Genomic DNA, 72,089 nt, shown 5'->3' with positions numbered 1-72,089 from the left:
GGTTATAACCTCGGTTTTCAGAAAACTGATGTAATGCCAATATATTAACATCGGTTTTTATATAAACCGATGTTAATATAATATAAATAACATCGTTTTTATTTTTAAACCGATGTTAATAACTCCATTATTAAATATTACGTCGTTTTTCTTAAGAAATGATGTAACTAAGGCGATGTCAATAGGACTTGTTGTACTAGTGATATCCTATTCATGACATTTATCAAGGGAATGTTCAAAGTATTCAATCAAGGCATTTCTAGATAGTTTCTTAACTCCTTTCTTAAGTTCAAGATAACTTACCTCATCATCGTCATCTTCATCTGATTCTCCTAAAAAGCAATAATTTGAGTAAGAGTCCAAGCTATCATTATCATTTTCAGAAAATAGGTCAAGACTGACGCTACTTAAACAAAGATGAGCAATTTCTTCATCTTCTAACTCCTCATCATCTTCTGTGTCAAGTTCTCCCCAACATGACGCCAACATAACTTGCTTGAATTCTTTCTTAGTCTTTTCTCTTTGAGCCTTGTCCTTAATTTTCTTCCAAGTGGGACAATCCTTAATCATGTGATCAGATTCTCCACACTTGAAGCAACCTATGTTATTAAATGACGATTTTGATTATGTTGCTTTCTTGTTAAAGGACTTGTTGTTGTTAGAAGTAGACTTTGTTTGCTTGTTTCGAAAGATCCTATTTTTAATATGACGAGCAAACAATACGGTCTCATCCTCTATGTCAGAGCTGACATCCTCGCTTTTCAAGGCCATGTTTTTACCTCTGCTTGGTTCAGCGTCATCGGCGTTTAAAGTAATTTTATGGGCCATGAGAGTACCAATGAGTTCTTGATAGGATAAGTTTTCAAGATCTTGTGATTCCTCCATTGTTGTGACTTTGGCACGCCACTTTTTAGTTAGGCTCCTAAGAACCTTCCTTGCAATGTCCTCGGTACTGAACTTCCTTCCTAGGTTTTTCAGTTCATTTATTATGCTTGAAAACCATGCAGACATGCTATCCAACGACTCATTAGGCTCCATAATGAATAGCTCATATTTCTGCATTAGCAGATCTATACGACGCTTCCTAACAATGGAAGTACCTTCATAAGATAGTTCAAGGCCATCCCATATCTCCTTGGCCGTTGTACATGAAGAGAACCGATCGAACTCTGTAGAGGTCATGCCGTTTTGCAATAGACTTATAGCTTTAGAGTTCTTTTCGGCTTTCTTGTAGTCGGCCTCGACATAGTGGGTCATCATGTTTTTCCATAACCCATAATTCTTCCCATCAAAGACAGGACACTTGAGCTATTTGGAATCCTTTTATCACGTGATAGGCAGCGGAATATAAAACGATATGATAAGTAAAGATATATAGATCAGCCTCTTTGCGGTTAGGCAATCAAGCGCACGAGGCTCTGATACCAATTGAAGAGTCTATCGATCCGAAATACTCAAGAGGGGGTGAATTGAGGATTTAAAACTTTTGGCTACGATTGTGTATGTATAATTAATTATTTAAAGTTTATTGGTTAAACTTTAACTAACTAACTAATTAAAGAATTAAAAGCAAAGCAAATAATCGAAATAAAGAGACACACACGGATTTTTGAAGTGGTTCACTTTCACAAGTCGAAACCTACGTCCACTATTCTCGATTAATAAATTTAGTACCTTTCTACGGATTACAAATTTACCAACCCAACTCGTACAACTAACTCTAGTTGTAACTCAATGAGTACCGTTAAATACTCGAGTGACTAACTTACGCTAATAAAAAAGCACTTAATGATTCTACTAAAAGCTCACGTTAATGAACGAGTAAGAAATCAATTAAAGCACTATTATCTTATAACGATAACAATAAGAACGAATGCACAAGTTTATAAATCACACGACCTTTTTCGAAAAATATCAAAATGGTTTTTGCTCTAAACACGGTTTTTGTTTTTTGAAAATATATGAAAGTTATGCTCAAAGGTCTTAACTTTTAATGATGTAAAGTATGAAATATTTATAGTAAAAGAGGAGCAAGAGTTTCGGTTTATTAAAAACCCTAAGTGCCGTGTGGAAGTCTTTTAAAGCAAGAAGGAATTAAGTTAAATCGTCCTTAATTCTTCTCCAAGACCTGCCTTAATAAATAATATCTTCCTATCTTAACAACTCACCAATATCTTGGAGATTAGGAAAGATAAGATAAGGAGATAAAAAAATCTCTATCAAATATTATCCTAAAACCTTAACCCTTATCCAAGCAAAGACTTATTGTGCAAGAAGGAAATTACTATTCATGTTTTACTATTCACAGCACTATTCACGCACTGTTCACGCGGCACTATTCAACCCTAATATTTTTATAAGATAGAAAGGAATAAATCAAATAATAAAGAGATAACAAATCTCTAATCAAATATTATTTTAAAGGTTTACTCAATCTTTTCCTTCTATCTTTGCAAAAATAATATCTTATAAGTTAGGAAAAAATTAATCAAAATAATATAAAAGACATATTAAATCTCTAATAAAATATTATAAAGATTTACATAAACCTTAACTTGTACAAAGAGTAACCGTGTATGATAAAGAAACGACTCATAAGCCCAATCCTCTTTCACGAAAACCCTAGGTAAGATAAATTAGGTTTAGGGTTTTTTTAGAGTATGTAGAAACTAGAAACCCTAATTAGCAAGATGCCTCAACTCATAAGTTGATTCAATCATAATTGCTAATTATAAGCTCATAGTAAAACCATACTCAATATTAAAATAAGCTCTCTTGTAAAATAAATACTTTTACTAAAACATTTAAAACGGTTTTCCAAAAATAATTTAAAAACTATTTTGTCGTGTGTTTTATAAACTTCACATCTCAATGTTATACTAGAAGAGCTATAATATTGAGCTCTTATATAATTAATGTTATAGCTGTGAGGCCATAACTTTACCAATGTAAGAAGTTCATTCTTACTTTTATCATTACGAGATAATCATCTACGCTATTCTAATCTTCGTTAGGAGATCTTCGAGTGTAGGCTACTTTATCATTCAAGCTTGATCAATCTTTAAATGAGCTTCATCGTCTCATGAATGCTTGAATAATTCTTCCACTATCTTGAAATATCTTGATCCGTGAATGAGGGCATGATCATGATATGTTCTTGTATACTTCCGTCACAATTCTTTAATGCTTGCGATTAGTAAGTCCAATCTAAAAGACTAAACAAACAATTATGCGCAACGAGTATATAGATACTAAAGCACTCTTGACATCATCAAAACATAAACATATATTCAATATGGTTCAACACCTTGCTTTAATTATTGTTAATCATTTTCATTCATTCATCATGTTTTGCCTTGTTAATGTTATTGACAACCTTAATAGCATGTTAAACTTGATCATGAGTGAGTAGTTTCCTTAGCTAGGGTTAATGGGTAATTAGGGGAAACCAACATGGGGAATAATTCATGCTTAATCTAATATGTTCACATAATTTATTTACTTGCTTGTTGTGATTTCAACTTATGCACATGTTATGTTTGATGAAATGCGAGCCTATGAATCCTTGCATTTTTTACCCATGACTTATCTTTTCAATGAGGCTTGTAAGACATAAACCAACTCGAGCCTCATTAGACCATGCATAATGTTGAATAAGGAGGATTAAGTCGACTTGTAGGTATTGTAGAATCTAATCGATTCGGTTCCGGGACCCAAACCTTCTTAGGGATTGTAAGATATACACTAACTCGATCCCATCACAATAATAATTGCTTGTTTATAATTTGAGAATATGTTTGTATGATCAACTCCCATGTATTCCCCTATGAACCCATGATACCCTAGTGCTTTTAATCAATTGTTTACACCTTCATTTTATCTACCTTGCTTTGTTTTTATTGTTGATTAGTTTTAATTGATCTCCTATCTCAACTCTAAATTGTGACACCCTAAGACACGACCATTTACAATTGAAAATCCTACATCAATACCCGTCCCTTGGGATCCGACCTTTACTTGCCTCTTTACTAAGAGTAGTTGGTGAAGTTATAAATATTGTTTTGGTTGAGTAACTTTTGACGACGAGTTTTACAACAACACCAAGTACTAAGGGGGCGTTGAAATGATAACTGCTCCTCCCTTGTATCTTTAAATAGGACTCCATAAAGACTAGATCAAGTTCGTTCACAACCGGGGGATCGCGGTGGGCTATGAGAGTGCTCGCTATAAACCGGTATATGAGACGGATGATGGGGTTTTGGATATAAGAGGCCGAGCATTCTTTGATGATTGAGAAATTGCGTCCCGTCAAGTCTCGCCAAAGTGGGGCTATGCTATAGTTCCGGGGTTTTGATGTACGGGTAGGCGATACATCAAGTCCCAACACACCCGCAAATTCCACAAGGGTCATCATTCTTGTTGTGTTCTCAAGTCGGAATGCCACACAAATCGTCTTGTTTAAGGTTGATATTTTCATAAAACTCAAGAATTCGAGGACTAATGGTCGATATGTAAGCTCATGCATGTTGAACAAAGTCGAAAGACCAAATAATTCGAAGAGTGCCTTGGTTTGATGGTATATCCCTAGTTTCCTTAATGTCTCATGGCAAAAAAACTTAGTTGGAAGAATATTCTTACCTAGGAGACGGTGAAAGATGATTCGCTGAGTGTCATTGACAAATTCAATGTTTGAGAACTCAATTTAGTCTTGAAAGATCGATGATTTCTTCATTTTCTCTTCTCAATGTGTTGAGATGAGAGGTAGAAGAGCTTCCTATAACCCTTGTTCTTCTTCTTTCTTTTGGTAGGGATCCTCTGGGTCTCATCTTGAAAGTAGATCTTGAGATTTTGCTTGAATGAGATGAAGATTAATCTTTGCAATTGAGATCCCTTCAAATCCTAGGTTTTGGGTATTTTATATTGGAGATGCAATTGGGTGTTTTTGGTGTGTTTTGAGCATTTGGGAGAGGATTCTATGTTTTATTGAGGAGAGAGGGATGAGGTGTCTTGATATTTGTAGTTGAGAGAAGAGTAGCATGGGAGGGAGATGCGCGGCTCGCAGTTGGGACGAGCGTCTTCTATTTTGTAGAGAAATAATACGAGCAGGTAGGGACACGCGGATCAGGCTCGGGACGCGCGGATTTCCTTACAGGAAATTCTGGAATAGCAAAAACAACACTGAGACGCGCGACTTCAGCTCGACTTGAGTAGATTCTTTCTGGGACGCTCGTCTTGTGCCCGGGACGTGCAGATTTTCTTACAGCAAAATTTCATAAGTTTGGAACTTCCCAGGACGCGCGACTCGATAGTGGGACGAGCGTCCTTAGGTTGGGGACGAGCGTCCTTATGCTGGTCTACGCAAATTTTCTTACAGGACTTTTTTCCACATCTTGAAGCCCTTCAGCCCCCACGTCCCGATGTCAGGACACTCGGATCACTACTGGAGACGCTCGGATATTGTTCAGCTCCCACGAGGTCAGGTCTGCTCGTGGGGATTCCTCCTTTTTGCTCTTCTTTCTTCTTATTTCATTAATTGATAAGGGTGCTTCCCACACTTAAATCGTCATTTCCTTCATTCATCAAACGAGATTAGTAGCACTCCCTCACCATCTCTCATGCCAAAATCATGCTATAGGAAAATTAAATGCAAATGTAATAAAGTTAAAAATACAAGTAAGAAGGGTTAGTATATTTACAAGTAGTGGTTTAGGGAGGACTCCACCTAACTCTCTCATTTGATGGTCTTATCATGGTGGGAGACACTCGAGGCGGATGACCTCTACTTCTCCTATGAATGCTCCTTCATAGTATGGTTTCAATCTTTGACCCTTGACCTTGAATTTGTTTCCATCTTCCGACTTTATCTCAAAGTCTCCATACTTTCCCACTTCGGTGATTACATAGGGACCCATCCACCTTGTATTTAAATTTCCCGGAAAAAGTCGATATCGGGAGTTGAATAAGAGGACTTTATCTCCTTGTGCAAGGCTTTTTGCCTAAGCCTCTTGTCATGAAGCAATTTGGTTCTTTCCTTTTAGATCTTTGCATTTTCGTAGGAGTGTAGTCGGAATTATTCCAACTCTTGAATTTGCAATATCCTCTTTTGACCACTTAGCTTAAGATCAAGGTTGAGAGCTTTGATTGCCCAAAAGGCTTTGTACTCCCACTCAATTGGCAAATGGCATGCCTTTCCATAGACTAGCTTGTAAGGGGAGGCTCCTATGGGAGTCTTATAGGCCGTCCTATAAGCCCAAAGGGTGTCATCAAGCTTCATGCTCCAATCCTTATGAGTCTTGTTAACAACCTTCTTAAGAATTTACTTGATCTCTCTATTCGAGACTTCAACTTGACCGCTTGTTTGAGGATGGTATCCCAAGCCGGTTCTGTTTTGAACAACATACTTTGTCGAAAGAGATGTGAGCTTATTTTCATGGAAATGTGTCCGTCCATCACTAATAATTGCTCTAGGGACTCCGAATCTTGGAAAGATTAATTTCTTGAGAAGTTTAGTAACCGTTTTGGCGTCATCGGTTGGGGTAGCAAATTCTTCTACCCACTTTGATACGTAATCGACGGGTACAAGAATGTACTTGTTTCCTTGAGATGATACAAACGTTCCTTGGCCCCATACATCGAAAATTTCTACTTCCAATATTCCTCGTTGTGGCATCTTATTTCTCCAAGAAATGTTTTCGGTTCTTTGGCAAGGGTCACAATGGAGAATAAATTCCCTAGCATCTTCAAACATGGTAGGCCAAAAGAAGCCTGATTGAAGGACTTTAGCAATTTTTCTTCGTGCTCCATGATGTCCTTCATATGGTGATGAATGGCATCCCTCTAAAACACCTTGAACTTCCCATTGGGGTATGTATCTTAGGTAAAGTCCATCACTACATTCCTTGTAAATATTGGGATCGTCCCAAAAGTATCTCTTCACTTCAAACAAGAATCTCTTTCTTTGATTGCAGTTCAAATTTGGGGGAAGAACTCCTCCCACAATGTAATTAGCATAGTCGGCGAACCATGGTGTTATGTGTTTCTCGATTTGTGAATGGATGGCCATTAAAATATCATCGGGGAAAGAGTCAATGATAGGCGTCTCTCCCTCATCATCATGGAATCGAATTCTTGACAAGTGATCCGCTGCCACATTCTCGGCTCCCTTCTTATCCCTTATCTCCAAATCAAATTCTTGGAGTAGCAAAATCCACCTCAACAATCTTGGTTTTGCTTCTTTCTTTATCAAGATATGTCTAAGAGCACGGTGGTCCGAGAAAATAATCACTTTTGATCCAAGCAAATAGGAACGGAATTTGTCTAATGCATAGACAATGGCAAGAAGTTCTTTCTCCATGGTGTCATAGTTTACTTGGGCGGCATCAAGAGTCTTGCTTATGTAATAGATAGCATGCAAAGCCTTTCCTACCCGTTGGCCAAGAATCGCTCCAACGACGTAGTTACTTTCTTCGCACATGATCTCAAATGGTAGTTCCCAATTTGGTGGTTGGATGATTGGTGCCGAGATTAGTGCCTCCTTGATTCTATCAAAAGCTTCAACACACTCATTAGTGAATTGGAATTGGGCATTCTTAAGCAAAAGTTGAGTAAGGTGTTTCGCGATTTTGGAAAAATCTTTTATAAAACGGCGATAGAACCCCACATGACCGAGAAAGCTCCGCACCCCTCTAACATCCACGGGAGGTGGGAGTTTCTCTATCACCTCAACTTTGGCCTTGTCAACTTCGATGACCTTTTCCGAGATTAAATGACCCAAGACAATACCTTCATTGACCATAAAATGACACTTTTCCCAATTCAACACAAAGCTCACATCTTCACATTTTTGCAATACAAGAGAAAGGTTATGCAAACAAGAGTCAAAGTCTTTTCCATAAACGCTAAAATCATCCATAAAAACCTCCATTATAGTTTCTAAATAGTCGGAAAAGACAATCATCATGCATCTTTGGTAAGTCGCGGGAGCATTACATAGCCCGAATGGCATTCTCCTATATGCAAAAGTACCGTAGGGACATGTAAAAGTGGTCTTGTGTTGGTCATCCGGGTGTATCGGGATTTGGAAGAATCCCGAGTACCCGTCAAGGTAGCAAAAGAATTTGTTAGAGGCAAGCCTCTCAAGCATTTGGTCAATGAATGGTAGGGGAAATGATCCTTTCTTGTTGCGGAATTCAATTTACGATAGTTGATACACATACGCCAACCGATGATCTTCCTTGTGGGTATTAGCTCGTTCTTATCATTTGTTACCACCATGGTACCTCCTTTCTTAGGTACCACTTGAACGGGGCTAACCCACAAAGAATCCGATATAGGATAAATGATTCTCACATCAAGTAATTCCATAACCTCCGTTTTTACAACTTCTTGCATGTGGGGGTTTAGTCTCCTTTGTTCTTGGATGGTAGGCATATGGTCTTCTTGTAGATGAATTCTATGCATGCAGAAATTGGGGCTTATTCCCTTAAGATCACCTAGACTATAGCCTATAGCTTTTTTATGTTCTTTTAACACATCAAGCTAACTTTCCAATTGGTTCTCATCAAGTTTTTCATTAACAATCACGGGTTTGGTTTTAGACTCATCAAGGTAAGCATACTTCAAATTTGGGGGAAGGGGTTTTAGAGTTGGATTTTGTACCTCTTCTACCATTGAAGTTTCACTAGGGACATCTTCCACCTCCATTACACATTCCATCCTCATGGCATATTTGACTTGTTCTTCGAACTCCTCATACCCAATGTAGTCAAATTCCTCGACATATTCGTCTTGCTCCTCGACTTGCATGGTATGATCTTTAGTTGCTTGTTCTTCTTTAGTGGATTGTGATACTTCCTCGAGAATGTTATTTATCAATATGGATTACTCATAGGTGAGATCTTTGTAAGCTAGAGCGGCTTCAACGAGATCTACTTCCAATGCCCAATGCTTGTTTTTAGCCTCTCTTGCTTCTAAGGCTCCCAATGCTTACAAAGGGTCTTTGATGAGAGTAGTGCTCACATGGTCCTCTACACAACAATCTATAAGATCCATCTTACAAAGTACACTAAGAGAAAATGGTGAGAAGTACCTTGAGGAAGTGTTCTCCCTCAAAGTAAAGAAAGACACAACTAAAAACAATTAACGAAAATCAAATCAATTGAACACCGTCCCCGGCAACGGCGCCATTTTTGGTGTGGTTTAAAACTCGTCGTCAAAAGCTACCAACCAAAAAAATATTTATAACTTCACAAACTACTCTTAGTAAAGAGATAAGTAAAGGTCGGATCCCAAGGGACGGGTATTGATATAGGATTTTCAATTGCAAGTAGCTATGTCTTAGGGTGTCACAAATTGGGTTGAGAAGAGATGTGGTCTAAACTAATCAACAAGATGAATGTAAATTAAGTAAAGCAAATAAAGGGGTTGTAAACACTTGATTAAAAGCACTAGGGTGTCATGGGTTCATAGGGGATTCATGGAAATAGATTATACAAACATGTTCTCAAATAGATGCAAGCACTTATTGTTGTGATGGGATCGAGTTAGTGTATATCTTACAATCTCTAGGAAGATTTAGGTCCCGGAGCCGAGTCGTCTAGACTGTACAACACCTACAAGTCGACTTAGTCTCCCCTTATTCAACTCTATGCATGGTCTAATGAGGCTCGAGTTGGTTTATGTCTTATAAGCCCCATTTAAAAGATAAGAGATGGGTAAAAAATGCAAGGATTCATAGGCCCGCATTTCATCAAACATAACATGTGCATAGGTTGAATTGACAACAAGCAAGCAAATTAATTATGAAAACATATTAGATTAAGCATAGATCAATTCCCTTGTTTGTTTCCCCTAATTCCCCATTAACCCTAGCTAAAGAACTACTCACTCATGATCAAGTTTAGCATGCTAATAAGGTTGTCAATCATACTAACAAAGCAAAACATGATGAATAAATGATGTGATTAACAATAATTAAACAAGAGTAAAAAGGGATTATACCTATGGAGATGATCCAAATAATAAAGCAAAGAATAATAGAAGTACTTGATGAATGATGGAAGGTTGTCAATCCTCCAATAAACCCAAATAATCTTCTAATTACCCAAATAGAACTAAGAACAATTGAGAGATTAATGAAAGATTAAGATATGATTAATATTGAAATGTGTATTACAACTAAATTAAGAGATGATTAAGGATTGATTAAGTCTTGATTAAAGATTGATGATAATCTAGGTAGTACAATGGGTTATTTATACTAAAATTAAGTACAAGGATTTGTTGGAAATCTTTATCTCATTTTTAACATATTCTTATATGGTTCAAATTTATTTAGTCATAAAATAAATTGTAAATCTTATGCATGCAAACTAAAATAGATAAGTGAAGAAATCATTTTCTCACCATATGAAATTCGGTCAAATGGGCACCAACAAGATCTCCTTCTTGTTAGTTCTTGAGCTTTACAATATTGGATGAACAAACATGACCTCAAAATAGAAGCCCTCCAATTAGTTGCACCCAAGACTATCCCTTAATCCCACAAATAAACATGTACTAGATGTTTGTAATGTAGTTTACCTTAAAATCTATTACTAGTACTCATATACTACTTCTAGTATTATTAGTGTTTGATTTAAACAAATTAGATTCACAAAAATGAATTTTGTGAAGAACAAGAGAGAGAAGGGAGGTATTTTCATAAAAATAATAAGAATGAATTAAATGAGAAAAATCCTCTCTCTCTTCTATATTAAAAACCGGTTGGCTCTTATGGTAATAGACCATAATGATTTTTCTATTTGTCTTAACAAGACAAATGTGTAAGCCTTTGTCCATTGTCTTGTCACTATCAAGCATATTGGACAAATGAATAAGACAAATGGAAAAAGACAAAATTTCCCACAAGCTCATCAAATTTCGGTTTATCTATAGTGTAATATGGAGTCCATTTTATTTTTGTCAATTGTACAATTGTATGTCATGAGACATGTGACATGTCTTATGTCATGTTTTAATTTAAAATGCATATTTAACAAATTAAATATCATTTACAAATTAAATAAATCACATTTAACAATTGACTAGTAATATAAAATTACTTTCTCATAAAATGGTCATTTAATTACTAATTAGTATAATTCACAATATCTTGTAATTATAACTAACTTATCATTCTCATCTCGCGTGTTTCGCAAACACCGATTAATATTAGTAATATAACTTCTTAAATTACTAAATAAAATCTCATTTAATCACATTATAATAAGATGTCACTTTTCTCTCTTATGATGATAATTTGTTCAATTTTAAGGAATTAATTAATCTGTATCGGTATACAATTAATTAACCTTTTCAATTAAGGGAATCGTCCTTTAGGTGTGACCTCAAGGGATCAACTGATCACCACCGTCGCACGACAGTAATGTCAAACTCTAGCCAGCCAATCATTACTGATATGTTTGGACCAGTTGACTATATATGTAATGTATCACCCCTTTCGTATTCTTGGTATGAGATTTAATAATGATATTTAAATCATGTGATCGCACTATTGTTGAGGACACATTTCCCAACAATCTCCCACTTGTCCTCGACAAGTGTGCGTCACCAATTCTTTTGTCCTATTACTATCTCCCACTCAATGCAAGGTGTATTTCGGGCCATACTTGCAAGTGATCATATCGAGAGTGGTTTCCTCGATCTGGAGAATAACTCATTGACCGGATTTATCTATCATAGATACCTTCCGAGCGTGGCCACGCATTTCCAGTTCATTACTCCTCGAGTGGCCCTGAGATATTGTTTTAACCCTGACAAGGGGGTGGACAATTCCTATTGCACTTATTCCCTTCGAGTAGCCACAGCCATCATAACCCAAAATATGCCCATTTGACCCCATTTACGAAGGTCGTAGTAACACAAATCAAAGTTAATCTGAAACTGTGCCATCTTAAGCGAACTTACTTTAGTCAAAAGAATCAACTCATTAGAATACTATAGTAGCTCTCGCCACGACCAGGCTATATAAATTTGCCAGAACTCTATAAGCGGTCACTGCTCGACAAAGTGTTCCTAACAGTCTGCCTATGTGATCGACTAGTCATCTCACATGACTCTATGGCACTTGAACTTGCCATCAATCGCATCACACTCTAGTCACTTCGAGACGTCGCCTCATACAAGTGACTATGGGTGAATACAATGCTAATCCGTGTTCACTTTAACGGGATTCAATTGTCTCTACAACCCGTTTGGATGTAACAAGGTATAATAAAAGAGTTTTAAAGTAAAACTCGAACGACAAATGCGATTATCACATATGAATAGTCAATGCCTGATTAGTATTTTATGTTCTATTATCTAATTTGATCTTGTATGTAGTTGTTCATTTCAATTCAATTGAAATGACATGACTCATCATGTTTAGTCTTTGAGAAGGCTTTGGTTAGTAGGTTTTATCAATTTCTTGTACCTTACTTAACCTTACTACATACTCGTTCTCCTTTGTAATGTATACATTTGCATTACAAAACTTTCTGAGTACGTGTCGAGATCCAATCAAGACATAGGCCCTCTAGCCTAAGAATAGCTCCCACCTTTGTTTTCACGATTGTGCGGGACTCATTCTCTTGCACATCTCATGATTGCAAGTGTACTCAATTTCCGTTATAAATATCTCTCATTGTTCTTTATTGCCTAGAACGATTCTAGAAAATCTATTTCTTAAATCACATAGCCACAATGGTATCTTAACCATCCTAATGTGTTTTGATTATGGTTTTGTCGGAAACCATGCGCAATCTCAATTGTCAATTGTTACTTGTGTAACACCCTTACATAAAATTGCATCATAAACACTTTGCATTACTTCCTTAATGCTTCTGCAAGCACTTAAGGGTAATCTTTATGGCTTACTTGGTAAAGATTACTTATATTCGATTTTGAAAACAATTCATCATACTCAAAGTATATGAAGTGTTATACATCATTACTTATTTAATTGATCCGGCAGCGGAAGCAAATGGAATCAATCAAATATGTTCAATTTAATTGAACTAGTCATGAATCTTATCAACGTAAGACTTCTTATTGACGTCAATATCATGTGGATTTATCTTCATAAATCCGGAAATTAAAGATGTATTATAATACTTCAAAAGTCTTAAATCATTCGCAATGATCAATATGTCATCCACATATAAGACTAATTAAAATTACCGTAACTCCCACTAAACTTCATGTATAAAAACAACTTCTCGACTTATCGAGAAAAGTTTTACAACATGATCAAATCATTGATTCCAACTCATTGATGTCCTACTTAAGATCCTCTCTTAAGTTTCACATTATTTTAGGATTTGTAAGAATCTATAAAACTCATGACATGTATTGAATACATTCCTTCTTTTGAAGAAGTGGGTTTTAGATTCACTTGCTGTGTGCATATCCTCATAATGAAACACAATCCCTAAGAAGATCCAAATAGACTTAAGCATTTCAATTAGTGCAAAACCCTTTGCAACCAATCTTGCTTTGAAATCTCTCTTTATTAGTGCAAAACCCTTTGTCACTAATCAAGCCTTTTTATTTCGGATTTTCATGGCTCTAAGCCCTGTATTGAGTTGTGACTTAAACACTCTCATGTCTAATGTAAGTCATATGTTCATTACTTTCCAGAAGTAATCAACTTGAATCAAACGATTTCTTTTGTAAGTTATAAGCTCTTTACTTTCTTAAAAGTAGCATGAATTCATCATCTTTAACAAGTGACGAATTTAACCTCCTAGGTTTTAAAGAAACAATGTCTTACACAAAACGTCTCATGTAGCCAAGAAAGACCAGTTTACAGTTTCTTGCGACATAACATTCTCTGTGGCATTCTTTGTGGCTCTTGAATAATTTCTCCCACTCTGTCTTCTAGAAATAAACTTGTATTTTAGAAAGACAGTTTCACGAGCCGCAAACCCGTCGTACTCGTGATAATTGAAGAGGGAAAAATGAGCATTTGTTTCTTGTGAAAACTTACAAACATGGTACCCTTACCATTTCATATCTCATAGGATTCGATTTAGTGGAAAAATAATTTAGACAAAAATGATAAAATCCCCAAAAGGATCAAGTAACTCAAAGTAACTTGATTGAAGTCCAAACCATATCGAATAGCGTTTGATTTCTTATCCAACCACACATTATTCCATAATGCGTGCTAAGATAGATTAACTTGTGATACTATATCACATTTCCTTTGGCTTATATCAAAGTCTTCACTTTGATAATCCCATCACGACTAAATCGTGATTCCTTGAACTCTTTAAACTTTTTCAAAGATTTTTCTATTTACCTTATTAAGTGAACACATTAGCGTCAACTCAAATCGTTGGTAAAAGAAAATGATCAACTTATTTTGGATCGATGATTTACAACCTCGATCTCCTTTTCAACCAAAAGACACGAGACATCTTGCTTTGAATACAAGATACGCATATACCATTAACAATCTAATGGTTTCAAGAGTACTCGATAACTCTTTGCGTTCATCATTCCAAAATTTAAGGTTTAATCTTGGGTTACCAATTTGAGTCTTGCATCATCTTCATGATATATCATTCTAGTTTGGTTTAGAATATAGTCACCTTGATAATGGGCTAGCCATACATCAAATCGTGGTGTATAGGGTCACAAAAGTGAAACCTCTTTTGTATCTTAACAAGTTTGTATTCTTATTTAGAGTTTATGTACTTAATAGTCACAATTAAGTACAACTCCAAACCCTAAAACTAGATTTAGTACACAATGACTCTATCTCTCTACTTCGTTGTTGCTAGTCGTCATATTCTAGTCATCCTATGTATCAAACATAATGATGAAAACCTCCACTGGTTTCTAATATTGACGAAGTGGTTCTAGCCAAATTTATGTTTAATCAAATAAACATTTAAAGAAGAAGGTCTCATTAGATGTCCCACAACTAACTTGTTGATTCTTCAATAATTTGGGGTAGTTTCCTTTCTAGTGTCCAACATTTAAGACAATGGAAACTTTATCGGTCGGGATTGATAGGTTTAGTATCGTCATTCTCAACAACTTTACCTTTAACATTACCTTGTATCAATTCCATTATAATCTTTACTTCTTGAACCTCGTCCTTATCTTAACGGTTTAAGAGAATGCTCCCACTCATTTCAATGAGTCTTTGCTTTGAGAAGCAAAATTGAATTCATGAAGATTACTCTTCATTTGTTCGTTTTAGTCTTAAAACTTTCATTGAAGTGGTTGCGTTATTTTGGTCAATTTTGATTTCCAACAAATCTAGTTACCAAAATTTGAAACAATTCATTGTAAGTAGATGTGTTAGTCAAGAATCAAAAACCTGTTTGATAATGAATAACTTTAATCTATACTCTTTACAAGAGATCCTTAGCAATGGTTCATTTGAGGTTTTTAGAAGAAAATTCAAATTTTGTCTTTAGTTACGATGTTTTAATGGAGATTTGAATCGAAATGATATCGCATATGAATTGTGGTAAAGAAATAGAACAATATGATAACGGAATAGTGGAAAACAAAACATTCATCGTTATAATAATACTTGTAAATAACAAGTAAAGCATTTACATAGTGACCTCTACCCAACTATGATATATGATTCCAAGATCCAAATTCATATTAACTTGGGGCACGGTGTGCCGAAATACCCTTTATTAATATAACTCGGTGGATTAACTCTTTAATCGATTCTACTTTTAGAACTCTTGGTCGATAAAATTACATTAATATTTTATCTCTAGCCCGAAACACATCCGGAAATACGTCGTGAATACTTTCGTTGAGTTCAACCCAAATTTTGAATTAATGTGCCCGTGATCCAAATCCATATCAACTTAGGGCACGGTGTGCCGAAATACCCTTCATTAACATAAATTCGGTGGATAGACATTTATCACCCCACTTCACCAACGTAACAAGGTTTGTCTTACGGTAAAGCCGGCTCAACTCCCTTGCGAAACTGGTACTTCATGGGTTTCTAATTTTTGGTAAGGCTATGTCTCAATTGTTTATTTTAGCGAGAGGTCATGTCAATTTATTATCTATCACGTTTTAAGTGAAATAAAGCGGTGAACTACGATAATTGTAATTGACACGGTCGATAAACTCGATTAAAATGACAATGCATGTTTTAGTTATGGCGATTTAGCGATGCATGCGACATATAAATAAAATGCAAAGCATAAATAAAATAATCCTAGTATGGCCTTCCTAAAATAGAAAAATTATTTAACTATTACATATTCGGAAACCAACTCCATTGGTCCCTTGAACTTCGGTTGAGGCACGCATCTCGAGGTAACACCGTCTTTAATGGATTTCCTTCTTGAGTGACACCGTCTTCAAGGAACTCCGAAATAAATAAATTACATAATAAATTACATAATTTCCTATTATACATTTGTAATTAAAATAAAATAAATCTATTAAATTACAAAACGGTGATACGAGATCACAATAAATTACAACCGAATCGATATTCCTATACATTTCGGGTAATATCAATTAAAAACTAAGGCCATACTAAGTAAAAATTACATAATTCAAAAATTACATAAAATAAAATTATGACAATCATAAATAAAATGCAGCATTATAATATGTATGAACATGCCCAATTTTATGCTAAATCGCCTTTAAGGAGCCAATATCGCATATTACACGGTTTTTACGGATTTGCGTGATTCAACGTTTTATAATCACTAAAATTACATAAATTCATATTTATGCACAAGTTAATTACCCTAACTTCTTAGGACTCAAAAATTAGTCTCCACTAACCATTTGACCATACTTAACTCATATTTTTTTATTATTGTTCATAAAAGGAATTAAAATAACAATAAAAAGCTATAAACTTCAAATAAATCACAAAATTTCAAATAAATTCAAAATTTGAAATTTAAAACTTGTGAACATTCTGGAAAAATACCATGACACTCATAATGTTCAAAAACATAGGTTAAAATTTCGTAATATTATCGGAAAAACTATGTTGCGGTTTATCGGATTTATCAATAAAAATCATAAAAACATGAGAAAAATTATATTCATCAACTTTTCAATTTTAGATCTGAAAAAGATAATAAAATGCAACATGTGACGTTTTTCCTTAGTCATGAAGTATGTTTTAGCAATTTTTCACTAATTAAGTCACTATTTATGCTATTTTTCATCAAAAATCCATAAATCATGCATGAAGACTTCATTATAGCCTATTATTTTACACACATCTTGTAAAATTTCATGTTACAACATACTAAATTTCTATGACCAGATTCGAAATATTTCTCATATTAACCTATTTTTCATTTAAATTCGATTTTTAACATGAAAAATCCATATTTCGAGCATAAGAACTCATAAAATTCTAAAAATTTCCAGATCATCTAAAAATAATATATGTGAAAACATATCCAAAAACCACCTGATAATTCGAAGTTTAGCTAATTTTCGTCCAAATATGACATTTTTATCATAAAAATCACATTTTAATGCCAATATTATATAAAATGAACAATAAAAATCCATAAATTAACCAAAATATCCGAAATACATTTTAGGACCAGAAACTTTAACATGCATAATAATTTCATGATATTTCATAGTAAACACAAATTTATAAGTTTTTGTTAGTTAATCATATAACTCGGAAAAACAATAACCGATTTGCATGCAAACAACCTTGTGCTCATGATACCGCTTGTTGGAAATCTTTATCTCATTTTTAACATATTCTTATATGTTTCAAATTTATTTAGTCATAAAATAAATTGCAAATCTTATGCATGCAAACTAAAATAGATAAGTGAAGAAATCATTTTCTCACCATATGAAATTTGGTCAAATGGGCACCAACAAGATCTCCTTCTTGTTAGTTCTTGAGCTTTCCAATATTGGATGAACAAACATGACCTCAAAATAGAAGCCCTCCAATTAGTTGCACCCAAGACTATCCCTTAATCCCACAAATAAACATGTGCTAGATGTTTGTAATGTAGTTTACCTTAAAATCTATTACTAGAGGTGGCAAACGGGTCAATCGGATCAGTTTCGGCTCGGGTTCTTTCGGATCGGGTTATTACGGATTATCTTTTTTTTCGATTTCGGTTCGGTTCAACTCAGGTTGGATTCAGTTTTCAGTTTTAATCGGTTGTAGATATTTCGGGTCGGTTCAGGTTCGAGTCGGGTCATTGTCGGAGCAAATAAGGTTCGAGTCGGGTCAATATCAGAACAGATGAGATTCGAGTCAGGTCATAATCGGATCGGATGTCAAGGGATTAAGTATTTATTCAAAACATTGGATATAATACAAAAATTAAAAAAAAAGAGTAATATATAATGTTTTTTTGTATAACAACGATATAATATTAATTTATTGACGTCAGGTGACACTCATGTACAAAAAGACACCTTAGATGTGACGTCTAGGTACATTCAGGTCATTTGAGGGTTCAATGTTGAGTTTCAGTCATTAATGTACGGGTTGAAATCGGTTCAGGTATATATCGGTTCGGATTCAAACAATTCAGGTTGAAACAGTTCAGGTTCATTCGATCTTGGGTCTATTACGGATATTACAAAGTCGGTTCGATTTCGAATCAATTCAGGTCGATTTAGGTTTCGGTTTGAAGTTCAGTTATAACTTTCGGATGTACAGTCAGGTGTCGATTCAGGTATTTTCGATCGGTTTTACGGTTTTGCTTGTTTTGCCAGGTCTATCTATTACTAATACTCATATACTACTTCTAGTATTATTAGTGTTTGATTTAAACAAATTAGATTCACAAAAATGAATTTTGTGAAGAACAAGAGAGAGAAGGGAGGTATTTTCATAAAAATAATAAGAATGAATTAAATGAGAAAAATCCTCTCTCTCTTCTATATTAAAAACCGGTTGGCTCTTATGGTAATAGACCATAATGATTTTTCTTTTTGTCTTCATAAGACAAATGTGTAAGCCTTTGTCCATAGTCTTGTCACTATCAAGCATATTGGACAAATGAATAAGACAAATGGAAAAAGACAAAATTTCCCACAAGCTCATCAAATTTCGGTTTATCTATAGTGTAATATGGAGTCCATTTTATTTTTGTCAATTGTACAATTGTATGTCATGAGACATGTGACATGTCTTATGTCATGTTTTAATTTAAAATGCATATTTAACAAATTAAATATCATTTACAAATTAAATAAATCACATTTAACAATTGACTAGTAATATAAAATTACTTTCTCATAAAATGGTCACTTAATTACTAGTTAGTATAATTCACAATATCTTGTAATTATAACTAACTTATCATTCTCATCTCGCGTGTTTCGCAAACACCGATTAATATTAGCAATATAACTTCTTAAATTACTAAATAAAATCTCATTTAATCACATTATAATAAGATGTCACTTTTCTCTCTTATGATAATAATTTGTTCAATTTTAAGGAATTAATTAATCTGTATCGGTATACAATTAATTAACCTTTTCAATTAAGGGAATCGTCCTTTAGGTGTGACCTCAAGGGATCAACTGATCACCACCGTCGCACGACAGTAATGTCAAACTCTAGCCAGCCAATCATTACTGATATGTGTGGACCAGTTGACTATATATGTAATGTATCATCCCTTTCGTATTCTTGGCATGAGATTTAATAATGATATTTAAATCATGTGATCGCACTATTGTTGAGGACACATTTCCCAACATGATTATGGTTACTAAGGGCTGAAATGACTATTAAGACCCTAAGAGAAGCTTGGGGAATTGTAACTCTCGAGGGACATGCGCGGATCATGTTTGCAACTCCAACCAGGATCCGCTCGTCCTCACCTGTTGCACGGCTGGTCCTGTAAGAAGATCCGCTCGGGCTGGAAGTCGGGACGCCCGGATCGTGCTCTGGTACGCTCGTATCTTGCTCAAGGACGCTCGGATTGTTGCTCTGATCTGCTCGTTCTGAGCTCGGGCCGCTCGGATCGTGGCACAGGATTCTTCTCTTGTTTGGCTCCTTAACAATCCGCGGGGATTGTGTTGGGGATGCAATGATCTTTTCATCATTGCCCATTTCACTTTATTTATTTGCTTAGGCCTCTAGTACCGGTCTCCTCTTCGATGCTTGGTCATTAGATGCAATCCATTTAGCTCGATTTAGCTCAATAAATGCAAGGTTAGCAATCCTCTTCTACCAAGGACACAAAACCTCAAAGAATATGCAAAATGGGAAACTAAAGATAAGAAATGACCCTAATAGGTGCTAGAAAGCATGGGAACGAGGTTAATTCGGAGACTAAATGTGCTCAAATATGAGTCACATCAAGAGGACCAAAGCAATCCTGGAGGGATGTCATTCTTCCTCTTATGGCGGTCACCGCGGTCCATCGCGAACCGTGGCTAAGGTACTTCAGTCTGGTTTCTTCTGGCCTACTTTGTTTCCAGATGCTAAATTGTTTGTTTCAGCTTGTGATGCTTGCCAGCGCTCGGAAAATATCTCTAAGAGACATGATATGCCTCAAAATGGCATTCGAGAGGTTTAGGTTTTCGATGTCTGGGGCATTGATTTCCATGGACCCTTTCCGTCTAGTAAAGGTAACAGGTATATTTTGGTAGCTGTAGACTATGTGTCTAAATGGGTGGAGGCTATTGCTTCACCTAACTGTGATGCCAAGACCATGATTAAATTGTTTAAAAAGATTATTTTCCCCTGATTTGGTGTCCCTAGGGTAGTCATTAGTGAAGGGGGTATGCATTCTAAAGAAAAGAAACTTACAGCTATACTGTCTAAAGTCGGTGTCCAACATTGTAGAGGTTTGGGGTACCATCCCCAAACTAGAGGGCACGTTGAGGTCTCTAATAGGGAACTAAAGGATATTTTGGTAAAGTTTTTTCTAAATCACGGAATGATTGTAGTCTAAAATTAGATGACATATTATGGGCATATCAAACCGCCTTTAAAACACCGATTGGTGCATCACCATATAGATTGGTTTTTGGGAAGTCTTGTCATTTACTTGTGGAACTAGAATGAAAGGATTGGTGGGCTATTCGTGAATTGAATTATGATTCTAAATTGTGTGGTGAGTACCGTTTGTTGCAGCTAGATGAGCTAGAAGAGTTTAGGCTAAATGCCTACGACAGTGTGTGCATCTACAAGGAGAAAACAAAGAGGTGGCACGACAAAAGAATCATACCGCGAGAATTCCATGTCGGGCAGAAGGTGCTGTTGTTTAATGCCCGACTGCGCTTGTTTCCTGGTAAGCTGAAGTCCAGGTGGAGTGGCCCTTATACAGTGACTGTTGTCACCAAGTTTGGCTCCGTTGAGTTAGAGCATCCCGAGGGCAGGAGATTTAAAGTGAATGGCCATTATGTGAAGCATTACTATGGAGCATATGATTATGTTGGCAACGTCAAAGTGTTCTACTTCGACCATCTTGATGAGCAAGAAAACTGAAGCCAAAGGGTCGTGAAGGACCTCTTAAACCTGCGCTATCCGGGAGGCAACCCGGCCTGTAATTTATTGTACTTTGCTTAAGAACTTTTAGTTAATTTCGTGTGCTTTAGTTGGTAGTTTTACGGGCGATAAACTGAACGTTTGAACTGGTTTCGTTAGTTCTATGGGTCGTTTGTTGCGTTTTTGCAGGTGCTTCAAATGATGCTTAGGAGATCAGGCCTAAAGAGCTCGATCGAGTACACTTTTCTCTCGATCGAGTACTTTCGCCATCGATCAAGTACTTTATACTCTCGATCGAGCACTTTCGATGCCCCATCTAACTCGATCAAACACTTTGTTTCCTCGATCGAGTTCTTTTATCTTGACTCGCGTGCTGCGATGTCATGGAGCTAGTTACGACCTCCCTTATTGCTGGCTGGTTTGGGGAGGTCCTTATTTCACGTCATCTTGTGAGTTTTCTGAGGCTAAATTCTTCTTTCAGTTTGCATTTCCTTTCCCTATTTCTGAGTACAATGAGGGCATTGTACGGTTAGGTTTGGGGAGGTGATATGCATCTATATTTGTGTCTGCATTCGGTTTGCACGTTTATTTTCGCATGCATTGTTTGTTTTAATTTCAAAAAAATCAAGAAAAATCTTAATCTTATAAAAATTGAAGAATTTTCGAAAAATTCCACGTTTATTTTTGCATCTAGGTTGAGTCGGAACGTTATGACTTTTATGCTATAGTGAGTCTTTTACCCTTGCCTTGCACATTCTTAACATTTTTGTTGGCATGGTAATTTGCATAATCTACGAGTTTTTTGTTTAAACTTAGCTGAACGAATAAAGTGGACTCGAATATTGGCAAACTACACATACATTTTAAGATTTATTGCTTGATAAACTGGTGACATTCATGACCAGTTTCATTTACGATGTGAGTAGTACTCCGTATAATACATGTAACATCAATTTGCACGAGCATGATATTCTTTTCTTAGTACCTGTATGCATTCGGGCTTGTGGCGGCGACACATGTGGAGAGGTAACTTACGATCCCTTCTCTCATCTATACCAATGAACCTCACATAGTCAAATTGACATGTTTTGACCCATTATTCAACTACGATCCTAAAATTAGCCTACCCTAGTCAAGCTAGTTTAGTAGTTTTTGTGGGTATGTTGTGATTAATTATCAATTTGGTATTCCTGAATTAAGAAGATGAGAAGAATGAGAAAAAGAAAAAATGAAATGGGAAAGTTTGAAAAAAAAAATATGAAAAAATGATGAAAGAAGGCAAAAAGAAAAGGAAAAAAAAATCATGTGGAAAAGTTGATGTTTATGACTCCCATGCTTATCATTATTTTTCATGGGGAGTCTTTTGATGGTGTGAGTGATGTGTCACAATGGCACAGTTCTACCATTTGTATTGAGTAGTGAAGCGGAATGAGTTTATAATTTGGTTACGGTTGTACTAGCTTGGCTTTACCTCCACTTATCCAAATTTGTTTTGCCCCTTCTTACCCAATTACCTCAGCTCACATTATATGTAAGTCCTCGGCATGTGTCTTGGTCCCGATTGGTTGGAATGCATATGTACGGTCGGTAGAAATCGGTTTCATGTTAGTTGCATGCATGTTCTTATGGGCCGAGTTAGGTGAGCGTCTTTATTTCTTTCTATCTCATAAAATTATACTCACCTTGTGCTTGATTTGTGTGATTAGCGACTCGTGAGAGTCCGATACATATGAGTCTTGCAAGTTTAACGGTTCAGTAGTTTCAAAACATTGATTTAATTCGTTTGCATTTAACCCATCGCCACTTTGCTAAAATGTTGCATTAAATTGGCTTGGGTGGATGATTTGTAGCTGGTAAGTTGGTCCCGTTCGACTAGTTGTCTTTAGTTGCATTTATAGTTTGCTTGGGGACAAGCAAAGGTTTGGTCTGGGGAATTTTGATGCGTGCATTATGTATATTGTTTTTACCCTATATTTACACGCATTTCTGTGTTATTTATGTGGCAACTAGCTACAAATGCCCCCGAATAGTCTACTTTGGTCTGTCTTGTATTAATTGCAGGAATGAGCCGGAGAGGAGTATAATCGAGCCTAAACCTGTTCCGTTTGTGTAGATACCTCATTTCTGCACCTCCCGCAAGCTACTCGTGGATGATTGGGCCGCATGTTTGGTATACGGAACGATTTATGACAGTTCATAAGTTTATCATCAAGTAATAGCTCAAATACTTGTGTCTACCCCTTGGTTGTTATCTACAAGACATTATGGTCGTTTTGACAGTAATTAGAGTACATTTGGAGTCCGGGTCAAAAACCGCTTCATTTTCTAATAAACCGTTTAAAATGCCGAGTCGGAATGTCCTTGAATATTCTTGATATTTATTCCATAATTTAATTTTATATCTTTTGGCAAAATATATCCCGAAAATCTTATTTTAGGGAATAAGGAAGTCGAGATCTACCGCAATTCCATAAAAGAAACGCGGAAATCTTTCTTCCGCAGGAGGAAACCTCTGGGGAAAAGACGCAGCACCTGCTGTGCCTCTTCCAAAAGCCGCAGCAGTTGCTGCGCCTCTTCCCCAGCTCTTTTTTGCATATTTTCAGATCTTTTCGAGATTTGTTTCCAAAGTTTGAGTCATTCCATAATTCCTCCGTGTGTTTAGTATAAAGAGGGACCTCCCACATATTTCTCACGCGAGTGTCCGCCCTTCTCTTCTCGCTTTGCATTCTAAGACCGTTCTCTAAGCTTATTGACGTCTACGTGTTTGATCAATCGACCACGTAAGCTCGGATCCTTCTGAGCACCAGTCACGTTGCATGACCGACCAATTTGACCAACTACACCTCAATTAATCAATCAATTTAATCTAAATCCTCTTGCGAGGGCACTTTCATCATACATTTGAGTCGAGCAATCACTAAACGTTAACTTAGTTAATCTCGTTTCGTCAAACATGTAAGTCTGAGGGTGTAAATCCCATCTTTTATTATTGTATTTTATTTTTGTACCAATTAATGTAAGATTTACGTCAAAAGTATGCTTAAAACCGATTTCTAAAACCTTTTTGTTAAACTATTTTTACAGATTAACAGTTGGCAGACGTTGAGAAGAAACGCAGCAACTGCTGCGCCTCTTCGAAGAGTCGCAGCATCTGATGCGCCTCTTCCAGAGGCTGCCGCAGCTCCTGCTTTTCTTCTTCTTCTTCCTCGCTTCTCTGTTAGTTCGTACTTTTTTATTTCTTTTTCTTATTTTCTCCTCTTCCATTCGTATATATTAACTTTAATACGTATTCATAATATATCGCTTTAAATCCGACTTAAATCCCTTATAATCAATATTTGTTGGTTTTCTTCATTAAATCAAACCCGGATTTTGGAGATTAGATTTGTTCATATCAAGTCTCCGGAATTCGACCTTTGTACATATTTCGTTGTTTATTTTCAGTTTGACATGCCTTTCAATTAATAAAGTTTAACCTAATTAATTTATAATTAGTTTTAATTCGTTTTAATTCGTTTTTATCGCTTTTATGACAAATTCATATGTAAATAATATGCTAAATCACTTCCATCCGAGTCAAATATTTAATCAAATATTAAATCCACCAACGAACATTAACAATTATGCCTCTTCCAAGAGACGCAGCATTGCCGCGCCTGTTTCGGGTTGAGTTATGTCTCTTCTTGCTTTGACCTAATTCATTAGTTTACATATTAATTGACTATTAGTCGTAATATCGCCTTTAATCTGTCCGTATTTTCTAACCTAATTTATTTTCTTTTTTTTTCTCAAATTATCCGTCTTAAATATATTTTTGACGTAAATCAATTAATCCATTGTAATTATTGTAATTTTAATTATTGCATTTATTTATCCATTGTAATTGGATGATTTATTTACTTGTTTTCACATGTAATTAATTCTAAACCCTACTTCGACATAATTGTTTGCTAATTATTTGTTCACCGACTTAGTTAATTTTCACATGCTAGGATCAAAACGTTGGATGTTGCATTGCATGCATATAATCAACGACATATCAAATATGAACAACTTCCCTAATCATTAGTAGAGGCCGCTATCGAGGCGGGCGGGATGAGGTGTTCATTAAAAGGACTTCCTAATACGTACCCTCACCCCTTACTCCAGATCTCTGTGAACATCCGTGTTCATTGGCATCCACGAGAGTCATTCTAGATATAGAATGCTAAGGGTAACGGGTTCTTAGTAGGGGTGTTAATGAGACGAGACAGCTCGCGAGTTACTCGAGATCGGCTCGGTCAAAGCTCGGCTCGTGTGAGCTCGGATCGGGCTCGAAAGCTTAACGAGTCAAGCCGAGCAAAGGCTGGCTCGACTCGAAAAGCACGCGAGCGGCTCGAACTTGTGTGATTACCTAAGATATTGCTCATATTTTATAAAAATATTTTATCATGATTATATTTTTGTATCACACATATCAAATGTCCCGCTGATTTGCCAAATCTTTTCACATATAACCTTTGAGCCTTGTTATTGAAAATATCGAAAGGAAAAAAAATAAAAAAATAAACAATTTTATATAGGCTCCATTTGGGCCCGAGTTTGGCTCGAGCTCGCTTTATAGCTCGCAAGCTTTATAACGAGCACATTTTTATCAAGCTCGGGTAAGCTCGAGATCGGCTCGAGCTCGAGTTTTGGTACTTGAGCACAAGCCGAGCAAGGCCAAGCTCGGGCTCGGCTCGGCTCTTTAGCACCGCTAGCTCTTAGTGTCTATGTCACTACTTTGCGTCTTGACATGACGCGAAGTATTCAAACGGTTTCCAATTTTCCACAATAAATTGGTGGCGACTCCACAAATGCAACGCTTGTTTCCCAAGCGCCTTACGTGTTGCCAAGGGTGAAACTTGAACAAGGTTAGGGAATAGTTTATATGAGACAGTTGTCGGTTTTCATTACTCGACCTTCTTAAGTCGTTTTATTCGGCCTTCCTAGGCCCAACCCAACCCATTCGACCAATCGTCCCGTCTGGACGGCCCAAATTCTTATCTGGCCCTAAAGATGGATAGCGATTGACGTCAACCATACCATGATGCTTACTCATGTTTGTATCAAGGGCTTTCACTACTCGAGGAAATGGACTAGGAATCGACCTTACTCTTGTTTGGCACGGACCTCTCCACAGACCAGGGTTTGATTGCTTGGTATGACAACCCACCTTTTTTAAGCCAAAACCCTTTAAATGCACTCAGCATACCGTTATAATGCATGTTTGTATATGTCTACATTCCTCATTTATTCTTTTGCAAAAAAAAAAATCCTCATTTATAAACTAAATAATGTCAATGTAAATAAAATTCATTTTTTTCAAACCTTTCAAATGTCCCATTTATAAACTAAGTAATGCCGAATTTTACGATTTTCAAATTTTATTTTTGTTTTTTCAACAAAAAAAAATCTTTTCAAAAATCCATTATAAATTCTCAAAACAAAACAAAAAAAAAACAAAAAAAAAAAACGCAAAAAAAAAAAACTCCAAAAAAAAAACCAAAAACATTTTAAACCAAAATATTTTCAAACCATGTAAATGTAAACATGTAAATTCAATTGGGCTAAGTTAGAGTCAGAGCTCAAACCGACTATGTCCTAGTCGGAATTCTGTCGAGTCATAAACCCGTCTTCCTTTACATTTTGGGTCTTTTCAAATTCAAGTCAAGTCCTAAGGCGTCACGCCGTTATTTGGACCCCCTTACCCCAACTCAGTTAGGATCAAAACATTTTCGACACCTCGAGTCACACGTTCCGAGGCTCAACACACGAGTCTCAATGGGCCTCATATTTGAGTCTAAAGTACAACAGTCTTCTTAACACCTATAAGCAAACCTCGAGTCCAGAATCAACATGTGTCATCAATCCCGTCAATAAGGTCAATCATATGAGGGTCACTCCGTCAAAGTTAACACTCGAGTCTAAAACTAAAGTCAAGCACCGGGAAATCAAACACGAGAAGTCGCTCACGACATTTCACGAATTCACAAGTTAAGTTTAGATTTGTCGTCTTATCCTCGTGATTACTTGTCCGTTCCTGTGTTCCTTGCCTTAGTATGCGTGATCCCATATCGAATCGAGTTGTAATGCGCGTCATTTCTCTCGAGTAGGAATCCAGCAAGTTCCGTCAGTTAGCAAAATCACGAAGCAGATCAAGCCACAGTCACCGTGTCTCTCCAAGACCTTTATGCCATGGTCATGCGAGTTCAAGCTACAGTGGAAAAATTGAGCATTCGCGTCCTCACCCTTGAAAATGGGATGGTGGAAAAGAACATGCCACCTAGAGAAACCTCTAGTCTAGGTCGTCCCAAAGCATACCTCTTGCAATAACTGTCGTCTTAGAAAGTCGAAGACAACCGAAAGGAAACCTAGGAGGCATCAAAGGGTGCATTCTGATTTAGGCATGTCTTATGCCGATGCTTTGAAGAGACTCTCTGCCCAAGGTAAGCTACATCCAATAGGTCCGACTCCGGATCCACCTTTAGAGAAGCAAGTGAACCTCTGGAAGGGCAACAAATACTGCCTATATCACCAAGGTAGAGGCCATGATATTGAAGAGTGTTTTCTCTTAAAACACATTATCCAGGATATGATCGAAGAGGGCAAGCTTCCAGTGCCACCTTCTGTCGAGAAATCCAAGAAGATTAACCCTCTTGGATCTAGCAGCACTAAACAGGATGAAGAATCATCCCTAGATTGTTCTCACCTCCTCGCTCCTCATGATAACAAAGAAATCAATGTCCTCGAAGACGATGATATCCAAACTGGAATGCTCATGCTTTCCATTGCCTTCAATAATAATTTTTTCAAGTTAGAGGGAGCCCTTGATAACCTAAACTCTCGGCTTTCCAACATAGAGAATCAGTTTGCTGAAATGGCTAAGAAGCTTGAGATGAAAAGTGTCCAGACAAACCCTCAACCTGACAGTCCTAAAGCAACAAATGAGCAACGTATCTCTAGTTCTTCTCATCCAAGAATCAAAATCAACAAAGGCAACCTGATGAAGCCTTCGTCAAGGAAACCTAACAACCCTCGCAGGTCATTCACAAATCTAGGTATACCTTATGCCTTAGCCTTGAACAAATTATCCTCTTTAGGTCTTCTTCAACCTATAAGACCTACACCAGATCCTGAAAAGAAGTCTAGGTTCTGGGATGAGAATGCCCATTGCCAATATTACAGGGGCAAGGGACATGATACTGAGGTGTGCCATAAGTTCAAGCACGTGATCCAAGATATGATCGAAAGCGGGAAATTGTCCCTCTCAACCTTTAACTCACACGGCAAGTTAGGCAATCCTCATGGGTATACCACTGATCAGGAAACGTTTCTTGACTGTTATCCTTCCAGTGTTCCCAATGATAAGGATGAGGTACTCAAATGGGTGAATGCTCAAATCCAGATGCCAAAGCCAGTTGCTGGAAGAGTAGATGTTCAAGCGTGGGCCGATAATTACGAGTCTAGATCTAAGATCGAGTCAAAGTCCGGGTCCGAGTCCGAGTCTTAGGCTTTCTTTCCCCATTTGTTCTAGTATCTTTCTTCGTGTCCATTTCTAGTGACAACCTGGGGGTTATCCCACAAGTCACATGTCTTCTCGAGTCTATGTTAAATACATTCATTATTCACTTCAATAAAAGTACACTTTTTAATTCACATATTCTATCCTATCTCTTCCTTTATCCTTTTCCTGTGACAACAAGAATTGATTTGAGACATTTTAAAACAAACAACATCCCAATTCGATGTGAGAACACTTAGATGTTCCGTTCTATGTTGTAGAGGACCTGAAACTCCATGTTCTTTCTTTACCTCTTCCATGTTTGGCAATAGAAACCTTGTTATACCCTAGTTTAGGACGGGCATATCTCAAGAGATTCTAGGACGAATCCAGACCATCTCCTTGTTGACGATCCATGACGGAAGGCAAGCCCATTCCCCACAATAAACAACCCGTGTTACTAAAGACCAACCCGTTTCACACCAAAGGTGCTAGTCTGACCTAAATCCATGCTAGCAAGCAAATCCAAGACAATACGAGCCCAGATCAAAGACAAAGGCTCAATCAAGAGAAATAACCGAGATCAATATCCAAGGCCGCAGTTATGCCCCTAATCCAAGATAAAAGAGTCAAAAGAACAAGGCTCAATCAAGCAAGTCAATGTCAATATCCGAAGTCAATGTTATCTTCAAAAACCCGAATCAAGGATCTGAGCAAAAAAGCCGAGATATATTTTGGACCAAGAATCTGAGTCTAAATCAAGAACGAGTATGAAATCAAATGCTGAACGGAATACTGCTGATGTTCATATGGAATAAAGACATCGATGAAGATGGTCAGCTAGCACCCTCGCTTATCTTTTCTTACATCACACACCCTAAGTCCTTCTCAAGACCGTTATAGGGAGATAGTTAGGAATTTTGAGAATCCTCTCAAGCTCGTCAAGTATACCCATCCTTTAGGGCCAAGACATGGAAACTTGATCCCACGTCATTTTAACCTACCTTTGTGTGCTCAGGCTACATCAATCCAGGAGACTCCATTTCCAAGCCATATTACAAGCCATAACCTCATAAAGCCTTAACACCACAAAATTAAGCTCCAGAGATTTGTCCATCAAAGCCTCTTATTTCCGAGCTCAACATTCCAAATATCCAATCCAGTTTCACCTTGACCCAGACACAGAGTCTTCAGATACTTTGCTACCTAGAACGGGACATACCCAATTCATCCTTAAGGTCCACTTTTAAGTGTGCTCACACGACAAGGAAATTTTTACAAACGTAATTATACCTCTTTGGTCTATGATTAGAGGGAGTTATCTCAAATCGATTCATCGAGTCACCAAAGGAAATTACCCTCGTGACCCCTGCACTTTAAGGTCCTGACAACATAGCTTAGGCACACACCAGAACTATGATCCGGTTTGATTTCACCTCTTCAGGTGGATACGTAGGCAATCATTTCTTACACAAGAAGGATACAACCATAACACCCAAACAAAATTAACCAAACCTCAGAACTACGATCTGGTTTGATTTCACTTCACGTGAATACGTAGGCAGTCCTCAAGGACACAACCATCCCCACTTTCAACTTCTAACCTCAATTATCAACCACCTCAAACATCAACTTTCAACCTCAATTTCAACCTTCCAACCACAATTTCCATTTATACCTCTTTACTGGGGGCTCCTTTTTACCAAATTCCAGGGTCATCTTCTCATCCTGGGGGCTTCTCTTCCAAGATGACACCCTTCCTTTATTCCTCTCTTATTTTACGTCGAGCTAGTGCTCGGTCTGGACAATGACAAAGGTCTTAGATCGATTCTCCAAGTTATCGTGCCTCAAGAGGGGTCTCTTTTGCAGCAAACGGTGGCGAAAGACATCCAAGTAGACAACTAATCCATGGCTCATGCCTTGCCTTTATATGCCCCATCTTCCTTGCAATTCTTCTACCTTTGGAACTGATACGCGTTGTCACCCATACTTGGCTAGGGGTTGCGTATACTTAGGCAACGTCTGTCAGAGTCACTCTCGTGTCGCGTCCTAGTAGGTCTGTGTCCACATCAGTCACGTGTTTAAAGCCCATTTGAATATGCATAACGCATTACAAACGACAAATTTCTTTGAGCAAGTTTTAAACAACTTTTATAAAGAAACAACTTTTACAAAGCCTATGTGTTTCCTCATTCGAGGTCCATGTGATAATTGCTTACGTGCATATGTGTTTATGTCTTATTAGATCGCATTCTTGTGTGGCTACTAACCATGCAGGTAAGTATCAGAAGCAGTGCTCCCTCCAACTGGGGGCTTCGCTCAAATCTTCATTCTCCTCAGCGCAGCAGTATTTTGCAGTATTGCTCAAATCGTTATATCCAGCGCAGCAGTATTTTGCAGTATTGCTCACTCAAGATTTCTCCAGTGACGATCAAGGTATTCCTAATCGTCAATATATTCCCCGGCCAGAGCTCGCTTGAGACCGACGCAAGCAGATTCCCTAGCAGTTTCTACCGACGTCCTGCTACCCTCAATATTATTGTTTCCTCACGGAGTTCAGCAAAGGTGTCGTTCTCCAGAAGTTCCAAAACCAGAGCCTCCTTCCTTAGGTTCGTAAACCCAAAGTTAGGATTCATACTCCTAGATTCTTAGATCCCAAAATAGCTTCCCTTAGGTTCGTAAACCTGAAAGCTCTCATACCAAATGTCCGTCGGTTCAAAAACCCATAAATCCTTTTGAGGTTCTCATACCTTTTCTTTTTTTCCTCAGAAAGCCTAGACGCATACGTTCAAAACAAGAATTAATATCCCAGAAAGTTCCTAAACTTAACCTTAGGATCCCAATTCCTCTTAGGTTCACGAGCCTGTAAGTTCCCATACCAGCCTGTCCTTTCCTTTTAGGTTCATACACCCAGCTTTTTAGGTTCCCAAACTCCCTGGAGTTCAAACACTTCTAGCATTTATATCCCTTAAAGTTCCTAAACCCAAACCTTGGTTACCCCTTAGGTTGAAGTTATACTTGGCCTCCTTCCCGTCGCTGTTTTCCTTTAGGGCCCCACACCCTAGCATAATCCTTACATATCTTTTAGATCTTAACCTCAACTCCTACGCACTTCCGGAAACATCTCGGGAAAGAAGTCTCAGGTATGGTTTCTTCTTATGGCTGGCGAGCCTCCTCACGTAGTCTAATGGACTTTAAACGACCCACCTCGGAAGTCTACAGACTCTAAAATGTTCCCGACGACAAGTCCTTGGCTCAGACCCCTTGAGCCGCCTCGCGTCGCCATAGTCGTAAGGTTGTAATCTTCGATTGACCTGATGGCGATACTTTTACTTTCGCCTTGTCCAAGCCTCAGTCAAAGTGGGGGATCTGTAGATACCGCATTTCTGCACCTCCCGCAAGCCACCCGGTGATGATTGGGCCGCGTGTTTAGTATGTGGAACGATTTATGACAGTTCGTAAGTTTATCATCAAGTGATAGCTCAAATACTTGTGTCTACCCCTTGGTTGTCATCTACACGCCATTACGGTCGTTTTGACAGTAATTAGAGTATATTTGGAGTCCGGGTCAAAAATCGCTTCATTTTCTAATAAACCGTTTAAAATGCCGAGTCGGAATGTCCTTGAATATTCTGGATATTTGTTCCATAATTTAATTTTATATATTTTGGCAAAATATATCCCGAAAATCTTATTTTAGGGAATAAGGTAGTCGAGATCTACCGCAATTCCAGAAAAGAAACACGGAAATCTTTCTTCCGCCGAAGGAAACCTCTGGGGAAAGGACGGAGCACGTGCTGCGCCTCTTCCAAGAGTCGCAGCAGCTGTTGCGCCTCTTCCCCAGCTCTTTTTTGCATATTATCAGATCTTTTCGAGATTTGTTTACAAAGTTTGAGTCATTCCATAGTTCCTCCGTGTGTTTAGTATAAATAGGGACCTTCGTCCCACATATTTCTCACGCGAGTGTCCGCCCTTCTCTTCTCCTTTTGCATTCTAAGACCGTGCTCTAAGCTTATTGACGTCTACGTGTTTGATTAATCGACCACGTTAACTCGGATCCTTCTGAGTACCAGTCACGTTGCATGACCGACCAATTTGACCAACTACGCCTCAATTAATAAATCAATTTAATCTAAATCCTTTTGCGAGGGCACTTTCATCATACATTTGAGTCGAGCAATCACTAAACGTTAACTTAGTTAATCTTGTTTCGTCAAACATATAAGTCTGAGGGTGTAAATCCCATCTTTTATTATTGTATTTTATTTTTGTACCAACTAATGTACGATTTACGTCGAATGTATGCTTAAAACCGATTTCTAAAACCCTTTTGTTAATCTATTTTTACAGATTAACAGTTGGCAGACGTCGAGAAGAAACGCAACAACTGATGCGCCTCTTCCAGAGGCTGCCGCAGCTCCTGCTTTTCTTCTTCTTCATCCTCGCTTCTCTGTTAGTTCGCCCTTTTTTATTTCTTTTTCTTATTTTCTCCTCTTCCATTCGTATATAATAACTTTAATACGTATTCATAATATATCGCTTTAAATCCGACTTAAATCCCTTATAATCAATATTTGCGGGTTTTCGTTATTAAATCAAACCCGGATTTGGGAGATTCAATTTGTTCATATCAAGTCTCCGGAATTCAACCTTTGTACATATTTCCATTGTTTATTTTCAGTTTTACACGCCTTTCAATTAACAAAGTATAACCTAATTAATTTGTAATTAGTTTATAATTAGTTTTAATTCGTTTTAATTCATTTTTATCGCTTTTTTGATAAATTCATATGTAAATAATATGCTAAATCACTTCCATCCGAGTCAAATATTAATAATCAAATATTAAATCCACCAACAAACATTAACAGTTCGCAGTTCTGACTTCACAGCCAGAACTCACCTCAGGAACAGACGCAGTGAGCACTGCGCCTCTTCTAAGAGACGCAGCATTGGTGCGCCTGTTCCGGGTTGAGTTCTGTCTCTGAATTTCCGTTCTTGCTTTGACCTAATTCATTTGTTTACATATTAATTGACTATTAGTCGTAATATCGCCTTTAATCTGTCCGTATTTTCTAACCTAATTTATTTTCTTTTTTTTCTCAAATTATCCGTCTTAAATATATTTTTGACGTAAATCAATTAATCCATGGTAATTATAGTAATTTTAATTATTGCATTTGTTTATCCATTGTAATTGGATGATTTATTTACTTGTTTTCACATGTAATTAATTCTAAACCCTACTTTGACATAATTGTTTGCTGATTATTTGTTCACCAACTTAGTTAATTTTCACATGCTATGATCAAAACGTTGGATGTTGCATTGCATGCATATAATCGACGACATATCAAATATGAACAACTTCCCTAATCATTAGTAGAGGCCGCTATCGAGGCGGGCGGGATTAGGTGTTCATTAAAAGGACTTCTTAATACGTACCCTCACTCCTTACTCCAGATCTCTGTGAACATCCGTGTTCATTGGCATCCACGAGAGTCATTCTAGACATAGAATGCTAAGGGTAACGAGTTCTTAGTGTCTATGTCACTACTTTGTGTCTTGACATGACGCGAAATATTCGAACGGTTTCTAATTTTCCACAATAAATTGGAGGCGACTCCACAAATGCAACGCTTGTTTCCGAAGCGCCCCCGTGGGCCCCCCGTGTCCACAGTTTGCATGCATTTTGGAGGAATAAGAATTGGTGCCCGAAATTGGTTGCCTAAGGATGCGTGAAGTGGCTTCGGAAGGTGTTTTGAAGTTCACCTACACTGGTTTATTGCAAGCTACCTCGATCGACTAAGTTGGCTGCTAAAACTGGTTGATCGAGCACTTGTTCATGCTGAAGACCCTCGATCGAGTACTTTCTTTACTCGATTGAGATGGGTGTTTACTGCGTTCCTCGATCGAGCACTTGTTTTACTCTATCGAGAAGTTAGACCCCTTTTGTTCTCGATCGAGTGGTTGGATTCTACTCGATCGAGAGGTTTTGACTTTTATGCAATCTTTTAGTTTTATCTTTCGGATATTTTATTTGGATCTGAGAATAAAAAAGGAGAAGGGGAACGACGGTAGTCTATCTCTTCTCTTGGGACTTTACTCCTTAGACCTAAAAAACTCTATTCCTTGGAATTGCTTTGTAATCGGTATTTTCAATCTTTAATTTGTTGATTAATTATTATTGCAATTATTGTTCTTGTTTTCATCTCTCTTCTCTACTGCTCTTTCTCTTGTTTTGTTTAGTAATTTATTTTCATGTTCAATTCATTTATTTCATTTGTCTTTGTTGATTTCTCGATTTATATTATGCATAGCTAATTTTCCTATGTTAGGATATAGGGGAGCCATGGTAATTAGGGAGATATAATTAGGTGATTAGGCTTGGCTAGAACTAGCTTTGTGTTGTTAATCACCGCATTTAATAGTAATTAGTTGCTTGAGTCGAAGCATTTAGCTAGTTGATTTGATACGCCTTGACCTAGATCGAAAGATTGGAAGGGGTGAGATCTACAGTGAACAATAGGACATTCTAATGAGGGCGGAAGCTAAGTTAGTAATGTTTTAGGGCGACTAGCGGACTGGAAGGACCTTTCCACTACCCTGTAGACCGATTTCAAGCTGACCTTTGACCTTAGATTTGATCTCTAGAAAACCATGGTGAATCGACTGTCCTAGCTGTTTCTCTCTTTGGTAATTTCACCTCTATTTATTGCTTGTTCTTTTATTGTTTCTTATTCCTTTATCTCCGTAGTTTAGAATCAAACATTCAACCCCTAAGAAACGGTTACTTAGACAAACTTAGTTTAGCATTCAATATTCCTATCTCCCTGTGGATTCGATACCCGACTGCCTCTACTGCATTTTATAGAGACCGGTTGTTTTTATTTTTGATAGGGTTGTGACAGCCGTGTCAACCCTCTGAAGATCCTCGCGAGGTATGCAAAATGGCTCGTTATATGTGACTAATTGTTCCCTAAGAAGGATTAGCCAATTACCAACTAAGACGCATTGATGTAACATATTGAAGTGTCACATAGAAATCTCGGAAAACTTGTATTTTACTTACACTAGGTTATAGTCGTTAAATTGATCAAAGACATAATACATTACATCCTTCAGACTGAAAACCATCTTGAACGATTTGTTATTAAAGCGCAACAACTATGAGCATACGTGTTGATCAGGCTCGGGTGTCCCACAATCAATTGAACAACTTAGGTTCTCGGGTGAAACATCCATGCACCGAAGTGGGACAGTGAATGAAGTAAGAATTGGTGGTGGATCATGTAACTGCGCGGCATATAAATGGGGGGAGGTGGACCAACCTTCTCCACTATAGAACCAACGTTCTTATCCACTGCCCCTACTTCTTTTTCCACACTAGTCACGGCCTCAATAACTCCTGCAAAGGCCTCATTCAATTCCGCCGTGCTGTAGAAAGTCAGAGGGATCTGAGAGACACTCTATTCTGTTAACTGATCCACCGGGTTGACCTTCGCACCATCATCAACAACTACATTTTCAACCATGTTGACAGATTGTTGTTCCACATTTTCAATTACGGCCTTTTGTACAGAAACCTGAAGGAAGACCAACAGTATTAGACACCATGCTATTTGTGATAGAAGTTTCAGAAATAACAATAAAAGTTATACAGAAAGGCCTAAGAGTTACAGAAACAAAACATTAGAGTTACACATAATATAAAAGTACCAATTTTAGTTGAAGTTATACATAAAGGGCTAAGAGTTACACATAATATAAGTTGAAGTTATACAGAATGGCCTAAGAGTTACACATAATTAAAAGTTTCACAAATAATTAATAGAGTTATAAATACTGTTAGCTGAAGTTGAAATTTAAAGGACTAAGAGTTATACGAAAAAAAACTGATGTTATAAAAAAGGGCTAAAGACTTACACGTAATTAGAACAGTTTCACAAAGAATTACCTCAGCAACAGGACCACTCCCAGCCGCTGGAGGTCCGCGTAAAGCTTCATTAATTTCCACAGTGGAATACACACACTCAATAAATTGTTGTGTATCCATTGGCAACGCGTTGATCGCAGACTCTTCCTTCTCCTCTAGCGGTTGATCGACTTCCGACAAACTTGTAACAATTTCTTTCATTCCCTTGCCAGGTACTTGGTCATGAACCTCTTCCCCTTGCACAAGCCCAATTGCGGCTCCATCTGACCCACGAAAAGCTATGTCGATTTCCTCCTCTGTGTACATCGCCTCCAACAACAACTCTCTTTCGGTTTGGACCGGGCAATGAACATCTTGTTCATCTATCTCTACGCTATCATCTGCCACAGACTCTAGACAAGCTCCAACTTATTCAGCTACCGTATCGTCTCCCACTTCCTCCATAATCTGTGACCATGATACTGCAACTGATTTCATAGGCAGGTCAGCTTTGTCTGACTCTCTAGGCTTATCAGTGCATGACTTAACAACCCTACCACCCCCATCATTAGCTAGATTAGGCAGCACTTCACTTATTTGACGCGTAGATGCATCAATTTCGTCATCTTTTTTAGGGAATCATCAACCCCCTTTTGAAATACGGGTGCATTAGAAGCAGAATCTTTCAGTCTTTATGCAATATCTTCTACTTCAGTGACGTATTGTTGAATATTTTCACCCTCAAAGAATTCTTGGGATGACTGACTAGGTAATGGTCCCGTCGAATCACTTGTTGCGCATTTGATCCTTACAGTTACGTCTGCGTACCATGAGTAGAACACAATAGTATTCCTTTGCATCTGTAGATAAAGCTCGTGTGTACCCTGCATTGAAGAGGTACATTAAGTTAGTTATGTTATTATAGATGGGTTCGTTCAGTTTAAGCAAAATCAATTTACACAATATGTAAACTAAAGAAAACTAACATCGACAGCCCTAACTTTCAATTCCTGGTCATCCTCGACTCCTAGGGGTAGTTCAATCTGAATGAACTTCTTCTCGGATGTTGGGTGGGGGGGGGGGGATGGTAAGAGAAGTTGGGGTTCACCAGAACCGCTAATGGTGTTACTGTCCAAACTCAAAGTATTAGAGGGCACCTAAAGGCACCGTGTATACTTCACCTTAGATGAAGTTAGCCTACCCAACCCCCCTTTATACACCTCCCATTTTATCCTACTTACAAGCGTTTTTTTATCCCAATGCTTAATCAGAGAGAGATCGTGGGGGCAAGTACTCCCGCAGCAATCATAACGCTGAAAGTAGGTTATCATGAAGAAGGGGATACAGCCACCCAATATCGTTGGCGCCTATTTTAAATCTGATCCGGCTTTGACCAAATTTTTCAACACATAGGAACACCAGTCAAAATGCGGAATGGCTATAGGGTCTTCTACAGCCCTTAAAAGCTTTAAATCTATCCCGTTGTTTGGGGTCTGTTCTTAGATTTAGTTGGGTAATTTGAAGACTATTTGGGGTTTATTGGAGAATTGATAATTCTTCATCATTCATCAAGTTTTCTTCTATTATTCTTTGCTTTATATTTGATCATCCTAAGTTGGTATAATTTCTCTACTGTTTACTTAATCCTTGTTGATTGTTCTACTCCTTCATCATGTTTAGACTTGTTAGTATGATTGACACCCTATTAGCATGTTTTCCATGATCATGAGTGAGTAGTCTCCTAGCTAGGGTTAATGGGGGATTAGGGGAGTTAATAATGGGGTAGGTCTTTACTTAATAAGTTCATATGATTGCTTGCTTGTTGTAGTTTCAACTTATGCACATGTTATGCTTGATGAAATGCTTGATTGACAACCTAGCATGAATCTCTTATCCATTCAACAAGACTTGTAAGACATAAACTAACTCAAGGCTTGTTAGACCATGCATATAGTTAAATAGAGAGAATTAAGTCGACTTGTAGGAGTTGTAAAGTCTTGACCGACTTGGCTCCGAGTCCCAAAACTTCCTAGGAATTGTAAGATATAAACTAACTCGATTGCACTACAACAATAATTTGCTTGCATCTATGAAACTTGTTTATGTGATCTCACCATGATTCCCTTATAAACCCATGATACCCTAGTGCTTTAATCAATTGTTTACAACCCCATTTGCTTGCTTTGCTTTACTTTCATTTGTTTACATTTCCTTTGTTAAGTAGTTTAGATCGCAAACCTCAAACTCAACCCAAATTGTGACACCCTAAGACATAGCATTCTACAACCGATAAATCAATACAATACCCGTCCCTTGGGATCCGAACTTTACTTACCACTCTACTAAGAGTAGTTTGTTGAGATTATAAATAGTGTTTGATAGGGAGAATAGACGATGATTCCAACCCCTCATCACCTATTTCATCACACAAATGCTAATAGACTCTGATGGTGACTAATACACCATCAAATAACCAAATTAATACAAACTCACGGCCTTATGGCCAATATTACAACCCAACTAAAACAAAACATAATACAACTTGGTATTTCAAAATTCGTTTCATAAGCATTGCATTCCCCAATACCCGGTGACAATATCACACTACCGTCACCAACAAACGCACAGTAGTGCGAAACATAATAATCACATTAACACCCATCGCATTCATGTAATCTCATGGTCAAGGTAATAATATCACCTACGACAATAACAACATCTCGAGTCAACGGAATACTACAAAAAAGTCACAATGTCTAACATGGGGGTTTCACAAAGAAATTTAGAAGACAACTTTTCAAACAACATCTATGTTACCGTTTATAGGGTCAAAATCCCACATAACCATTTTCACACTTATACACACCTACTTAAATTAAATGGTTATATGATATAACACAAGTAATCAGAATACTCCAACCGCACAATTGGGCCCACATGCATCACATATCGCACTTTTAAATTCTCAACCATGGAGACCAATTGGTAGTGCTACATCCACAACTCTATCTCACAAAATAACACCCCCGAAAAACCGAATTTCAATGGACAACCTCGTCTTTCATCTCACAAAATAATACTCCCCGAAAAACCGACGTCGGTATAATAATACAACTATTAATTACCATATCACACGTGTACAATAACTCTCGAGTAGTCTCATCACTAGACATTACTACGACTTTTACCAGACATCTTTCACCGTCCAATCTCATTGATCACTTCAATTTCCATCTAGTGCCCTCTCATATTCTTATTTCATAAATTCTTGTTACCATCTTTTAATTCTCATCAATCCTTTAATTCAATTTACACATTTCTACAACTATGAACAACCCAAGTTATCATCGTATTTCACCCTTAGATACCTCAATTACTTTTTCATTGTTCCACCAAAGTTTCCAAGTCATGTTCAACAATAATATTCAGTAATATGCAACTCAAATCGCATTCACTATCCATAAGTTCAAAACCCCCAACAGGTATTCAACTTAGATCACTCATCACTCATTATCCACAATTATCTCATGCAATCATCTTACTCAATTCAAGACGCCTTACGCAGGCTAAAGTCACTTTCTTCTATTCCAAATTTCCAAACATGAATTATACACCTACCTACTTACACGGTTCAAATCCACAACAAATGGCTAAGCTCATATTAGCCTTATTGAAACATATGTCTTGTGTTCATGACCTTCAAGACACACATGGAAATATGAACTGAAGTGAAATCACACAAAATCATAATCCTAATTCGAGGCAATACACAACAAATTAGTGAACACCAAGGCAATTGACATGATTAAACCAATGAAGAAACATGAAATCAAAACTTTGCCATGAATTTTGGGTATATAAAAAAATATTTGAAGAAAATTTAAGATAAAATTTTCCAATTTAGGACAATACATTGCATTATTAACAAAATTGTAAGCTTGCGACACAATAAAATCAAGTATTAAGCATAAAATCAATATTTGATCATCAACACTATAATTTTCCACACATATCACCATTAACAAAGGTTAGGGCGCCATGAGACAATTAAGGCATGTTTCAAATATAAAAGTCAAAATTTAGTGTTGTACGCATGAAATCTCAAAAAAGAATTTGGTCTACTTTTAAAACGGAAATTTCGATTTAAACAATGTTATTACAGTGATACTCATAAGGATTATTACCTTAAAACATCGTTAAGCCAAGTTTAAGATAAAAGAAGGAATCAATATTTGGTCAAGATTTGAAGGCGGAATTCCCAACTTAAGACAATAGATAGCATTACTAATAGAAATTGAAGTCTTGTGACACAATTAGGACAAGAAGTAAATATCCGGATCAGGGCTTGGGTATGTATCCTACCCATTTTTGAAAATATTGGGAAAATTTTAAAACACATTCTGAGATTTAAGACCATACATGACATTACCAACACGGTTTGAAACATGATCGAGAAAGCAACTAAACCATAATCGGCAGAGAGAAATGTTAGAGATAGAAAGAGAAACGCCTGAAACGCTCCAAAAATAGAATCCTTCATTGTTTTCAGTAAACCCTAGATTTTCGGAATGACGGCGCATAAATTTTCTTCATCTTCTTTAACAAAAAACCATAAAAATTGTAATAAAAATCGTTTCTCTTCTTTGGATTTTACTGTTGCAGGGAATTCGACTTCGTCTGTGGTCAAACTTACAACTAATCCGGTGGAGATTGAACCGTTGGACCTTGATGACCTTGTCACAGATGAAGAGACGGAAGAATGGGTTGTTCAACAGCGTGGTAAAGGGAAGAAATTGGCCACCATTCATGAGGAGCCTGAAGGTATGTTGCAATTTACTGAGTCAGAGGTCAATAAGGAACTTGAATTTTGGAAGCACTCAGTTATTTGTTTCATATTAGGAGTCAATCCTTCCTGGGAAGTAGTTGAGGATTTTATTAGGGGATTATGGGGTGAATATGGGATTGATCGTATTTCTTTCTTACCTTATGGTGTGTTTTTGGTTAAATTTAAGAATCAGAAAGCACAGGAAGCTGTTTTGAAGCACGGACATTTCCTGTTCGAGAATATGCCCTTAATATTACGTCCATGGCATCCTCATGACCCTCTTACAAAGACGGATATTAAAGTGGTTCTTGTGTGGGTTAAGTTGCATTTGTTGCCTCTTAAGTTTTGGGGACAGTGTATCCCTAAAATTGCAGGCTTAATTGGTGACTTTGTGTGGTGTGATAGACCTACTGAGGAGCGAACAAGGTTAGGAATAGCCAGGGTTTTGATTGATGTTCCTTTTGATAAACCTGCTCCCAAAGAGGTTAAATTCTTGGATGAAGAAGGGAATATGGTCAAGATTCAGGTGGAGTTTGAGTGGAATCCTATTCTTTGTAAAACTTGTGGGGGTGTTGGTCACATTACCAATGCTTGTAAGAAAACTAAAGCCAAACCTCCTGCTAGGAAGAAAGTTGTTCAACAGTGGCTACCTAAACCTGCAGGGGACAAAGTTCTTGGAACTAAGGTACCAGTGGCCAACGCAACTGTTTCTCCAAAAGCTCCTTCTCCTCTGGTTTAACCTAGTCCTAGGACTGTGTTTACCCCTGTGGTGCCTATTGCTCACCAGGGTACCAATGCTAGGACAAGTCAAATAGCTACCCCGGCTAGAGCTGTGATAAGATTGAGTAGGCAAAAGTTGATTGATCAGAGCAGTAGCACTACTAAATTTGGGCAATATACTTTCATGGAAGCCTTAAACAATGCTACTCCTAAGGTGGGAATAGGGACGATTAATATACCCCCTGAGAGGGGGGGGCAATGGTAGGCTTTTGGAATGTGAGGGGGTTGAATAGTCCAGCTAAGCAGAAGTACATTAAATGGTTCCTACATCATCATCAAGTTGGATTGTTTGGCCTCCTTGAGACGAAGGTTAAACCTTCGTCTCTAAATGGAGTTAGGAATAATATTTGTAATGGTTGGTGTGTGTCTACAAATACTCAGTACCATAAAAGAGGTAGAGTTTGGATTTTATGGCAACCTAATCTGTTCAATGTTCAATTTCTTGAGTATAATGCTCAATTTATCCATACAATTGTTAAGGATCTTGCTAATGGTTCTTCTTTTCACTTCACTATTTTCTATGCCTTTAATGGTGTCCATGAGAGGAAGGCTTTATGGAGTAGATTAATTTCTTTCAGCCTGCACATTAAGGGTCCTTGGTTTATAGGGGGTGATTTTAATGCTGTGATTAAACCTACTGAACGGTTGGGAGGAGTGACTACTGAGGAGGAAATGGAAGATTTTCAAATGTGCCTTGATCAGTGTAGTATGGTGGATATGCCTGCAACTGGTTCTTTCTACACCTGGAATAACAAGCAAGATGCAGCTACCAGAGTCTTTAGCAGGCTGGATAGAGCCCTTGTTAATCATAATTGGATTGAGCAGAGACCTGATTTTTATGCTCATTTTCATAATGAGGGTTACTTTGATCACACGCCTTGTTTGATTCAGAAGACTTCTGATATAGGACTCAGGAAGGGGAGTTTTAAATACTTTAACATGTGAAGTGGTTCTGATCTGTTTATCCCTTGTGTCACACAGATTTTGGGGACTAGCATTCAGGGTACTCCTATGTTTCAGTTTGTAAGGAAGCTTAAATTACTAAAAAGCCCTTGAAGATGCTGAACAGAGAATTATTTGTTGATGTTGAGAATAATACTATGAGGGCGTGGAAGTATTTGGAGCATATTCAGATTCAGATTAGAACTGATCCATCTAATGCTGACCTGATTGGAATGGAAATCAATGCTGCTAAAGAGTATTCTGAGCTTCAGATGGCCTGTGATAGCTTCCTGTTGCAGAAATCCAAAGCCACCTGGATCTGTAGTGGGGATAGTAACTCAAAGACGTTTCACAGTTATATGAAACATAGGCAGGCTAAGAACAAAGTTCTTAGGATTGCAGATGAGCAGGGCAATTGGCTTAATGAACCTGATAGTATTCAGAATGCTTTTTTATCATTTTACCATGATCTATTGGAGGAGACTAAAACTATGCAGGCTGTGAATGCACAGGTAGTTCAGAATGGCCCCTGTTGCAATGAGGAGCTCTGTGTTGAGTTAGATCTTCCTGTTACTGATGATGAAATCAGAGATGCTGTCTTCCAGATTCCAGGCCATAAAGCACCTGGACCTAATGGATTCACTAGTGCATTTTACAAGGATGCCTGGCAGGTGATTGGAGAGGATGTTTGTACTATGGTAAAGGATTTCTTTCTCAATGGCAGGCTCCTAAAACAAGTGAACCACACCTTGGTTTCACTAATTCCCAAAGTGGACTTGCCTCAAACTGTTGCTCAGTTTAGACCAATCTCATGTTGCAATGTCATCTATAAAGTGATATCCAAACTCTTATGTTCTAGATTGACTAAGGTCCTTCCACATATAATTAGCCCTACTCAAGGAGGTTTTGTAAAAAGGAGAAACATTATTGAGTATTCTAGTTTGTCAAGATATCATCAGGTTATACAATAGAACTGCTGTTTCTCCAAGATGCCTCATCAAAGTTTATTTGAAAAAGGTTTATGACTCAGTGAATTGGCAATTTCTCAGTCAAATGCTTGATGCTCTGCTCTTTCCTGCTCATTTCAAGAAACTTATTATAGAGTGTGTGTCCAGTGCATCCTATTCTCTTGTTCTTAATGGTAACATGTTTGACTTTTTTCATGGGAAGAAGGGCCTCAGGCAGAGAGACCCCCTATCCCCTTTATTGTTCACCATAGCTATGGAATACCTCACTAGGATTCTTAACTTCACAACTGATGTTCTGCCTTTTAAACATCACTCTCTTCGTAGGAGGTTAAAGTTATCTCACCCGATATTTGCAGACGACCTCTTATTGTTCTCAAAAGGAGACTATTAATCTGTGATGCTACTGTTAAGGTCCTTTGCTTCCTTTTCTAGAGCTTCTGGTTTGGAGATGAATAATGCTATGTCTAACATATATTTCAATGGGGTGCATAATTCACTCAAGCAGCAACTCATTGCTAGCTCAGGGTGTGTTGAGGGACAGATTCCATTCAGATACCTTGGAGTTCCTATTGCTGCTGGTAAATTGGGGAAAAAAGAGTGTAAGATTGTGGTGGAGAAGATTATTGATAGAATCAGAATGCTTGGTGCCAGGAAGATTTCCTATGCCGGTAGACTCATTCTTGTTAAGTCTGTTCTTACCTCTCTTTTTACTTATTGGGCTAATATCTTTCTGATTCCTAAAGGGGTTTTGAAACAAATTGATAATATTTGTCGTAATTACTTATGGGATGGCACTAGTAACTATATGAGGGTGCCCCTGGTTGGCTGGGATCACATTTGTACTCCTAAGAGTGAAGGTGGTCTAGGCATCAGGAATAGCTTTCACTGGAATATGGTCACTACTGGGAAGTTAGTGTGATGGATATATAGCAAGCTGGATAGTTTATGGGTTAAGTGGGTGCACCAGATTTATATAAAAGGCACTCCTTGGTCTGAACATATTCCTAAAAGCCATATGAGTGGCAACTGGAAGGCGATATGTAAGACCAGGGACACGTTTATGAATGGCTACTCACAGGGTATTTGGCTTGCTGATATGAGAGGGTATTCTGTTAAGTCTGGGTATGATTGGATCAGACTTAAGGAAACAAAAGTGGGATGGTCTAAGCTAGTTTGGAATAATGTTGCTCTCCCAAAGCACTCCTTTGTGAACTGGCTTATAATGAGGAATGCTCTTAATACAAAAGAGAAGATGCACAAGTTAGGGATCAGCTCTGACGATTTATATTGCATTTGCCAAGCTGAGTCTGAGACTGTTACACACCTGTTCCAACGTTGTCATTATTTCAGTGAGATTCTGGTTCAGGTTTGCAACTGGCCGAGGATCACCAAACCTCAGGGGAATAGTATTATATGGACTGGCAGAAGGAACTGGACGCAGGTACAGCAGAATGTATGCTTATCAATCTTCATGGCTGTTAATTATGCTATTTGGCAGCAGCGTAATTCAGCACGTTTAGAAGGAGTTATCTTACGACCTACTGTATTGTTCTCTCAGTGTAAAAACCTGATGAAAATCAGGCTTCTAAGTCAGCTAAGTAGGGTCAAAGGGTCTAGGGATAGAGATTGGATTACTAGCCTTATAAGCTAATTTATGATGTACCTTGTATACTTGGTTTGAGCTTAATGAGAATTACTTACATTTCACCAAAAAACTAAACCATGGCCTAAATGAAACAACTAAATTTTGGTATGAATACAAAAATTTCGAAGCTTTGGGGTAACACTCTAAGGTAAAACTTCAATTGTAAGACAAGATTTAGCATCAACAACCAAGGTTAAGTCCTTGTTGAACGATTAAATCAAGCTATAAACACAAAATTAAAATTGTTGACTCAAGAAACACATATTTTTGAGTTCATAAAAAAAATTAGGCGAAATTCAACATAAAAATTGATACTTGACATCATAAACGATGTAAAAAGGGTGATTAATGTCATGAATTAAACAAAACATGAAATTAATTGACAGAATTTGAAGGGAATAGCTTGGATTTAAATGAAATCAAATTGGAAAATTTTAGAGAAATGAGAAAACCACTCACATTGTTTAATTAGCAAGAATTAAGAGAATAAAATGGAGTAGAAAGCTTAAGTCCAAGCAACAATCATCAACAATGGAGCTTTAGAAAAAAATTAAAGAGATTTTGCTACTTTTGTTATGATAAATGATGAAGAAATGCAAGAAATAAGGTAATAATGCAAATCTCGCGAAATCCACAACCCAGAAAATGGCACTCGCTCGAGTGTTGAGTCCACTCGGTCGAGTGACCCACTTCCAGAAATTTTCAAGTTTCTGGAAAAGGATCCACTCGGTCGAGTGACTGGTACTCGGTCGAGTACTAGCTCGCACTCGGTTGGGTGCCTCTCTATGGTTTGCAATTTCCGAGTAAGAATTATTATTCTTATACTAGCGACTACTTTACTAACAATTATTACTAATTACACGCTACTATGGTACTACTGAAATCCAAATACAAATGCGGTATTAACATGTCAAAGGACGAAGCTAACGCCCCTCACACACCAACACGTAACAATCATTCTCAAAACATGCCATATGTATCACTACTTTTATCCAACTTCTACATGTTTCACATACCATAGGAACAATTATATCATGTAAGCCTATCAACTGGCCACAACACACATGCAATTTATGGTTTTAAAACTCATCGTATTCAAACACGTAACGCTCATACAAATAAATACATTTCACATGAAACAATCTTCTACTCGTATCACATATATCTCACTCAAGTAAACATTTCAATTACATCATTTCAACTATCACATATTATCATACGTCAATGAAAGATTATGTCAAGCAAGAAATATAGCAACTCGTATCAACACATACAAAACCACATCATGCGAGGACTTGCCAACTTAACATTGCATACATTAAATCACACAACATATCACATAGCGTTCCTCCATACTCATAACTACCCACGTAGTGACCAACCGAAACAATAAGATCTAGTTTTGAGATAAGGGATCCTACTCACCCAAAACCGACCTCCTATTGTACTCATGTCGGGTTCATTTTATTAGACACTCCTAGATTCATTTTGGTTCATTGGTTTAGGTTCTAAAATCGTCGCTGATACCACTTTGTAACACCCCCATCTTACCCGGCCAAAGTAATTAGGGAATGTAACCTTCTCGGTTTCCCGAGGCAGCGAAATCGGAATTACAATTAAAAAACTCTTTATATAATTGACAAGTTTAGTGATTTACATAAACATAAACAAATGAATAAATAAATACAAGTACAACTCATGACAACTATACTCTTCTAGCCACTATACTCGACTCGGATGTCATCAAGGCTCGTCCCGTCTCCCACGTGCTATCAAAGATAACCTGTACTTAACCTGCTCCCCATATGATCGGAAATATCATATGGATCGACACATGCCACCCCGGAAATAGGTGACAATTACACAGCCACGCAACACGTCAGTTTCAATAAATAAAGTGAGACGCGACACAAGGTGTGTGAGTATGCAACATGACTATGATATGAATGAGATGCTATCAAATAACCACCACGTCGGTAGCGGGACATGCTCAGAGGTACCCACAACCACCGGTGCCAGGGACACGCCCACGACACCACAACACACAAACAAGTATCGGGACACGCCCAGACGTACCAGGCCCGGAAGCCAACCGGGTCCCCTGCTAGACGTCATGTCTCAACTACACGAGTCTCTCCGTACTCAAGTCATTAATGTGCACATCCCTCTTGGAGTGGGATGCTCCAAGAGGCGACTCGAGCGTGAGACGGTTTCCCAACCGCCTCACGTCTCCACAACAACAAATAACCAACCATGTCCTCCGACATACAAAACAACACAAATATGCAAGATACCATATAACATGCCATTTACCGACTCATTCAATGCAATTAATGACAAATGACTTATTTAGTAAATATACACAATATCAAAACTGAGTAGGATAAACCTACCTTTTAGCAATCCCGCTAAACAATAATGCAACCGGATATAAATGTGCTCCTCCATAAAGTCAGCACCTAATTACGATAATTAAATATAATTACTAACTAATAATCTAATTATATTACGATTATATAATTTAATATAATTAAATTCAAATTCCGACTCGTACCCATTATTTAATAATTAAATCCCAACTCACTCACACTCGTACTCCCTCCTTAACCACGACAACCACCACCTTCGCTGCCTTAGTGGACCACCACCAGCAGCCGTGGTGGACCACGGCCAGCAGCCCCCACAACCCGCAACCACCACGGCACGACACGCAACACACATACCCACACCAAGCATCGTAACAGCTACCACCGGCCACCACCGTGGCCTCCCCTATCCACGGTGGACCCAGCCGCCCACCTAGACACCAACCACAGCCACTACATCCCCAAACACGAAGACAACAACAACAACAACAACTAACAATCACACAATGAACCCGACACCCTCCTTAAAAAACCCATTTTCGACCACCAAACACCACTCATTCCACCACCCATGACCACCACTACAACCCCCACTCAACCTACGATACAACTACCCAAAACCCAGCATTGCTTAGTCACGGTTTGGAAGTTAAAAACCCGTCTTAAGACGGTCGGACAAAGCAGCACAATAAGCCCTAATCTACTCCGTCAAACCCATTTTTGGGCAGTCAACAGTGGTCCCATGGTGGCCAACGACGATCGTAGGGCTGTCAAGGTCGAGGCGGGTCAATGGTATTAATTAAATAATATATAAACTAGTTTAAGATGGTATTACCTTACGATCTCGAGGCGGAGGGACAAAATCTCCCTTTTTCTTTTATTTCTTTCTCTCTTCTAAATTGGTGGTGGATTGTGTTGTGATTTTGTGTGGATAAGGTGGGTGGATAAGGTGAGGTAGAGTATATATATAAGGGTAGTTAGTATGGTAGGTGGGAGTATATACATTATTATTATTATTATTATTATTATTATTATTATTATTATTATTATTATTATTATTATTATTGTTATTGTTATTGTTATTGTTGTTGTTGTTATTGTTGTTGTTGTTATTATTGTTATTGTTATTATTGTTATTATTATTATTTTTTATTATTATGCGCGCAACTTTCATTAAAAGAAAAATAAAAGTTTACATGAAATTGGTGGGGAGCCGAGATATTATTATTATTATTATTATTGTTGTTGTTGTTGTTGTTGTTGTTGTTGTTGTTGTTGTTGTTGTTATTGTTGATATTATTATTGTTGTTATTACTATTATTACTATTATTACTATTGTTATTATTATTATTATTATTATTATTATTATTATTATTATTATTATTATTATTATTATTATTATTATTATTATTATTATTATTATTATTATTCCGTCTCATGCATAATTCGTAGAAACACTATAAAATATATAATTATAAAATACGGGGTATTATAATTGATGGTTTTGAGTTTTTTTTTTCAGTGAAAGTGTTGTAACAAATACTTCTGAATTCCATTAGAACGCTAATCAAAATATTAAACTAAATCCATTATTGGCAGTAGTCGTGACAAGCAATTTGTATCGCTGTTGAAAGAATTTTTTTTCAAAACTAAAAATATTTTACTTGTTATATGAGAACGACTATACTACAAAATAGATTGAGGGGTCGTCTGGTTTAATAAAACGAAATGTAATAAATTAGCGTCACTTGATAGTTTGAATTTGGAAACATATACTTCTTTAAACTTATTTGGTTTGCTTATCTCTTGTAATCTAGGGGAAATGTAGTTTGAAACTTGTACGTATAAGACTAAAATGAAGTTAGAATCCATCAAATATCTAACTTCGTTAAAAAATAACGCAACAAAAACACTATAATCGAGTTAATCCATTTTTATTTCCAAAACACACAACCAAAACGCTAATAAATACCTTCAATCCTGAATAGTTAAAAAAATAGGAATTAGTTAGTTATATTAATTTTTGCTTAAGGCTCCTGAAATCTCAAGGTCGTACACCCGTACCAATATATCTAAGCTGGATCCAAGATTAATTGGCATCTCTATATATAATAGTTACTTGAATTTCATATCCCTTTTCTTTGTAATTAAAAAATCTTGATCCTAAAAATCAATTACGGCACCATTTTGCAATGTTAGTGGAGGTAATCGTAAAATTTCATTTTATATATAAATACTTAGTTTTATGGTTAAAATAACTCTTATCTTTTCTTTTAATTTGTTGGAGATTAAGCTGAGTTTTAATTATTTATATAAACGATTAAAGAACAATATGAAAGATCAACGCTCCTAAGGCTCTGTTTGGTAAACTAACTAAAAAAGGTAGTTGAAACCTGAAAAGGTAGTTGAAAACTAAAAAGCTAACTGAAACCTGATAAGTTGACTGATAAAGTAGCTGCAAATTAGGAGCTAAAGATGTGTTCATTTTATATATGATTTTTATTACCTCTTATTTTAGCTCGGTTTTGATTGAATATCACACTTTTATTAGTGTATTTGTGAGCTAATTCCGTGTTCTAGTGTCTTTGCTTATTTTTATAGTATTTTGTAGGAAATGTAGTTTTTTCCCGTCAAATGTGCTAGCACTACGAGGTCACGAGGCTAAAAGAAACAAGACATGCAAAAGGAAGGGCATTTTGGAGAAGACCGAGTAAAAGAATCCCGAGCATGAAGAAATGTGAGCTTGGGTTGATGAACAAGTAAAGAAATGAAATTGGCCCAAAGAAAAGTCCAAGTCAAGCAAGTCCAAGTAACAAGTTTAGAGATGTTCTTTGGATGCTCTTAAGATGTTACTAAGCAATTAACCGGGTGAATTAAGAGACATTAATCGCAGGCATGTGATTTCTTTGAGCAATTAATCAAGAATTAAGAGAATATAGCCGGATTCCTACAACCCCGATCGGGGCTGCCTTGTTCATGAAACTTTACGTTATGCCCCTATTTTACTATAAATAGGGGCCTTAATCCGTCATTGGAGAATATCTTTTTACACTCTTTTATACTCTTCATATACTCTAAGCAACACAAGTTATCTTAATTTTCATATTAGTTTACATTTTGTTAAGCATTTCCTTTGTTAAAACAATTTACATTAAGCTTTTGGTTCCAAGTAATAAAATCTTTCCATTCAAGTTATCTGGGTTGTTATTTGAGTTCTTCTTATTCAAGCTCCAAGTTCTCTTGTTACGGTATTTACATGTTTATTTCGTTATTTCAATCTTTTTTATCGTTATTTCATAGTCTTTACATTATTGTTATTAGCATTACAATATTAGTTTGTTGTTAAATTTTATTATCAAGTTAATATCACCATAGTTTTAGTCTAGCATTTCATATTACATTACTCATCTTTAGCAATTTCACTTATTTCATATGTTATCAATATTTAGTTTATTCATAATTTATAATATTTCATTTAGTTATATTTCCAATATAATCATGTTTATTAATTCATACTTCATTAGTTTAACTTCCATTATGAGTGAGTAGTTTCATATGTTTAGGGATTAGGGAAGCCATGCATAGATAGTATTTGTAATTGTTAAAATTAGGATGCTATAATATCAATAAATTGTTTCTATCACATGTTTGCCTTATTTTGATTAATCTTTGTTTAGTGGCAATAAGCATTTATTAAGTTTGTTAATTCGTTCTATAAGTCGAGAGGCACAGAATTGAATTAGACTGAACATGTGTTATTAGAACGACCTAGTCATAATAAGAGTTCTCTAGGACCCGATCTATGGTTGACAATAAGGCCGAGAGGTGGTTGTCACGAGACCTAAACAATTGTTGTTATTAAGAATTCCTAGTTTTGGCATCAATATTTACGTATTTGCATGTGTAAGCCGACTACCCTAGACTCCTTTATCATATATTATTTACATCATTTTATTTTCAAGTTATCAAACCAAACCAATCAATCAATTGAAATAGACCTAGATAGATTTCTACTTATAGCATTTCATAACGCAATTCCCGTCTCCTTGTTTTCAACCCCTATTACTACATTCATTTGTGTCTAGGGTATTTATCTTTGATTAGGTGTGCGATAGCCTATCAGCTAATAAGGTAACTGATTATATAAAAAATTGTTTGGCAAACTAGCTGAAAAGGTAACTAATTTTGGTGAAATGACGTAAAAGGACATGATAATTATTTAATAGTATAGATTTCGGGGGGGGGGGGAAAGCAAAATAAAAGCAAATCAGGCACCTAAAATCTCAAATGCTACTCTAGGTAGCATTTCATTTTAGGTATCTTATTTGGTTAAATAGAGCCAAACGGTTACAAAAAAATTAGATACCTGAAATTTTGGTCAAATAAGCTAGTTTGACCAAATCATGTACCTGAAATGCATTGCCAAATAGAGCCTAAGACTCTCCATAAGATGGATGTTATATATCATGCATAATTTGTCGTATCTGGCAAAATTCATCATTTTCAAAACTACGTCAAATATTTAGACCTCTTCGGCTCTTCATAAAAGGCTAGAGTAATAAATCATGATATTATAGAGGGAATGCAAAAGGCTTATGTTCTAGTAGTAATATTTCTCTTAGAAGAGGTTTGGTTTGTTTGAATTTTATGATTTTTTATTTAGTTGATTCCATGTCGAGGATGTCTTTCTGAGCTTTACAAACTGCGCTATTTCCATAATATATAAATAAAGTCTAGAATAAATTAATATCCCAAAATATAAAACAATGTCTAGAACTTCTTCACAATGTCATTCTTAACTAGTATGTTTTTTAGAATAAATAGCACTTTTCCGAAAAATGTGAATAAGAATCTAAAAAGATACATCATCACCAAGAATATAGTTTTTCGTATAAGTCAAGCACATTTTTTGCATAGCCTTTCAAAAAGGCTGGTTGATTTGCCTCAATTTTTTTTCACCTTATTACCCAATCATTTTGGCAAACTAAAACTCGAATGTTAGAAGAATATTGATCAAACTTCTTCTTTTTCATTTTTCAATTCAATATTTCCACATAATCGACAAATTCTTTGAAAAAATGCAAAATTAAAATTTTGTAAAAAAAAACAAAAGGACTTTTACATATAAAGAAAGTCAACAATTGTTCACGCAATAATGTATTCAGGGCAACATATGACACCACTACCAAACTATGCAATGGCACAAAACCCATATGGCGTACCTCCACAACCATATTACCATCCGCAACAACCTTATTACCACCAACATCGTGCCGTCCCTCAATACCAAAGACGTCGATCAGGGTTCGACTGTTGCATTCGGTGCATTTGTTGCATCTATTTCCTCATGTTCATGTTAATATTTATATTACTTGCATCTCTCTTTCTTGTATTTACGTTCTACCAGCCACGAATTCCATATTACAAAATCGAAGACTTCAGTGTTACAACATTTAATTTTCAGCCAGATATGTCACTCAAGACAGAATTTCAAGTGACAATCCATGCCGAGAACCCGAATACTAAAATTGGTTTCATATATAGCTATGATAACTCGATCACAATTTCATTCGAAGGTAAAATATTTTCTAGTGGAAAAATGCCCGAATTTCATCAAGAACACCTTAATATAACATCAATTAAGATCCCATTAATAGGAAAAACAGAAGTTGGGTCAAATGTATATAGTGATTTTATAGATAGAGAACACATGGCTAATATTCCATTACTTGTCCAAGTTAAGGTCCCTGTTACATTTGTGTTGGATAACGTTCCTTTGAGACAATTCTTATTTCGTGTTGATTGTCGTATGACTGTTGATGACTTAAGACCCGACAAGAAACCTAAAATCATTTCCACAGATTATACATTTTCTTTTGGGTTATGAGATTGTTGTTTTCTGCTCCATGCTTCTTTTTTTTAGTGTTTTGAACATGTATATAGAAGTTAGATTTAGAGTTTCTTTTTTTAGTTGATTTGTAGGCTTAAAGGAAGAGCTTTAACACATTGCCAAGCTTTTTGTATCATATTTGTAAAACATAATCATCTTTCTTGCAAGGTGCAAACTCTGATAATCTACTATATTTTCGACATAATTTTAGTTTTTTTTGGGACAATTTATTACTTTGTATTATTGGCATTTACTTTATTCCAGTGAAACAAAATCGCAAGTCAACAAAAGGTAAGAGGGTCGGATATATGTTGTCTTCCGTTATATTAAAAATACCTAATGATCCTTTTAAGACATCCCTTCGGAACGCTGGGGGGGGGGGTGTGTGTGTTGAATAGAGTATGTACCTTTTAAAATTTAATTAATATGTGTATACTTTATTCTTTGTAACTTATTTGTTTTTTGAAAGAAAGGATCAATTCATTAATAAATAGTCATACGACATCTACAACATGTGACAAATTTGAATGGATACAACTCGATTAGAACCAAATGAAATAAAATCTTGTTCAAAGAAAGATCTGTAAACTTGAATTGCTCCAAAGCACGTCCTCTATCATATCGCCGCAAACAGCTTTTCACAAGAGGATCATAGGATCTTGAGCCTTGACGAGAGACGATTTCATCTGACCAAATTGAGTGCAACCAAAAAATTGACAACATATGTAACACCATATAACGATCTATTATGAAACCGATCTTCTGCATCTTCACCATATGAGCGCTCTTATCTATATTTCCAATAGAACTAAAACCTAGAAAAACAAGGACTGAAAAAACTCCGAAAATAGAGACATACAAACGGATCTCACCAAGAGGGAGACTTTTATTGATTAATTCATAAATTTCATACTAAAAATTGATAAATAAAGCTTTTTGGGGGCTTACCATCGATCAATAGTCGATGGAAGCCCCAAATTTGATTGATGAAGGCTAGGGTTTTTTTAGAGAGAAGAGGGGAAGAGAGAGAGTTTTTTTTTGTTGATAACTATTTTTGTAACTTATTAATTAACTACAAACTAATAAAATATATTGATTAAACTAGATAATGAACGATAAATGATAAAAGTACGTAAAGTAACTAACATAAGATGTTTACGTGGGTTTGTCACAATTGAAAAGGTTACGTTCACCCCTTCTTTTATTAATCGATTACCAAGAGCACCTAATTCGGCCTAACTTATAATTATCGACTTACAACCACGACTAACTTTAATTGTGCTATTTAAGGGATGTTAAGCCTTCGGCGTTTGAGAGATGTCAAGCTCTCGGTTGTGAGGGATGTTTAGCCCTCGTGTGTAAGATGTTAAGCCTATGGTGGAGTGAGATGTTAAGCTCACGCGAAGAAGAATTTTAAGCTCTTATTTGTACTTGTCTATGTATTACAATCGACTCTAAATAGTATGAATACAATTAAATTGTCTAGAGAGGATTGATAAAACTATGCACTTTTAAAGATATGAAATCGACAACAAAAGTACAAGTTTGAAAGGACTCAACTTTCGAAAATTTATTTGCAAAAACAGTTGGAAATAATTTGCAAAAGACAAAATTATTAATGCTCGAAAGTCTTGTTCAATTATGGGATGTGTAGAGTAGTATTTATAATTAAGAGCAATTAAGGTAATTGACTAGATAACAAATTCTACTCTTACACACCTAATAGAAAATTTGCTACACACTCCATAATTCGGTTTCTATAAAATAATAAAAGATATTTTTCTTAAATATTTTCGGCCAAAAAACAAATAAGAAAGAAATAATTTTTCTTTATTTTATAGAAATAAGATAACCAAAAGTTATAAAAATTATATTCCTAAATTTCGGTTGGATTTGAGTAAGAAAAATAAAAATATTTTCCAAGTTTGTAAAGATATAGAATATCTAAAAGGATAAGGAATTAAATGTGAATAAGGAAACTGACTCCTTTCATCTTGTATTAAAAGATTTTTCTATATTTTGTTAAATAAGATAATAAGAAATATTTTCCTAAAAGATGTAGAAGATAATTTTCCAAATCCAAATAGAAATCCAATTTTCAGAAAAAAAAAAAAAAGGTATTTTAGGTTTTTAAATAATAATTTCGTTCAAAAATAAAAACTAAAAGTTTTTAGATACATTAAATCGTTTTCGGGTTACAATAGGTCTGAGACTCTGAGGTCATTTTTTTTTTTTTGGTCGAAATGAACATTAGATTAAAAAATGTCGCAAAGAGTTCAAGTACATCATGGAGCGGGGTCGGGGTTAAGAGGCGTGCAAGCCTCTAAGAAGTCAAGAATATATAAATTCGTAACAAAAGAAGGGGCATGTTCCCAAACAAAACATCCATTAGAAAGGCTTGCGTCCGCCGCGGAGAATTTAGCAGGTGGATCCGCAACCTTATTAGTCGATCTCTTCTCAAACACAAGCTCCAATCTTGATGAAGCTTTTAAAAGTTCCCTACACTCAATGATGATGTTAGCAAAGGGACCGCATGGATGGTCCGAGCTCAAAATAGCATTTACAACATTAATACAGTCAGATGCAATCACAAAATTATCAGTGGATAAAATGGCAAAACGGATCCCTTCTCTAATAGCAAGGACCTCACTAATAAAGGGGGTAGTAGCAAAGCACCGGATGGACCACCCATGAACCCAAGAGCCAAAAGAGCCCCTAACAACACACCCAAAACAAGTGACCGAGGAGGAGGGGGAGAAGGCCGCATCTACATTGATCTTACACCAATGTTGCGGCGGGGGGGGGGGGGGGGCAGCTACAAGGGAAGCGAAAGGCAGAGACAGGTGAGCTAAGGGGGGCGGTTGGAAGGGAGCACGTGTTGGCAGCACCCCAAGAGACAGTCTGGGAAGTAATAGAGCTGTAGAACAGCAAAAGAGCGGGGGAAGGGGTAAGAGAGTAGATAGTATCACAACGTCTTCCCCAAAGACGCCACACAATGGAGGAGAAGAAGGTGGGCCACTTACCGCTCGCAGTACAGTTCTCAAAAATCCAAGATTGGAGATCAAGAAGGAAGAAGGATTGATTTACATTGAAATGGGACCAAGTAGCAGCTGCAAGGTCACAATCACAGAGGGCGTGGAGGATAGACTCAGGGAGGGAAGGGCTGGCACAAAGGGTACACCTAGGTGAGGGAATAATGGATCGAGTATGGAGGGTGAAGTTATGCGGGAGTTTATCCCACCAAGCAAGCCACATGAAAGCTTTGACTTTTGGCATGGAGGGGATGTCCCAAAGCCAAAAAAAGGTCGGGAGAGAAAAGAGGGAGAGAGGGAGAGGTGTCCAGAAGGAAGGAATAGGTGGTTCCAACAGAGAATTTATTTTTGGGGGCGAGGGAGGTAGTGATAAAATCAGATTTCTGGGTGGAAGGGAGAGGTATGCTAAGAATGGTAGTGATCACATGGTCAGGGAGGATGAAGTCAAGAGAGTTAAAGGACCATTCTCCATTATGAATAAGTGTGCTAAGCTTCGCATTCCTGGAGCTCAAGCTAAGTGGGCCAGAGATGACACTCCTAATGGGCCCTAAAGGAGACCAGGGGTCATCCCAAAGACAAATAGAGGAGCCATCACCAATGGATCACGTCAGATGCTACTTAAGAATAGACCACCCGAGTCCCACATTTTTTCAGATATGGGAGCCCATATGGAAGGGAGAGGGAGAGTGGTGCAGGTATTTACTTTTAATGGCACTATGTGCCAAAGAAGATTTGTTGAAGAGAAGATTCCAGCTAAGTTTAGTAGAGAGGGCATCATTGAGGGGACGGGAGGCTTTGATGCCAAGACCCCCAGTAGCAAGAGGTTGGGTGACTAAATTCCAGTTGGAGAGATGAAGTTTCTTAGAAGAGTGGCCAGACCAAAGGAAGGAACGTGTGATTTTATCAATATCAAGGAGAATAGAGGAGGGGAGGCGGATACATTGCATGGAGTTGGAGGGGATAGCATTGAGGGTGGATTTGATAAGGCACAATCTTTCCGCACGAGTCAGGAACCGGGCTTGCCAAGAAGCAAGCTTGGTCTGGATGGAGTCGATGATGTGGTGAAGGTAAGCCTTCTTCGGCTTTTCGGGGGTGAGAGGGAAACTAAGGTAGATTCCAAGGTTTCTAGTGGTCTTGATACTAAAAGAGGTTTCGAAGAGGGCAATATCAGAAGGAGGGGTGTGTTTAGAGAAGATAATTTTACTCTTAAGACAGTTAATTTTTTGGCCCGAAGAGGAGCAGAAAGAGAGAAGAGTATCCTGAAGGGCGCACACGTTTTCCTCGAAGGCTCTGCCAAAAAGGATGATATCATCGGCAAAAAGGAGGTGGGGGAAAGTGGCACCACCCTTCCCGATGGGAAAGGGGGTCCAATCTCCATCCAGGTAAGCATGATGAATAAGGGTGAAAAGAGCTTCCATGCAGATGATGAAGAGGTAGGAAGAGAGGGGGTCTCCCTGTCTCAGACCTCTAGAGGGAAGAAAACAGGGAGAGTGGCATCCATTAAAGACGACGTGGGGGGAAGAAGTAGAAATTCAACTCATGATGAGGGCAATGGTGTCACTACCAATACGAGCCTTAAAGAGGAACGTCCTAATAAAATCCCATTCCAGGCAATCGAAGGCTTTCTCAAGATCAAGCTTAAGAGCGAACCATCCAACTTTGCTTTTAGATGTGTGCATGGAGTGGAGGATTTCAGAGGCAACTACATAGTTAGTATCCGTGCCCCTTCCAGGGATAAAACTCCCTTGGTTAGGAGAGATGATATCAGTCATAAAGGGCTTAAGACGGTTAACAATGATTTTTGTCACCAACTTATAGGTGGTATTGCAAAGGCTGATAGGGCGGAAGTTAGAGATAGTTTGAGGGGAGGGTATCTTAGGGATAAGGGAGATAGAGGTACCATTTATATCTGGGGGGATGCGTTTGTTGGTGAAGATGTTTTGTAAGAAGGGGACAATATCAGATTTAATGATTGGCCAACATTTTTTAAAAAACCCGGCATGGTAGCCACCCGGCCCCGGGGATTTGTTGGAGCCAAGGGAGAAAAGGCTGGCCCTAATCTCTGTCTCACAAGGGATGTGGAAGGTGGTGAGAGGAAGAGGGCGGGGGATATCCGACAGGCGGGGAACACTGAGTTTCCCAGACTCTGAGGTCATTGTGACCTCAAGTGTGGTTACATTAATCTCAAGCTGAGGTTACACATACCACAACTAGCGTCACATTAACCTCATTGTTGTATCGTTCTTTTGCATAGTTCTAAAACCGATTTTTACAAATATAAGTCCTAATCTTCAATATTGGCCTTCATGACGACTTCTTAAGTCTTCCTTTGACTTTGCTCATCGTCTTTGTACTTCCTTTGATTCCAAGGGTTTGATACCTAAACATTATACAATACAAAACATATCAAGCTCATTAAAGAATAAATAATACTTGGAAATAAAACAATTGACAATCTTCAAAACATATTCATTAAGATTTAGGGTCAACAACGGTGACCATAACCTTTCTTCATTGGTTCATGTTGTGCTTCCCGTCAAACGCTTTTTTTCGAAAGAAATTAAAGCTTATGTTGCCTTCTTTCGATTTTGGAATGCTCCAAATTCTACTGAGCATCATATGTTTTGTCAAACACAACAAATACTACTATACCTCTAGTTGTATAATAAGCATTGCAAACTATACAATTATCCGAGCTTATGTGTAATTTTTCTGGGCTTTTCAAAAGTTTATTTTTTGTATGTTTAAGTGCGTGAATTTATAAAATTTACAGTATAGCTCAGATCCTTTAAAACAAAACTCGAAAACTTTAGTACAAAACTCGGATTCTAAACTCTTCACTCGACCCGAGGTAGGTAGCTTGTGTCGGGAAGTCTGGGGGTTGCATCCTCATCAAGTGGTCAACACCCTGCAAAGCCGTTACATCAACAAATATACTGCCTGACGTTTAAAAACGACAAAAGGGAAATGTTGTCATACCTCGATCGGAAACCAGGCCAACCTCGTCTTGAGGAAGGGCTAGTACGGCTTCTCCCTCCGCAGTAACTCCTCACCTTCGTGACCGTGGAGTTTCTCCTCTACTTAGCAAGTGTCGACTGCTTGAACCCGAGGAGGGTCGACAGGTACCACGAAAGTGCCATTACTGACGCGCTAGACGCTCTCCTAAGTACCACACCGGCTCCATCGACGTCTCTAAGTGCCAACGGAACGAGCAAACAGGCCTTAACCGCTCCTGAACAAAGGCCGGTACCTTCTGGTACACCTCCTAAGACCTCTGGACAAACTGGATCCAATCCAAAGTCAAACTCTAGCATATGTGTTTAAAAACTACCAAAACCAGTTTTTTTGTCCAAAAAAATTCAAAACTTCCATCAGTCACTGATATAATCGTATGACAATTGAGTTTCTCTTTTTTTTTTTTTTTTTTTTTTTTTTTTTTTTGTCTTTCCACTCTTTAATCTGCAACTCCTAATTTATACTTCTAATTAGTGAATGCTAACATAAATTTAAAATTTACTCACTTCCATCATTCTCTTTTAGACGACTCTTTCTTGCCAAACAATCAATGGAGTATGACTTCTCCTTTCTCTACTTCTTTACCTTAATTATTGTTATGCTATTTCAAGGACGATTAGGCTCCCCATCTCTCTCTAAACTACGCGAGTTATCGATTTTAATTTTATTTGTTGTTTTATTATAGTTTTATATACTTTTATTATATAAACCACACAACTTAGAGTCAATATTATAAAGGTTACACAAAACATTCCTTGATGTTTGATGTGTAGTTAGGATTCCATATTCGGACTTCTGACTTTTTTAGCGATGGTTTGTTATTGTTATTGCGAAGAATTGGTATGATGAAGGTTAGTATTAGGTAAAAAGAGAACAAGTTTACAAAGAAATAATGAAGTTGAACGTAAAGATGAAGAAGAAAGTATATATTGAATAAATGAGGGAATATCCAAGTACAATTGAAATTTGGAGGGAATCTGTAACACCCGCTCTTTTCGTATAATGGCTTTAAAATATTTTTAAATTACTTAATTTAATTAATTATATTTTAAGCATAATTTTTATAAAACTGTATTTTTAAGGCTTATATATATATATATATATATATATATATATATATATATATATATATATAGTCGGATAGTAACAATAGTGATAATAATAATAATAATAATAATAATAATAATAATAATAATAATAATAATAATAATAATAATAATAATAATAATAATAATAGTAATAATAATAATAATAATAATAATAATAATAATTCCGTCTAGTAAAAGACCGTCACATTTCTCTTGTGAGACTAGATTAATTCGGACCAACCACAAATCGACAACACACCACCTACCCTTATTATTTTATTCTCTCGACTCACAACCTATCACTACCTCCCCTTACATTTTGAAAAAACAAAAAAATCTCCTTTTGCTTCCTTGAGTATCGACACACCCAAAATCCTCCATGAACACACCCCTTCAAACTTAAAAAATCAAGATTTCTCCTTCGTTTCTCGACCAAATTCCGTAATTCTTACGCCAAATTCTTCCTCTTTTCTTCCTCCATCATTCTAGGTAAGAAATTTGCGGACTTGTAAGATTTTCGTGTTGACCCATCTTATAAACATCACGGTTTTAGCTGAAAATCGTGTCCTTTTCGTGTGCTAGGTGAAGAACTTGAAGACTCGGACGGAGATTCTTACATTGTGGACTGCACACTCGAGGATTGAAGAGCATTCAAGGTAACGGTGATGGGATAAATCGACATTATGTTGAAATTTATATGTGTTTACATGTGTTCTTATGCCTTTATAAAATAAAGTTTGCTTCTTGACTGAATTCGTGTAAGTTTCGTTTGAGACGGTTTTATCCGAGTTTTACTTATCTATTTCGAGAACATTTGATACCTTTGGATTCAAGGGGGAGTGGGTAATTTATTTGGATGAATACTATCATTTTCATGCTTAAACTTTCGTCTTAAGACGGACCTAAAACTGGAATTTAAACCGTGGACCATGGGGCTGTTTTGGACGTTTTTGGACGCGATTTGTGGGCTGAAATTGTTGTTGGTTCGACTCAATTTGATAGCTCATGTCTTGTGTGCATATACATGAATGAATATAGTCTTTTGTTTGGATGAATTCCGCCTTGTAACGTGCTTAAAAACTTGTCTTAAGACGGCCTCATAAATTTCTAGAAAAATCATGTATAGAAGTTGGTGATGGATGACTTTTGTGGACTGTTTTTGAGTCAATTCCACGGATGATTTGAGCCAATTAGTTGATTTCCGTCTCATATGTATATCCATTTTTGTAATGGGTTGGTTGTATGGGAGAAATTTCACCCTTTTCATGCTTAAAATTTCGTCTTAAGACGGTCACAAATGAACTTCTTAAACCGTGAAAATGGACTTTGTTGAGCAGTTTTTGCGGGCTGTTTTGACGGGTTTCTTTATGCTAAATGGAGCCAATTTTCTTACTATTGTCTCAAGTACATGTACATGTTGGGATTAGGTCTTTTGTACGGGTGAAATCCGGCTTGGTTTGGCCTAGGAGACCGTCCTAAGACGGTTGGACAAAGAGGGGCATGCTGTGTTTTTTTGTGTGTGTTTTCTACTGCATGCTATTGTGTACTGCATGCTACTATACTGCGTCCTTTTTGTGCAGGGGCTGCCAGCTGTGTTACAGGCAGTGGCCAGGCCATGGCCTGGGCAGTGGGCAGCGGTGAGCAAGCCGGCTGGGCAGCACGACCTTAATCCGTGTTTGTCCAGCTCGTCTTTTGTGCAGTCTGCGACCGTCTTTCCTCCTTCGTTTTATGCCTTCTTATGTCCTATATTAAGCTTTGAACATGCCTTGCAGTTGTTGGGTCACTCTTATATTATGGCGTATGCTTATGAATGATTTACATGTGGTTATTTACGTTTCATCTCATGTTTTACATAATGCAAATTGCTCATTTCCGCTTGTTTATATTTTGTTCAAGTGGCTTAGTTATATGAAATAAAATGGTTGTCCTCGTTATAAAAGTATGAAATGACGTAGAATACTTCATTTACAAATTATGACTCGCTCTTTTTCATTTATTTATCGTATTTCAAATACGAGTGAATTATTCTACTTGTTTAATTACATTGAGTCGTATTCTTGTGAAAATGCCATTATGCTATATCTTATTACTTGACGTATCTTTACGCCTACTTGTGCCGTTCTGCCAAGTATTGGTTGCACCACTCTTGTGCCGTTCTGCCGAGAGTTGGTTATCTCATTTCTTCCGCCCCTTTCGGACCGTTCTGCCGCATGTCGAATCAGAAACCTTTCTATCCCGAGAGTCTGGCCAGATTTAGACTAGGACTGAGTCATTGTGATCATTATTATCGTCCTACCAAGGGAATTATATTGATTGAATAGTGAAGGTCTTACATGGTTTGGATAATTTGCATTTGTCATATTTCATTAGAATTCGAGCTCGTGATTAAGTGGTCATGTCTATGTTCTTATTTGTTCTCTTATCTTATCTACCTACGCCTATGAATAGTTGAGTCTTTAATACGCTAATATTGATATATCTTGTTTCCTTCTCATTTAATTGACATGTTTAATTATAGATCTTTTGATGTTCATGTCATTTGTATTGCCTTATATGATTTACATATTTGAGTTCCTTATTATATGTCTTTTGACGTAATGTGACTGGGAGAACCCTGAGTTACTCCCCATTGACTGTGCGTTCATGTTTCATGAATAACAGGTATTAGTTGGTGCTTATATGGGGTGAAGACATGTGTGAGCTAGCGAGTACCTTGACCGTTGGACTTTATTTATCGTTTGCTAAACTCATCTATTCTTGTCTTATCATTCGTGGGATATATTTTCCCCATTTTTTACTATCACGTTTGTATGAACCTAGTTTCATTTCCGCGTACTTTTCTCCGTTGAATTTTAGTGACTCCCGCATGCTAAACCTTATCTAATAAATAAAAGTTTTAAAATTTTTATATTTTCGGCTTGTATTTATTGGTTTTACCTTCCGCTTTATCGCGGAGTGTCACAGTTGGTATCAGAGCCAACGTTGCTCCCGACGCACACACGTGTACCCCAAACTTAAACTTGAACTTGACCTTGAATAATAAATGAGAGATGCGTAGAACTAAGGACCTAAGTTGGTAGTCTTTTTGTATATGCTATTTGTTAGGTGCTAACTTATTTGATTTATTTGGTGTCTTGAGAAGATGGTGCGACCAACAAATGTGGAGAATACTATCATGCAAGCCCTTACTCAAATTCTCCAAAATCAACAAGATGCCAATGTCAATGTGAATGTCAATTCCTCTTCACAAGTAGGAGATTGTCAAGGAAGTTTTGCTTGGATTGTAAGCCAATTAGCAAGAAACAAAGCTAGGACCTATGGTGGTGAAGTGGATCCTATTGAGCTTTCGGAATGGTTTCGTGCATGGAAAAGAATCTCTCTCTTTATGATGTCCAAGAGAGAGACAAGGTGAAGTTAGCCTCTCATTTCCTTGTGAAAGAAGCCGATATGTGGTGGACTTTGACTAGTGCTACCGTCACTCAAGATCCTACCTTTGATTGGAACCGCTTCAAGTCTTTTGTGGAAACTCGTTTCTACCCTAAGGAACTCAAGCAACAAAGATTGAAGGAGTTCATCGATTTCAAGCAAGGAGGACTATCCGTTCAAGCTTTCACCGACAGGTTCATTGATTTTGCTCATTATGCTTCAAGATTAGTGAAAAATGAAGATGAGCGTGTCTACTTCTACCGGAGCAAGTTGAATCCCAAGTTGGAAAGTATGGTGAGAAGAGACTCCATGACCTTTGTGGCGGTCTATTATGATTCTCTTTGGGCCGAGAATTCCTTGAAGGCTATTGAAGATGATTCTAAGCCTCGTTCCTTCTCTAATTCTTATCACCCTAACTTCCATGGCAAGAGACCCTTTGTGTCCTCATCTTCGTCGGACTTTGCTAACAAGAAGAGGTCCCTACCAAGAGATCAAGAGCCAAGAGTGCAAGAGCCAAGTGGAAAAGTTTCCCGACCAAACAACAACAACCTCAATGTTGAGAAGTCCCACATATGCTTCGGTTGTAAGCAAGCTTTACACCCGGGAGTTGAATGCTACAATAAACCCTTGACTTGTTATCAGTGTAAGAATCCCGGACATCGCTACAATGAGTGCCCCGAAAGGAAGAATGCTCCTACTCCTACTCATGCTCCAAAAGCTAAGCCAAAAGGTACCATCTATGTCATGAGTCAAGTCGAAGCCGCCGCTCATCCCGAGATCTTTACGGGTGTGTTTATCCATTCTTGATCAACTTTACCTTATTTTTCACCGTTGATGCTTACCCCCCTTGACCATAAGCTCTTTCGTTCATGCCCCTTCAACTCTTTTCGTTGTGCCTCTTCTTTGGTTTTGGATCTTGAGGCTTATATAAACTCTATGATTCTTCACCTCCTTGTTGACCTTACTTCAACTCTTACCCCTAAGAGTCCGACTTAGTCCTTTCATTTGTTGAGTTTAGATTCCATTATCGTGATTCATATTTGTGATGCCTAAGTTGATTTCCCTTTTTGAGCATTTTCTAACCACTTTGAATTACCCTCTTGGGTTCATTGCTAAAATTTTGCATCACTCTTGCAAAACTTTACCCATTTTAAAGGTTTGAAAATGAATGTTCGATTTAGTTCCCTTTTTGTTCGTCGAGTGTAGACTTCTTTATCGTGATTTTTGATTTCTATACTCGAGTTGCTTTAATTTTGCTCGGTTTCTAACTAACTTTGATTTATTTATGATTCTTTGTCAAAGTTTAATGTTATATTTTCAAGAACTTGACTCCTTTTAGATTTTAAAAATGAATCTTTTATTTTTCATTTGGCTTTTGCAAAAGAAAATGTAAATGGATTATCATTTTCATTCGTTTTTAACGTTGATGGGATGTTAGGACTCGTTATTAAAGACGTCTAATAACTTGTTCTACGCTTATCGGCGAATGATTTTATGATTGAGCTTGTCTTTGATTTGGAAATTTAGCGCTCTTGTGTGCACGGCAAGAGCAATTTCGTTCCATGAAGGAGACTTAGCTTTTAAACACTCTCCAAAAATGTTTTTGGAAGATTTTCGATTTTGGATTTCTGTAAATGCTTTGGTAATCGATTTCGAAGAGTCTGACTTTATCTTTATTACTTTTCTTTTTCTACCTTCAAGTTTCGAGGACGAAACTTTTTAAAAGATGGGGTGATTGTAAGACCCGCTCTTTTCGTATAATGACTTTAAAATATTTTTAAATTACTTAATTTAATTAATTACATTTTAAGCATAATTTTTATAAAAGTGTATTTTTAAGACTCAATTTATATAAAAATATATATATTTTTAGTGGATAGTAACAATAGTGATAATAATAATAATATTTTCGTCTAGTAAAAGACCGTCACATTTCTCTTGTGAGACTAGATTAATTCGGACCAACCACACCACCTACCCTTATTATTTTATTCTCTCCAGTCACAACCTATCACTACCTCCCCTTACATTTTGGAAAAACAAAAAAATAAATAAATCAAACTCCTTTGCTTCCCTGAGTATCGACACACCCAAAATCCTTCATGAACACACCCCTTCAAACTTAAAAATCAAGATTTCTCCTTCGTTTCTCGACCAATTTCCGTAATTCTTGCGCCAAATTCTTCCCCTTTTTTTCCTCCATCATTCTAGGTAAGAAAGTTGCGGTCTTGTAAGATTTTCGTGTTGAACCATCTTATAAACTTCACGGTTGAGTTGAAAACCGTGTCCTTTTCGTGTGCTAGGTGAAGAACTTGAAGACCCGGACTGAGATTCTTACATTGTGGATGACACACTCGAGGATTGAAGAGCATTCAAGGTAACCGTGATGGGATTACTCGAAATTATGTTAAAATTTATATGTGTTTACATGTGTTCTTATGCCTTTATAAAATAAAGTTTGCTTCTTGACTGAGTTCGTGTAGGTTTCGTTTGAAACGGTTTTATACGAGTTTTACTTATCATTTTTGAGAAAAGTTGGTACCTTTGGATTCATAGTGAAGTGGGTAATTATGTTGGGTAAATTATTTGGATGAATACTATCATTTTCATGCTGAAAATTTCGTCTTAAGACGGACCCAAAACTGGAATGTAAACTGGGGACCATGGGGATGTTTTGGACATTTTTGGACGCGATTTGTGGGCTGAAATTGTTGTTAGTTCGAGTCAATTTAATATCTCATGTCTTGTGTGCATATACATGAATGAATATAGTATTTTGTTTGTATGAATTCCGCCTTGTAACGTGCTTAAAAAATTTTCTTAAGACGGCCTCATAAATTACTAGAAAAATCATGTATAGAAGTTGGTGATGGATGACTTTTGTGGACTGTTTTTGAGTCGATTCCACGGATTATTTGAGCCAATTAGTTGATTTTCGTCTCATATGTATATCCATGTTTCTAATGGGTTGGTTTTATGTGAGAAATTTCACCCTTTTCATTCTTAAAATTTCGTCTTAAGACGGTCACAAATGAACTTCTTAAACCGTGAAAATAGAATTTGTTGAGCAGTTTTTGCAGGCTGTTTTGACGGGTTTCTTTATGCTAAATGGAGTCAATTTTCTTGCTATTATCTCAAGCACATGTACATGTTGGGATTGGGTCTTTTGTATGGGTGAAATCCGTCTTGGTTTGGCCTAGGAAACCGTCCTAAGTCGGTTGGACAAAGAGGGGCTATGCTACGTGCGATGTACTGCATGCTGCTATGCTACATCCTTTTTGTGCAAGGGCTGCCAGCTCTGTTACGGGCAGTGGCCAGGCCATGGCCTGGGCAGTGGGCAGGGGTGAGCAGGCCGGCTGGGCAGCACGGCCTTAATCCGTGTGTGTCCAGCTCGTCTTTTGTGCAGTCCGCGACCGTCTTTCCTCCTTCGTTCTATGCCTTCTTATGTCCTATATTAAGCTTTGAACATGCCTTGTAGTTGTTGGGTCATTCTTATATTATGGCGTATGCTTATGAATGATTCACATGTGGTTATTTACGTTTTATCTGATGTTTTACATAATGCAAATTGTCCATTTCCGCTTGTTTATATTTTGTTCAAGTGGCTTAGTTATATGAAATAAAATGGTTGTTCTCTTTATAAAAGTATGAAATGACATAGAATACTTCATTTACGAATTATTACTCACTCTTTTTCATTTATTTATCGTATTTCAAATACGAGTGAATTATTCTACTTGTTTAATTAAATTGAGTCGTATTCTTGTGAAAATGACATTATGCTATACCTTATTGCTTGACGTATCTTTACGCCTACTTGTATCGTTCTGACAAGTATTGGTTCCACCACTCTTGTGCCGTTCTGCCGGGAGTTGCTTATCTCATTTCTTCCGCCCCGTTCAGACCATTCTGCCGAATGTGGGTACTCGACTTCCGTTCTGTCGATCGAGTCTTGGATGCGGACCGTTGTGTCGCATGTCGAATCGGCAACCGTTCTGTCCCGAGAGTCTGGCCAGATTTAGACTAGGACTGAGTCATTGTGATCATTATTATCGTCCTACAAGGGAAATTATATTGATTAAGTAGTGAAGGTCTTGCATGGTTTGGATAATTTGTATTTATAATATTTCATTAGAAATCGAGCTCGTGATTAAGTGGTCATGCATATGTTCTTATTTGTTCTCTTATCTTATCTACCTACGCCTATGAGTAGTTGAGTCTTTAATATGCTAATATTAATCTATCTTGTTTCCCTCTCATTAATTGACATGTTTAATTATTGATGTTCATGTCATTTGTATTGCCTTATATGATTTACATATTTGAGTTCCTTATTATATGTCTTTTGACGTAATGTGACTGGGAGAACCCTGAGTTACTCCCCATTGACTGTGCGTTCATGTTTCATGAATAACAGGTATTAGTTGGTGCTTATATGGGGTGAAGACATGTGTGAGCTAGCGAGTACCTTGACCGTTGGACTTTATTTATCGTTTGCTAAACTCACCTATTCTTGTCTTATCATTCGTGGGATATATTTTTCCCATTTTTGACTATCACATTTGTATGAACCTAATTTCATTTCTGCGTACTTTTCTCCGTTTAATTTTAGTGACTCCCGCATGCTAAACCTTATCTAATAAATAAAAGTTTTAAAATTTTCACATTTTTCGCTTGTATTTATTGGTTTTACCTTCCGCTTTATCGCGGGGTGTCACAGTAACACAAGTGGTATCAGAGCAACCCTGCGACCGTGTGGTAATGGGAGGAAGTTGTTATATGCTCCTGGAGGCAGCTGTTATACGCTCCATTCTGATCACGCACCATACTGCATAAACATAAATAAGAAACCTCAGGAGTGGTGACGGTATAAGCAATTTGAACAACGGACTGATCAAAGGCATTACTAAAAACTCATTATCACGGGCCGACCAACGGCATTATCACATACCTAATTAACGGCATTTATATCATCATACAGACCGATTTAACGGTATTATCTAATTTCTCACTTTAATCATCCCCAAGTCTGAATGTGCACATTCTTCAAAGGGCAGGTCCTTAAGAGAAGAGAATAATGAAGCGACATCCATGATCAACTGGAGCCAGGATCAACCTCCCAAGGCGATCCTCACAATAAAGCATAAAGAGCATCGCGCGCATACTCTGGCCCGCAGAGCCAACAATCATAATTCTAATATCATAATTTCTAATATCATAATTCCGATGTCATAATTCCCATATCACCACATACACAACACAACATAGAGACCACAACCATTAAGAAACTGTTACCAGTACAAGACAGTATACACAAATATCCCAAGAGTGAGTAAGGAGTTATGCTTACTTGAATAACAATCCAAACAAAATAAAAGAACAATTAATATCGATCCTTTATCAATCTTTCCCCTACAATCAATAATCACATACACAATTACTAATTATTCTAATTAACCAACTTAGAATCCCTAACTATTGATTTTTCCCAATTTCCCCCAAAATTCAGGGTTATGACATAATTACACTAATAAGAATTATTATAGAAATCTAAAGAAGAAAAATGAACAATTGAAATCAAGAAGGTAAAAGTTTAACTTACTCATTAAGGAATTAGATTAGGTTAGATGCAAGAAGAAATCCTCAAATTAATTAGAAGAGCAATTCTCTCTCTCTCTCTCTCTTGATATGTGTTTTGGATATTAGGAGTTTAGAATTTTGAAACAAAAGTGTTTAGGATCGGAGTTTTTAGGCATATATATAGGTTTTTGAACAATTTAAAAGGAATAGGAAATAATAAATAATAATAAGATATTAATCACGAGTCAAAATAGGTGAGATATCATGCGTAGCTGAATCCATAAGGACTCGGTTGAGTACCCTAACTACCCGATCGAGTGAAACTGTTCCAAAATCAAATCTATGCTCACACAAAGGATTACTCGATCGAGTGCCCCATACACCCACTCGATCGAGTATCCTAACAAACTGACGAGTATTACAACCTTCCCCCCTTGAAATGAACTTCGTCCTCGAAATTCACTATATACACTCTATTCCCCAACATCGAGGTCACTCGATCGAGTATCCTAACAAACTGACGAGTATTACAATCTTCCCTCCTTGAAATGAACTTCGTCCTCAAAATTCACTATATACATTCTATTCCCCAACATCGACACTAACCCTGTTTACCTCTTGAACCACACCAATGTCCACGATTACAAACAGTAATAATCCACAAGAGACAAGAATTTTCCCAACGCTCACAAATGTCACAATCACCCACCAACATAGAAAATAACATTTACCCAACAACATACCAATTAACAACCAACTAACACAATTCACAACACTAGGGTAATGACTAAAAGGAAATATTACAATCACGCCCCATAAAAATTAACTTCGTCCTCGAAGTTATCAACCATAGAATATTCAAATAGTCACTCCCCTAAACACTAACACCTACGATAACATTACCTGCAACCACATTCACAAGCAATGTTACTTCAACCAACAACATACCACTAATTCCTACTTATCCCAGCACCCAAGGTTCACAACAAAATCCACTGAGTTAACACTTTAATATTCTTGCACAACGACATCCTCCACGTTTCACAACACATATAATATAACTATTACAAACTAGTTAACCGGCCTCAAACTACACAACAACGAACTATTTTGCATCCTCTAACCATTAACTAGATACTCGCTCTAATATTTTTTTTTTGATGACGAGAGGATTGAATCCCCCCGGGCTCATGCATTCCCGCACCATCACATGGATCGTGTAAGCCACCTTCTTCGGGAGCTGCAGTGGCCAAGTGATCATCGCCCCACCTGGTAGTCGAACCCGGGACCTCTCAGCTCCTGCATTTCTGCAAGCTTCAAGGTTTAACCCGACTACCACTTGACTAATAATTCTACTTCTTATTCTGCCAACAAACGAACATGAACTATTTTGCATCCTCTAGCACAATACCACACATTTCAAACACCTCGCCACTTCTGATCCAAATAATAACTCATCCAAATTAAGAACCTAAAATGCTCCAACAATTATGTCCCTTTACTGAAATATATATCAAAATATGCGAACTATAACAACCGTATTTAAAATCTTACACCCATAATAATTTACCCTACTCCATTGATCAAATTTCAATT

The 72,089-nt window shown here is 37.2% G+C and overlaps 3 protein-coding genes and 1 long non-coding RNA gene across 4 annotated transcripts; all 4 read left to right on the top strand.

Annotated features, from left to right (window-relative positions):
• Positions 1-42,739: 42,739 nt before the first annotated feature.
• On the top strand, positions 42,740-43,486 carry LOC141640172 (uncharacterized). The gene has a single exon (XM_074449058.1). The coding sequence runs from the start codon at positions 42,740-42,742 to the stop codon at positions 43,484-43,486; it is 747 nt and encodes a 248-aa protein (XP_074305159.1).
• A 1,980-nt stretch (positions 43,487-45,466) lies between these two features.
• On the top strand, positions 45,467-46,102 carry LOC141640170 (uncharacterized). Its single transcript, XM_074449057.1, has one exon. The coding sequence runs from the start codon at positions 45,467-45,469 to the stop codon at positions 46,100-46,102; it is 636 nt and encodes a 211-aa protein (XP_074305158.1).
• A 7,515-nt stretch (positions 46,103-53,617) lies between these two features.
• Positions 53,618-54,349, top strand: LOC141640169 (NDR1/HIN1-like protein 13). Its single transcript, XM_074449056.1, has one exon. It carries the CDS (start codon positions 53,618-53,620, stop codon positions 54,347-54,349), a length of 732 nt encoding a protein of 243 aa, XP_074305157.1.
• Positions 54,350-66,972: 12,623 nt separating this feature from the next.
• LOC141640162 (uncharacterized) lies at positions 66,973-69,499 on the top strand. The gene is made up of 3 exons (XR_012542886.1): positions 66,973-67,124; positions 67,217-67,290; positions 69,331-69,499. It is a non-coding gene; the product is annotated as an uncharacterized LOC141640162 (long non-coding RNA).
• The last annotated feature ends 2,590 nt before the right edge of the window (positions 69,500-72,089 follow it).

This window comes from Silene latifolia, unplaced genomic scaffold (assembly GCF_048544455.1).
Source record: "Silene latifolia isolate original U9 population unplaced genomic scaffold, ASM4854445v1 scaffold_73, whole genome shotgun sequence".
Classification (NCBI taxonomy): domain Eukaryota; kingdom Viridiplantae; phylum Streptophyta; class Magnoliopsida; order Caryophyllales; family Caryophyllaceae; genus Silene; species Silene latifolia.
The sequence above is the reverse complement of the archived record's forward strand: the minus strand, read 5'-3'. Positions and strand labels throughout refer to the sequence as shown.

Excerpts from the sequence above, each read along its gene's own strand:
- LOC141640172 (XM_074449058.1), top strand. The coding sequence starts at position 42,740 with ATGGTAGGCTTTTGGAATGTGAGGGGGTTGAATAGTCCAGCTAAGCAG.
- LOC141640169 (XM_074449056.1), top strand. The coding sequence starts at position 53,618 with ATGTATTCAGGGCAACATATGACACCACTACCAAACTATGCAATGGCA.
- LOC141640170 (XM_074449057.1), top strand. The coding sequence starts at position 45,467 with ATGAGTGGCAACTGGAAGGCGATATGTAAGACCAGGGACACGTTTATG.